The sequence below is a fragment of the Lipotes vexillifer genome, unplaced genomic scaffold, assembly GCF_000442215.2.
Source record: "Lipotes vexillifer unplaced genomic scaffold, Lipotes_vexillifer_v1.1 scaffold1121, whole genome shotgun sequence".
NCBI classification, from domain to species: Eukaryota; Metazoa; Chordata; class Mammalia; order Artiodactyla; family Lipotidae; genus Lipotes; species Lipotes vexillifer.
In genome coordinates, this window is record NW_006783032.1 from 219,721 (window position 1) to 282,371 (window position 62,651).

Below are 62,651 nucleotides of genomic sequence, written 5' to 3' on the forward strand. Positions count from 1 at the left end.
CCCCTGCATTGGCAGGCGGATTCTTAACCACTGCACCACCAGGGAAGCCCCATCTTTGACTCTTTTCTCTTCCCAGCTTCCTATATCCAACCCATCAGCTAGGATTTCAAAATCTAACATGCATCTTAAATCTGTCCAGTTCCCTCCATAACCACTACAACCACTGCTCTAATCCCAGCACCATCTCTCACCTGGAATATTGCCACAGTCTCCTTTCTCTAATCATGCTCCCAACCTCATATCAATTCTTATCGTCTGAGCAATCTTAAAAAACATAAATCTGATCATGTCATTTGCCTGCTTAGAACACTCCAATGGTTTTCCATATCACTTTGACACAAACCAAACTCCTTCATATGGCCACCATAGCCCTCCATGTTTGCCCCTGCTACCTTCCCCAACTTTCCCTCCTACCCTGTCTCTCTATTCCCCATTCTACTCCCTCCACAGGTCCTCCAAGTGGCTGGGCAATTTCCAGCTTTGGGATTTTCAAATGGCCCTTCAACCCAACTGGACTACTACCCCCACATCAAGCATGGCAGGCTCCTTCCTATCCTATTGGAATCAACCAAAATGTCTCTTCTTCAGAGAAACCTTTCCTAACCACTAAGAATGAATTCAGACTTTGTGAGCCCTGAAGCTTACACAATTTGGGAGAAACTTTTTTTATGGGAAAATTTTAAATCTTAAATTTGTAAATCTTATAAAAACACACCATCATGGGACCCCTGTGGCTGGGACAAGTGAAGAGCCCTAAAGCTTAGCATCATAAACTTCACAGTGACTCTCACTCCATGACTACCATTGTCAAGCAGGTCCTTGCCATCCCCACCCCCACCTCCACCCCATGGCCTCTATCAGTGCGTCCCCTTTACCCTTCTTAGCACTTCTCACAATTTGTCACTTGTCTCGTCTGCCCCCTGCATCAGACCGTACCTTCCAACAGAGCAGGTACCATGCAAAAACACCCACCACCAAACATCACATCAAAGTGCCACTGAATGAGTGGGTGACAAAGTGTCCTTTGAGATGAACAATGCTAGATAAATGTAAAGAACTATTTTATGATTTAAATTTGCATGTCATTAAAGCAGGCTGGTTTTCTGTCCCTCCGTCCCATGAGAAGAACCTGGCAGTCCAGAGGTTAGGACTCCGCACTTCCACTGCAGGGGGCATAGGTTTGATCCCTGGTTGGGGAGCTAAGATCCCACATGCTGTATGGTGTGGCCAAAGAAAAAAGAACCTTACAGTATGACATAATGCCTGGTATGGAGGAAACACTTGCTATGTCCTCTCTATCTACTCCAAGCCTGGTTTGGGTCAGGATCACCATCCTCTGTGTTTTGGGGGTAGAGTTCTGCATCAACATGACTCTGGCTGTGGTGACACTAGTCAGGGGCCACGTGCCAGCATCCTCTGGCAACCTCTTCCCAGGCTCAGGCCTCTCCTCTTTGGATATGTCTGTGTACCCGTTGCCTCATTATATTCACATTTTTGTGTGTTGGCCTGTCGTCATCACCGCAAGACGTTTCCCCAGTCTCCAGGCTGTGGCTCTGAGAAGGGCATCATGGAAAGGGGCTGGAGTTTGTCTCCAAGGAGAGCTAACACCTGAATCCAGGTGTAGTTGGAGCTCACACACTCCTTCCTGAATTTGAAGGAGAAAAGTAGAACTTGAAATTTTTCTGACTTACTAAGATGATAGTCAACAAGTCTGAAATACTTTCCAATTTGGCTATTTAGTGTAAAGTATTAAACAAATACTTGAAAAAAAAAGCATAGTTTTTATAATTGTAGCTAAATATTTCATGTATCTTGACATTTTCTTGCACTAAAACCTGCAATGTAACCTGCCAATAGCAGGAATAATTATTAAACCTTAGAATTATCTACGAATAGAAATCATTAAATGACTTCCAGCATACTCTTTTTGAATGGGAGAGATATAAATAAATCACTTTCTTAAATGGCTTAAATTTGGTTTTACCTGGACTAGACAAGGGTGAGTGGAGTTGCTCTCAGGTTTAGAATGCTACAAAAATCTTGTCTGCCTTCCACTAAAAAATCCCTCAAAGTCCTCAAAAAAAAATAAGCTGCACAAATCCAGAAATGACCTTGAGGTTCTTCTGTATTTATATGAACAACCTGCATTTCATTTGTTGAGTGACTCAGGATCTATGCTATTCATTTATTTGTGGCAGGTTAAACAGTCAGCTGGAGTGTATATTTTATGGTTAAATTAACCTGAACTAGGTTAATTATGGTGGCAATTGAACCTCAGTCCTATACCTTGCAGATTGGACCTTGGTGAGACCATATTCCACTCTAAGCTACAGTATACCAAACACAAACTTCTGATTGGAAGCAGTTTCAGAATCAATTTACATTCAAATAAAAAGGCACTCCAGTGAGAGGCACATCAAGATGTTTAAATTATGGGGCATGTGGGGTTCATCAAGCAAGGAAAGTCACTGTAAATCAAGCTTATGGTGAATGGGTTAAACATACAAGGGGGTTTTAGTGCATGAGCAACACTTCCTAGTATCTTTTTCTAGTTTTAGCAACTTAAATGGAAATGTTAAGGAAATAGCAAGGAATAAGTAAGGTTTTTACAAATGACAACTACCAACCATATTTATAGTTTTCCACTGGTCCTGTCATGCCAGCTTTAAAACTAAGGAATAACTAGCAGTAGGAACACATTTCAATATACATCAAACTAGAATGAATGGGAGGGAGAGCAAGAGAGAAATGAGGCCGGAAGTGTGAAGGGCTTTTAAAAAGAATTACCCTTTGTTCTTGCTTCTTTTGTAGATTCTACCATTTTGTATTATATGTGGATTTTCCTTGCTGGATTATCCTATTCCACGTCTTACCTTCATTTCCTAGCCCTGAGCCTTGCAACAAAATAGGTGTTTGTTGAATGGGTGTGCAGTAACCAAAGTGGCACTCTCTGTCTGGATATCTAAGCACTCATTCATGCAGGACATTATTCCTAAAGAATGTGCCTTTGCAGGAACAACAACAAAAATATTATTTGGTGGTCAAATGGATCCTATGAATAATTGTTTAAAGCAGGGAGACAAAACACCTCCCTTTCATAGCTCTCCCCTTTCAATCCCCTTTTCTTTACCCTAGACACTCTGTGCTCTCATGCAGATTCTAGGGCCTCTTTTGGTCCTAGCTACTTAATTAATACTAAAGAAATGCTGACTTGATATTTTTCCCAAGCACTTGCATTTTAAGCAGATTCCTAAAGAGAACAATGTTCAACCCATAAATTGAATTTCTAATGGTAAAATTCTAGGCAAAGTCCCTTTTAAGCACAAATCTAACTTTTCTTAGTAGTTAATTTCTCTATGCTACCCAAACCACCTATTTCATTCAGTCCAACAAATGATAAAATAATTCAAACTAGTCAGGGAACATTTGACTAGATCCACAAAGATAGGAAAACTACAACCCAAGGGCTAAATCCAGCCTACCTCCTGTTTTTGTAAATACAGTTTTATTAGAACACCACCATGCTCACTCATGTATGTATTGTCGAGTTTGCTTCTGAGCCTCAGTTGCAGAGCTTGCAACAGAGACTGTGTGACCCACAAAGCCTTAAGTATTTACCATGCAATCCCTGGGTTAGGTTGTTCCCTTCTTCAGCTGGCTCTTAGGTTATCTTCTATTTTTCCAGTAGGTACTAGTCCAAGCCCTTGTGAGTTATTCTTATTTCCAAGTTTCAGTAAAAGCTGCCTCTGTTTTGAGAACCCTCAGTGTGTAGCCTGGAATGCAGAGCCTGCACTTTTTAAACATAAACACTTTGTCTCGATATAATTTTAGTACTTCTGGAACTCCCTAGGAAATGAAAAACACCAAGAAGCTCCTCCGACAAAATTCAGCTCATATTGAGAACATGTATCTTTGCAAGAGGTCTCTCCTTGCTCACCTAAACCAGGAGCAAAACCCTTTTTTGGAGAGCCAAACTTTTTCCAATAACATTAAGAGAAAATTGTTTGACCTTCTTTGTTCTTTGATGTGAAATAATTTATTACTTATAATAGATAACAGTAAAGTATAAAAGTCCAATTCCACTTAAAAGTTGAAAGATTAAGTGAATATGGAAGTTGACATCTCCATCGAGATGAACAGCATAAAGATATGAAGCTTTCTATAGTTTTATCATCCTCTATATTTAAAAGTGATTGGAGAAGTATTCTGGTTGATTTCCAAAATAAATCACATTTGAAATAACTTTGTATGAGTGATGTATTTGTAGAAATGAGTACTATGCTGTTTTTTGCAAAATCTTACCTTTTTCCAAATTGAATAAGTATTCATCTAGTCTCCTGATCATGTTGCTTTCTAAGCACATCTGCCTGTGGCTGGAGGAGGTAAAGGAAGACGATTTCAATCATCTTCAACTTAAGGATGAGTTGGGGGGACTCTTTTTGAGTCTGGCATCGTAAAGATGGAGGAGAGAGAACAGGGCAACAGGTAGGATCGCTTGGAAGTCGCTTTTCTTCTCGTGTTAAGCACTTGCAAGAGAACTGTCTGAGAGCTGAGTACCTCATAAAAGTATTCAAGAGTAAAAGGTGGGATGATTCTGACACTTATTAAGCACCTCCCATGCTCTAGGCACTGCCCAACAGGCTCCACCCAGCTCAGCTCACCTGATCTTAAAACTTGGAGTGTAGACTAAACAGCCAGTAAGTTGCAAAGTGAGAATTTGCATCCAGGTGCCTTAACAAAGCTCTTTTTGAGATGTGATAAGGGGACCATTTTGAATGACTGAATGTCTGTAAGGAAAAAGGAGTGAGGGCAGCTGTAGTTCCAGGTTGATGGCACTGCTGGGTGTTTACGTCAGGAAGCACTTAACTTTTTATGAGTAATTTCAAAGGTGAAGAACATATAACTTGGGGAATAAGATGGTCGGAGGCCCAGCTCTGCTACTTACATAACTCTGAAGTTCTAAATTCTTGATTTCTTCATCTGTAAAATGGAAATAACAATTCCTCCTTCACGGACTTTCAAGGATTACATGAGATAATACACATGCCAAACGTTTTGCAGAGCACTCGAACCACTGTTAGACATTATTATCCCTAAGAGGTAAATTATCAAAGGCATAACTCTACTGTTTTTGGTAATAATAGTACAGCTGGCAACCATATTTTAAAATTCTATTGGTTGGATTTCAATAACAGTATTAGAAATCTCCGCTTTACCTCACTTTCACCCATGTTCTTGAAAGCTTGTATTATTAAAATATTAAAATTCAGTCTAAATAAACATCACTTGAAATATTTAATTTTTCATTTTACTTGTTGAAAGATAATAGCAAATAATTTCTTGCAGAAGACAATAAGTAGTGCTATTTACTCACAGTGATTACAATTTTTGTATTCGCCTTCTTAATCTATAACAGATGTGGAATGACATGGCTTTGTCTCACCCCACCTCCAATGCTCAGTGCAACATATGGCACCGAATCAGATTACACTCTGGACGTGACACAGTAAAATACTCACGTATCCATGAGGAGAATCCAAGTTTGCTGTTATTGTACTTTTTGCTAGTTTATTCAGCATGCGTCTAACATTTTTAGTGTTGTTATTTGGCTAGGAAAATTAAAATCCTGAAAGTGAACAAAATTTTCCAAAGAAATGTTAAATTAATTTTGTAGATCTCAAGTTACTGACAAGGAGGCATATATATTAAATTTTTAGTGGCTCTGAAAGTTAATACTTGTCAGAAAAGCCTGTAGAGGGTCATTAATGAGATGTATTTGTATTACGGCAATTACAGAGTAGAAATAATTTTGCAGTCTGGTTAGAAACGTAACCATTAAGATACAAAAAATCATGTCATCCTCCCAAATAGGCCTATACATAATTTATTAATGGAGATATTGCAACTATCAAAGTGAAAAAGCAAATGTACTTTATTCAGGGACCTTATACCATTACAAACTGTAGCTGACAGAGGCTCATACTGATGAGCAAAATGGAAGGTGGAAAAAAACACAGCTGAATCTAAAACTCTGGTCCTCTTTTGCTTATAAATATCACAACTGTATATGTATTGAACATAAATTGTCTCAAATCTCTACACAAATATTATTGCCCTCTCCCCAAAAGAAGAAACCTGCAGGAGCTGCAAACAGCTGTGGCTTTCATTGTACCTCAAAAGATTTTGCTACTTAAAATTCCTCTTACTATGGTTTGGAAGAGTTGATGACATTTTGTGGATTTGAGAAACCAATTCCTTTAAATTTCCGGCAGTCGGTTCTTGCCCTTCTTTCCTCATTAACATGAAAAAGGCATGAGAGAAACAGGAAGAGGCAGAAGTGCTAGTTTCCAGTCCTCAGTCCTGGAAGCTCAAGTTGAGGTCAGGACGAGAGATACTGAGGTGCAGTTCATCCACTGTGGGACTTCACTACTACCCCGTGACACCCAAACTCCCCTTTGTGGGCTACAACAGCAGCATCTGGAAAGAAATGACCCTGTCTTAGCCATCTGAGAGTAAAGCCCAAAGGGCAGATGGTGAAAATACCTGAAAGCAACCATATGGCAGCTCAAAGACTATGTGGTCCTGATGTAGGCAAAGGTGAGAACTCCTTCTTCTGGGATTGTGGCAATTGTTGCGGTTTGGGGGTCAGTCAGGAGGCAGGGATGTTCTCTTACTTCCAAAAGAGGGAATTTAGATGAATTGTTATTTACCATTTTAGGAAACTTTTGTTCAGGAATGAATTTTATTCTTGCATGTTTGTCCTTGTAGAAGGAAACAGCACCATTTGCTTCATAAGTGTTTTCTTTTCAGCATACCACAGCTTAGAAATTTGGTTCTATTAATACTAATATCAAATATGTAAATTTAAGAGAATGAGACTGTCAAGTGACAGGCACAGGCTCTAAAGAAACCCTGCTGGAGGAAGAAGTGAGAGCATCATTTGTTCCCCATGGTCCCCAGGGGACCCCACTGCAGCTCAGGTAATGAGAATGAGCATTTGTTTCAAAAGTCAGAATCACCTCTCTCCTGACCACCATCATTCCTTTTATTAAGCATATTTTACTGAGCATTAAACAGCACAAATCCAAATGATAAAGTGCAGGCCACTGCACAGGCCTGTAATTCAGTTAAGCTTGGGTGTGAGTGTACGGACACACACCCCACGCTAACACACACAGACACACCCACACCCAGAATCTTGCACATTTTACCATCCTGCAACTACAGCATTTTAGAAAGCCCCATATCTTTAAAAAAATAATACCCTGGTGCATATGCATACACACTTTCTTTTCCTGGTCAAATGCAGCAAGTGAGATTTATTTTAAAAGAAGAAAAAAAGACTTACACCAATGGGTTTATCTAAAAGGAAGCAAATTAAACACAGCCATGCTGATAACAGCTGATATCTGGTTATATTTCACTTCCCTAATGCTGATTAATATATTCACAAACAAATCGAATGTGTTGCCAAAAGAGAAACACTGCTGTTAACACCCCAACAGCTACTGGTTTCAGTTGTGCTTCTCGATCAGGCAAAATGCTCTTTCCCCAGCTCCTAACACTGTTTATTTTGCTTCCTGCCAATCTTGCAAATAATTCATCTTGCGTGTCGTTTCCTCATAAATGCTTCCTGGTGCTTGATAACTTTGCCTGTGTGGCATTTTATTTCAAACTGCCATTTTACCTTTACAAACATTTAGAACTTTCTAAGCGTGAGGAGAATGCCCAAAAGGCATGCAAAAATGAGGCTGTAATTAGATCAGCAAAGTATGCTTTACAGCCTATCTAGCTTGCTGTGTATACCAGAAATCTCTTTGCATCCAATATTGCATTCCCAATCTGGGTGCAGAACAGTAAATTAACATTTACTCCAGCAACGAGGCCCTGGTATCAACATGTTTAATTTATTATTATTGCAAAGAACAGTTTTCCCATGATTAGTGAAATAGGATACACATAATATATTTAAGGATCTGCACCCAGACCACAAAAAAGGGGGGTAGGGATGGAGGGAAGGAGAAAAGCAGAAAATAAAAGAAAAAATAGAAGTAATATCAGTTACCACCTGATTTTTGTGGTTAAAAAATAGAATATGTTGTGCAATAGTGCAATTTTCCTTTGCTAGTCCAGCAACGCAAGTCTTAATAGGAAGTCCACTGAGGATTTTCTGCATTTCAGGATTTAGTTGCGTGCTTGCCGGGGGTTAGAGTTCCTACCAGACTTCTGACTCTGAGTGGAATCACTATGGCTAGAATCACTTTTATTCAGTCCAAGATGACGGAGCTTCATATCCCAGCGCTGTGAAATTTAAAACAGAATATGGTCACAAGCACATATTACCAGGGTCATCACTTCTATTATTCTAACAACTGAGTAAGACTGCAAAATCAGATCTCAAAAGCATTTTACTACTTTTCCAAAAGTATAAAATCTATATCCCAGGGTAACAATGAGATGGATGCTATATAAACATAATTCTTTGATTTGAAAAACCACAAAATTGGCCACTTGTATCAGTAATGCTTTCATATCAAATCTTTAACTTAAAATCTCCAATAAACGGTGACACAAATATACATCGATATCTGTGGGTATTTCCTGAGGTAACGTACACAAGTCTCATACTTCATGGGTGACCAACAAATGGAAGATTTACATAGAGAATTTGAAGAAAGGGCTACTTCTTAGTCTCCTCTCTTATGACTCGTAAAAACACAGCCTTTTAAACCTGTGTGATTTGAGCAGTGAAAAAAATGAAAATGGGGGGACGGGGTAGAGTCCCTTAAAAATATTTCCCAAATAATATCTACCAAGTGCAACAAAACAGAACTAAGTTCTGCCCTCATTCTACGTTTTACAAAGCAGACATCACCAATGTTTCTAATAATTACAATCAAGCTTATTAATATTTCATATTAACAATTTCAATAATGTTTACATTATTGAATATAATAATTTAAAAGGAAGTTATATTATGGAATTACAGGTAGTAACTAAGAATAAGGGCTATAGCAGTACTTCTTAAACTTCCATGAATACAGAAATAACTTGGAGATCTTGTTAAAATTGCAGATCCTCATTCAGTGGGTCTGGGATGGGGTCCAAGATTTTCATACCTAACAAGCTCCCAGGTGATGCCAGTGTTGCTGGTCCAGGGACCACACTTTGAGCAGCAAGGAGCTAATGTCAGATGGCCCAAGTTCAAATTCTAACTCCATCAGTTACCATTCGAAGATTCTTGGACTTACTAGACCTTATCATTTACATATTAGAATTAATTCTAGCATCTGCTTAGTGTTCTGAAGATTCACAGATGAAAAATGTATAAAATTCTTAGTAGATAACAAATTCTCTATTTTCAGTTACTGAAATTACTGAAAGTAATTCTTCATTTTAGCACACTTAACTCCACAATCTTATTGGATTTTCATATATAAAAAAAAAAAGTCTGAATTTCAGCTCCCCAAGGCAGGCCAAATATCTTGATTTGAACAACCTGCTATTATAGAGACTTAGGTTTAAAAAAAAAATTGCATTGCAAAACCATAGAAAAGTCTTTATTTAATTCTTAATCTATCCCTGAGAGCAAAAAAATCAGCTGAAAAGGACAACTCTTATTTAAAAAAAAACAGTATCCTACATAAAACTCTTTTTTACATCTTCAGAACTGACTGGTAAACTACAGTAAGGATCTCAGTAATTCTAGCCAAAAGAGGTTTCCCATTCATGGTCTTTAACCCTGAGTTCTGTGTATGAATTAAAAATTGTTCAAGCTATTTCTTCCCTTCAGCATGTTTAAATCCAGACTGAAAATATAAATGAGTTCACAATAATAACTGTGAGTTCCCTGTAGAAATCAATGGAAAATATCTTTGCCTTACTAAGAAAAAGGACACACACGCCATGTGTCCTGGGTCTTTACATGATGATAATTGTTTTGGTACCAAAAGAGAAGCAGCAAGCTGTGTTATATGCTTTGCAGCAATGATGTTGAAAGCTCTTCCAATTGGTACAGGAATTTAGGACAAATTCCTGTTCTGCATTAGCAAGCAGAACGCGGAATTAAAAGGACAGTAAGAGATTCCAACACACTGAAGAAGAGCTACTTTTTAACAGACACCAAACAAATTGAAAAGAGATACAAATAGAGAATTCTCATGAGTCTGAACTTGAAATACATCTCACTTTTGACAAAATACTGCGGGCGGGGGAGGGAGAGCTTTCTGGAGGGTATTTTCTCCCTGCAAAATAATGCCTTCTACGTTTCTTGTAGGTCACTTAAACTGAAAGGTGTCTGCTGTGTCAAGTGCCAGGTGTATAAGATAAACTGCCTGGGGGTGTTTAACTTACACTTGTAAATGTTTCCCAAGCCTTCAGACTCAGAGGGAAGAGGATGTATTATGTTTGGTACAATTCCCACTCTCCCCTCCCCCGCTTTTTGCCCACTACACACACACATACACACACACACACAAACACACACACACACGCACACACACCGTTTATGATCTTTGCCCTTCTGTGCATACTACCCACATTCCTTTTGTTGAAACAGATTTGCTTAGTAAGAGGAAATGGAACCTTCTATAATAAGGTGATTTACTGTGATTTTTTTTTTAAATGCATCACTTACAGAATCTAAGAGTCATTGGCTTAAAAATAAAGCTATGGGGCTTCCCTGGTGGCGCAGTGGTTGAGAGTCCGCCTGCCCATGCAGGGGACACAGGTTCGTGCCCCGGTCCGGGAAGATCTCATATGCCGCGGAGCAGCTGGGCCCATGAGCCATGGCCGCTGAACCTGTGCGTTTGGAGCCTGTGCTCCGCGACAGGAGAAGCCACAACAGTGACAGGCCCGCGTACCGCCAAAAAAAGAAAAAAAAATAGAAAAAATAAAGCTATGTTTCTGCTCTAAGGACCTAATTTGGTCAGATCTCTTATATACAGATAAATGCAGCTGCACCTTGTACGTAGGAATTGGTGTCTATGCATTGGGACAATATTGGCAATTTTGTACCCAAGCTTTATTCTCCCCTTCTTCTCTGACTCACAGAACTCCAATTGTTCAAGGAACCAACATATTCATCTAAAAAAACTACATTTTCCAGCTTCTCTTGCAGCTAGGGATGGACAGGAGACCCAGTCCTAAGTAAAATTGCTAGGTAGGATGCTTGGAATCTATTTTTACCTCCCTTTTCTTTCTCCCTGAAATGTAGGTGTGATGTGGAGGTAGGGCAGCCATCCTGTGACCTCCAGCTGACCTTGAATATGGAAGCAATATCTTTAAAAATGACCGATCCATAAGCTAGATGGAGCCTGGAGCCCTAATGATAATGTGGAGCCACCACAGCAGGGCTGGCCTAATTACAGCTAGACTTCCCATGGTGAGAAGTTAGACAGCTGTAGTTAGATCTCTGATACACACACACAGAATTTGCTCCTTAAATGAAACAGACATTACAGACAAACTCAGTTCTTGGAATATTAAATATATATGTATCAGGTTTTAATATTTCTCATGAAGTTGAGGGCAGCTATTTAAATGACAAATGACTGTCCTTCTACTTTTATTTTCTGTTTATCATTTTGAACATAAAATTTAGACTTACCTTAACTTTTTTACCAAGTCGATCCTTCCATTTCTCAGCAATAGAACCTTCCACCAACAGTAATCTATATTTTAAAAGAAGCAACCATTTTTGAAACATTAAAATATATTACTGAAAAGTACAAGGGATCATTGTCAGAAAGACTTACTGTTTATACTAGACTAGGACAGCCAAGTTTTAGAACAGTAATTCTAACTAATTGGGAGTCATGGACCCCTCTAAGAACAAATGAAGCTATGATCCCTCTCCCCAGAAAAATGCACACCCACAAATTTCCCACATAAACTTTTGTATCCAATACATGAAATTGAAGGATCCAACTAAAACATCTTTAATCCCTCAGAAGGTAGACAGATCCCAAAGAACCCAGGAGTCATTATTCTGAATCCTTAAGGAGTGAATTACCTGGAGCGTTCCTCATCTTCATAGCCCATGATGAGATACTCCTCATTGATGTTAAGTGGAGGACACAGGCAACCAGAGCTGGTGTAAAGGTTAACAGTGCCCCTTGGAATGTTTACCAGAGAAGCCTTTAAAACCTCCTTCACTTCCACTACTGCAGTCACATCATGGCACTTGATCTTTACTTCTTTAACTTTAGCCCGAATGACTGGTTAAAAGACAACAAAGCTGATGTGGTAATATGATACACAATAGGCACCCCATTCAAAAAAGACACATAGGCTTCTTTCTAGTCAATTCATATCCACTTAATGCTCAAATAATAGAGAGGAAAAGTCAACCATATATTTTCATCTTAGACAGTAGTGAGTGACACACTACACAACACACCTGCCCCCTTAATGTTCAGCCCTGATCCCCTTTGCATGTAAGTTTATATTTGTGTGTATTTGCATGTAAGTTTATATTTGTGTGTATATAAGCATACATGTGTGCATGTATTTCATGGTGAGAAACCATTTAGATAATCAAAGATTGAATCTGGATGTAATTTTCCTTCAAAATTTCATTTTGGATGTATGTATATGTATATGTGCAGTTTCAATTGTGCCAAGAAGAATTTAAACTATATTAATTTCACGATATGTAAAGACCTAGTACTTAAATATTCTTTGTTGCTTTGTCAGCATTCTTCTATAGGGTCTGTTAATAGATTTTCTAAAGAGTTGGAGTTTTCTTTAGTGTCATAAAGTTGTGCTGTTCTACGGTGTTCCCAAGCTTGTTCTTCGATCTTTCCACCTTCCTCATCTTAGCTCACTGCTCAGACATCTGCTCCTTTCTTCCTTTGTTTCAGTATAGATTATCTTTCATACCCTCCTTTAGGTATACTGCATTTTCTTTTTGAATAAAAACTGTCACCACTCATGTGCTATGGAATGTGGTCTAATATGTCAATTGCATTAATTTACCTCTTTCAAGGGATATTCTAGCACCCAACTTATAAGACTCGGCTTGACTTCTCAATATAAAGACAAACTGCTTTAAAAATAATTCAGTTGCAAAGTCAAAGTATTTGACTCAGAATCTAGAAAGTACAGTTCTCCTTTTCTGTATTTCTCTCCTTTGGAAGAGCCAAATTCTTTAGATTCCTACTTCTGGTAAATGAGCTTTTTACTTTTTTTTTCCTAAAGGGGGAGTTTGAAAAAGCCTAAGAAGAAGCAAAAATGTCAATTAGTAAGAAGCCAGTGGCTTTTGACCAGGCAGCCTCATTGCTCTAGTTCAATATCCATGGATGTTATACAGAGGAAAACACAACATATCCAAATGAATGTACTTTTTGAAAACCTCTTAGGCATATATCTGTAAACTACTTTCATCTGAGTCCCTTCCCACATATTTTAGGGGTTTTGAACTACAAAGAAAAAAGTAATCCGTGAAAATATAAAGCCAGCTAATAAGCCATTGCCTCCCATCAATGCCCCAATTCCATACAGAAACTTATTCAATAACATTCTACCAGTACAAGACACATACAATAAAAATTAAGCTACTAATTCTAAAAACTTTAGGACAAAACCTCATTTTTGCTTTACAGGTATTTCAATCTTCAGAGAATTAGTTGTCTCAAGTATGAGAGCTTATACTAAGCAAAATGTAACTGCCCAGCTGTCCCTGCTTGGTGTGATTTGTGAGTGAAGGAGTCCCTTTTTATTAGTGTTCTACTCTTATTTTAACAAAAGATAAGATTGCCCTTTTTGAAATGTCATTTGGGAGAATCAGATAATAGATTCACAACCCCAGCTAGCAGACATTTTTGTGCATCCTGGCTTATGTGAATGTGCTTCATAGCATTCATCAACTATCACAGATTAGTGAACTGTGCAAACCTTCTCAAACTAATGATTTATTTACCCGGTGTGTCTACTATTTTCATTAGAAATTTTTAGCACATGTACCCACTCCAAAATAAATATCTCTCTACAAGACTTACTTTATTATTCAAGCAATTTTGTTAAAGCTCAAGAGCTTTTAACTGAATTAATCTGAATGAAGCAGAGGTTTTATCTGAATTATCAAATGCTCCCACCCCCACTTTGTTTTCTCAGTAGACACATGTAGATATTTAAGAAAGACAAAAATCAACATATTTTGGAATTTAAAATGTATTTTCTTTGCAGGGTTTTTCCTTCTATTTAATCATTTCAGTGCCTGCCTTCCCCAAAGAAGCTCTGAGTAAGCCTCAGACAAGTGAAAATCCTTAAACTATGGGCAACCTAGTTATTGTTTGGCTCTGAGAAAGAAATTATCTTTTTTCCATTAACTGTGCTCTGTATCCCATTTTCGGTTGTAATTTTCACTCAGCTACCTCGTTGCTGATTTTCTGTTTCCGTGACTTGTAACCAGTAGTATCTTATCTTTTAACAAAAATAGCAGCACTAACCACTGCAGCACCAAGAAGGTTGGGTATAGTAAAAATTAATAAGTAAAATAAATATAAATTCAACTAAAATTCCCCAATACAAAATTTCTATCATGCTTTTGTTTTTAATATAACCGTACTTAAAAGTTCATATAGCATTTTTCAGTCTTACAAAGCTAATCTCCTAAAAATTAAGACTTCCCTTTTCTTGTGATATTTCATATCACTTTGTAGAGGAGAGGGTCCTCAGATGAGCAGCCAGGTAAACATTTCAACCTTGGAAAGTGTGTCTACCATTGGCTAAGAGAAACTATAGATTCCTCTAAAGATGTTAGTAAACAAAAAATAAAAATTGATTCCGTTGAAGAAAAACTTGAGATACTAGGTATATTTATTTTAAAGAGATTTAACTACACTGAATCTTTTACTTGATACCTTTCAATACACAGTATTCTCAAAGATATCAAAGATTATTCTTACAGAGATTTACCCATTTCTCTCCATCCAATTCCCCAAATTATAAAAGCAGGATAAGTGTGCCGTGTATGTCCTATATTCTCTAAAGTAGGGCATGTAAACTCAATAATAAAGCCCTCATTTTAATAAGGTAGGTGCCTTTAAAAATCTATTTAGTTGCCATGTTTATTCATTTACTCAGCATCGACAGAGACAATAACATGAACTTTATTAATCTCATAAATGCCGGGGGGGGGAATCATAATAAAATGCCTATGGAATACAGCAAATACTGATTTGTTCCTTATTTTATCAACTGGAAAACTCTATTAATTGACCCTTTGAAATATAGTGGTAATTGATATTTGTGACTCTGAAGCATCCCAGTACCCAAAAGTAATTCTGAATAATCAAAGGAAAGACAACTTAGGTTCAATAATCATTGATGAAATAAGGATAATAGAACATCTCATGGCGCAGTTGAGAAAATCACATAAGATAGTGTATGGAAACCGCCTAACACAGTACTTGGCACAGAGGCAGCAGGCTTTTTCCTCCTCCAGTTAAATTTGTCAGCTACATTTAGATTGGTAGCTCTTGAATTAATATTTTATCAGAATACCACATGTCTAGGTCAGGCTAGATAACAAAACATTTCCTTAATTGAATACTAACAACTTTTGTGTTACTTTCCAACTCTGTCAATGTTTTCCATGAGTTAGACTGAAGAAACCCAGTTTGATTCTTTTAACCACTCATAACGCATTGAAGTGCTCCTCTGTTTACCCCACTTACTGTTCACCCCTGTAAATCACAACTGATGACCCATTGCAGCTCCAGATCCTCCCTGGCCCGTCAGAAAGGGAAGAGTCCCTTCCATCTGTTTTGAAATGTATCTCTGTGTACTTAATTGCATGGTTCTAAGATGCCAGCAATGCTGCCTGATATGCTTCAAAAAAAATCAAGCATTTGTTGAGAATGGTCCCCTTATGAGACCGTTTAATTGTTTGGAACAGGGAGAGTTTGCTCTTAAAAGTTGTCCTTGTTGGGGCTACCCTGGTGGTGCGGTGGTTAAGAACCCACCTGCCAATGTAGGGGACACAGGTTTGAGCCCTGGTCCAGGAAGATCCCACATGCCGCAGAGCAACTAAGCCAGTGCACCACAATTACTGAGCCTGCGCTCTAGAGCCCGTGAGCCACAACTACTGAGCCCGTGAGCCACAACTACTGAGCCCGTGTGCCACAACTACTGAAGCCCGCGCGCCTAGAGCTTGTGCTCCATGACAAGAGAAGCCACGGCAACGAGAAGCCTGTGCACCCCACCGAGCCCCCGCTCAGGGCAACCAGAGAAAGCCCACGCACAGCAATGAAAACCCAATGCAGCCAAAAAAAAATCAATTTAAAAAAAAGTTGTCCTTGTTTGTTTTTAAGCCTCATTCTTATTTACACACACATACACATCCTTTCTTAACTCAGCAGTTTATAAATCAATCATGAAGTTATCCTTACCATAGTTGTAATTGTTTCGGAAATAGGTCTTCTGTGTAGCTCTGATAGGTTTACATTTGCAGCGTTCTAAAAAATATAACATTTTATCTATTGTAAGCAAAACTTCAACATCCGCTTTCTTTTGTTTATGCACATTTTTTGGTAATATTAGATCCAAGTTTGGTAGCAAGGAGGCTCTTAGTAATTCTACGTGTCTGGTCTCTTTCTCCTGGAACTACATTCACGTTTATTCTAGATACATAGCCTCTTATTCAGTGTCAAATGCTCGTAAGTTCCCATTCTCCAACAAACCACCCAGATCCTGAGGAAACACTTCATCACCATGCAGGAGGAGGGCATGACTCCAGAGTCCTGAAAGAGACATGCTTAGTGCTTGTGGCAGAAGAATCCATGCCAACTGAGAGGCAATTTATGCTTATGCTCAGGTAACTGGTTTACCCCTGTGCAAGATCACTTGCATTCACAGACATTTTACAGATTACACAGCACCCCTCCAAATATTAGTTTCCGGATCTAAAAGCAACTCAGTGAGATAAGCAGGTATTGTTATAACCCAGTGAACTTATTGAAGAGGCATGAGTTCCTTCTTTTTTATTTAATTTTTACTTTTTAAATTTTTAACTGAAGTATAAATGAGTTACAATATTATACTTGTTTCAGGTGTACACCATAGTGATTATCATGACTGCCTTCTACAGACAGAATAACTGCTATTAAACTCAATGGTATTTTTATGTTTATTGGCGGAAATTACTAGATACGTATTTCAAAATGAGAAGTTCTGCGCTTTTTAAATATCTGGTGAGTGGTGACCAGAACACATATTCTATGTGACATAATACAGGTGTATGTAATAAAGGTAATTATCTCAAAATGTTTCATGTATTGGATAAATCATTTAACATCTTGGAGAGTGGATTACTATATTGTTTATAGATTACTATACTGTTTATAGATTACTTAGCTAAGAAATATACAACATATATACATCATACATCATAATATATATACATCATAGTAAATTCTTAGTCATTAAAGTCAATATAAAAATAGGAAATAATACACAATTACCTTAGAAAGCATTTTAGTTTATGTAAAGATTTCTTTAAAATAGTACCCCTGAGAAAGCTTCACTGAAGATGAAATGGGGTGTGTTTCTTCTATTTTCACACAGAAAAAGGAAAAATGAACACATGAACCACAGAAAAGAAGCCAACAAAAAATTTTTGTTTAAAAAGTGTTTTATGTTAGCATGGAGACTAATAAAAGGCAGAAGCTTTCCTTGACGATTTGACATTGTGTTTTCTAATCAAAATAAATGTTATTTCCAGTTGAACTCACAGATGACATGCTTTGAAGTAGTAGTCCCAAGGGATGTAACACCTCACTACCCGATTTTCAGTTCTAGAAATAAGCGTCTCTACTGGGGACAGGTGCTGGTCTCCAAAGCAGAAGCAGCAGGACTGTTGTTCTCACCCAGGAGAGAAGTGAGGATGTCCTCAGGGCTACACACAGCAATTCTTTTGTTCTGCAGATAATTTTTAACACTATTTTTGTGGAAGAACAATCTCAGCCCAATAAACCATATGCAACATCAGTGCTGGTTGCTATTTTGAAGAAGACTCTTCAAAAAATAACTTTCTTATTAGCAAAACATTTGTATTCCCATTTAAAACAGAGTAGAAAGTTATCTAGTTCTATTGCTTTATTTTGTACCAAAATATTACACATTTTTAAGAGAGAGATATTCTTGAGATTGACATTATTTCTGAAGAAATATATGTTATGGTCTTTGACTTACAAATTATCCTCACCCATATATAGATATGGATTTATGCTTTTCTACCTCTTTATATTTTTTTAATTAAAATTTTTTTTAATTGGGGTATAGTTGTTTTACAATGTTGTGTTAGTTTCTACTATACAGTGAAGTGGAGTTCCCTGTGCTATACAGCAGGTTCTTATTAGTTATCTATTTTATACATATTAGTGTATATATGTCAATCCCAATCTCCCAATTCACTTATGCTTTTCTATCTCTTTAAAAATAGATATTTATTCATTAAAAATAATGAATGTAGATAAATTATCTACATATTTGTAATTCTTCAGAAAATTGCACGTTCTAATAAAAAATTCTTGGCAAAAATACACCAGCTGTTACTGGATTGCATCTAATATGATGCTGTTACCATATAACTTTGCTTGAAGCATAAAAAATGGATTCTAAAACACTTTCCAGGCAGAGATTTTTCAAAAAAATTATATCATAAAACAATTTAGGAAGATTTCAAGTAGGTGTTTCCACAACCATATGCACAACTACAGGGCTTCCCTGGTGGCGCAGTGGTTGAGAGTCCACCTGCTGATGCAGGGGACACGGGTTTGTGCCCTGGTCTGGGAAGATCCCACATGCTGCGGAGCGGCTGGGCCCATGAGCCATGGCCACTGAGCCTGCGCGTCCGGAGCCCGTGCTCCGCAACTGGAGAGGCCACAACAGTGAAAGGCCCGCGTACCGCAAACAAACAAAAAAAAGCTTGAAACTCATATGTACAACTACATGTATTAGCTAGTCTCTTTCTTAATAGCTAATGACCTAAGCAATTATTTTCTTGGGACTAAATTTTGTTCCTCCTCAATGCACTTGTTTCTCCTGCTGGCCTCAGAGGTGGCAATGCCATACTATATGTTTGAAAACTTTCTTATGCTCCAAACCTTAGCTCTTGCTATCAGCAAATATGTCTGGTTGAAGTAACTAGTAGCTCAAAAAATAACAGAGTAATAAGGAGGAGTGGAATTTTATATCTACAAGGCTCAAATACAGAAGAACTTTCACTTACTTATGCTAACTCAACTCAAACATTCATATCTGAAGGTTTTCATGAAAAGTGTATCTTAGATCAACATATCTGGAAGATTATCCCTTTTCTAAAGTATTTCTACCCACATCGACATATATGTCTCCAAAAGCCCAAGAACTGGGAAATGGCCAAAAAAAAAAATCATAGAGGAATACACTGCATGCATTATTTACTACATTTTTTTGTACCAGCCACCCTAAATCAGACTGCAACAGCTTCTTTTTATTTTACTACCAATAGTTGATTTCTCAGACTTTTTATTGGGCCAGTAGCATTATCATCATATCTACTTTAATTCACCAATAATTTTGCCACTAGTGTCCCTCCCCCAGCTTGTCAATGGCACAAGGTCTTATTTTTTCCCTAAGTGGCAAAGTAAAATCTATTGTTTTACTGAGCTTTGCACGAAAGACCACTAGATATTGATTTGCTTGCATTCCACTGTTGAGAAGAAAAACATGTAATGGAACTGCCTTGGTGCTCTTATCTAAGGAAAAAATACGGCAAAATTTAAAGGAGTTGGCTGTGACACAGTAAAGAAGTGACAAGGAGTTCTTCTAGTGTGGGGAAAGTTTTAATATTAGCAATTCATTCACCTCAAAGCCTAGAATTAAACATAACCTGAATCACAGGACAACATGCAGTCCTATATCTCACAAGCATCTGTGGAGCACAACCAGGAAACTGTCTTGGCCAGCTTTTCCTCATATTCTCTAGTTAGATTCTCTCAGCTACTCTTCTAGAATCCAAGATCTCCTACTCCTCTGCTAATGAAACTGAAAACTGTTTATTATCCCAGTATGAACATGAGTTTACCACCCTAGAACACACAGGAGTTTGTGAAATTAACATGCCCAGTGCTGCACAGAACCTGGTCTGCAATTCAGGGGAGCTGCCCTACGGTGCACTGCAGTGCCTGAGCCAGGAACAGCTTGACTGTCTCAACACTGGGGCTTCTGAGAAACATAGTTCCGAGTGGGAAGTCATCACATCCTTCTTTATTCATTTTTTTACACATAAAAAAGAATCAGCTATTTATTGAAAATACATAAAGACAATAGTCTTTTTTAAAGGGTTCCATGATTTTACAAGTCTAAAAATTATAAGTACCTGACAGTTATGAAATTTGATACTCACCAGACCTTAACTATTTAAGGCAACCTTGTTTGAGTTCAAGCTTAAGTGTGATATGACTTTCTAACTAACCCTGACCTTTGTTTGAAATTGGCTTCTGTTGGGTCTTCTCCAGAGCTGTAAGACTATAATTAACTTTGGCAGATTCCAAAACCCCTATAACCTTTCATGTACCATGACTTTGGAATACTACCATCTGTTAGTGAGTACTTTTCTGCTTTTTTTAGGAAAAGGCCTTAGATCTGTGTTCAAGATTTATTTTCAAAAAGAAAATACAATTCTATTTGCATTACAATTTCTATTTTAACTCTTTCAAGACGGACTCTAATCAGATCAGAGTTTAAGTAATTTTAATTTGTACCAAATGAACTATATGTTTTATATTTGACCCTGAAAGCCCACTTGTCCACCTTCGCTCCATTTTAAGACACATAGGAGCACACCACAACAATTTTTCAAACAGATGTAAAAAATACAATGTCATGATCCTTAACTATGACTTCTTTACTGAGATCCAGATCTATATTTTCAATTGCCTATAAATGGTGTCCATGAGCAAGGCTTGAGTAATTTTAAACATATGTCAATGTCCATTACACCATAAACTTGTCTTTCTTCTATAGAAATAGTGTTTTCTGACTCTACAACTCTGGGATAGCTATGCTTCTCTAAATATAAGATGGAAAAGGAAAAGAGAACTAACATTTGTTGAAGCCTTTGAGTCACTTACATATTCATTCATTCATTCTACAAATATTTATTGGGTGTCTATTACATGCCAAACTCTGTGCCAGGCATATAGGATACCTGATGAGCAATACAGACAATTCAGAATAGGATACAGACATTGAACAAATAATTACACACGAAATAATTTATTTTCATATGTAATACATCCTATGAAAGAAAAGTACAATGTGCAGTGAGAACATACAATTTGATGACCTAAACTAGTCTGGTCTTCAAAGTCCTCTGAGGAAATGACATTAAAGCTTGAAACCTGAAAGATCAGCTGTAGCTATCTAGGCAGGAACTACACCTTTATACATAAGATAGTGAAGAAGAAGACCATAAAGGAGACTGAGAAGGTGCATCCAAAGATGGGGAAGAAATACAGGAGAGTATAGAGTCAAAAAGCTGAAAGAAGATGGTGTTTCAAGAGAAAAGGAGAGCTCTCTTTGAGGAGAGCACCTTCAAAGCTCAGATGACTTACGAGAGAAAGGGGTCCATTAAATTCAGTTGGCAAGGGGACTTCCCTGGCAGCCCAGTGGTTAAGACTCCACGCTTCCACTGCAGGGGGAGTGGGTTTGATCTTGGGGAACTAAGATTGCGCATGCCGGGAGGCCAAAAAAAATTTTTAGTTGGCAAGGAAAACATGAGTGAAAGCCAGAGGGACACTCTATCCACTGCACAAGAAGAAAAAGGAGAGAGGGGTACTGATGTTGACAGCCTCTAAATCTGTTGCTGGGATGATGAGAGTTCCCTCTGTTGGCTTTTACTTTCTCACTGAAGGATGATGTCATCAGCTGCAGGGAATGAGAGAAGCAGGGTATGGAAGAGTAAGGAGAGAAGAGAAAGTATAAAAGAGTTATTTGGGGCTTCCCGGGTGGCGCAGTGGTTGAGAGTCTGCTTGCCGATTCAGGGGACACGGGTTCGTGCCCCGGTCCGGGAGGATCCCGCCTACCACGGAGCGGCTGGGCCCATGAGCCATGGCTGCTGAGCCTGCACGTCCGGAGTCCGTGCTCCGCAACGGGAGAGGTCACAACAGTGGGAGGCCCACGTACCACAAAAAAAAAAAAGTTATTTTATTGAGTGGAAAGGCAAACTTTCTACAGAAACAAGGTAGGGTTGCTAGGCAATGTTAATCATGTATTTGAATTCTGTCTTGAACTTAAAGTAAAACCAGTCACCCTAGCCAAGTAATCTTCTCCAGCACCAGGAGTTGAGAATTTGCCAGGTGACTAAGGCAGAAGAAAAGATAGGCAAGGGAATTGAGGGTATTTTCAAGGGAATGATTATTACAATAGACTATGAAATCTCAGGTAGACAAGGAGGTTAGGGTTGAACAATAATAGAAAGCAGTATATGATGAATAGGTAGTCCCAGTGGAGTAACATTTTAGCAGTGATGATACTAAAGCAAATCTGCTGGAATGAAAAGAGATGGTAGGCAAAGAAGTGGATACTTGAAATTAAGATTACAGAGCTGGCATCACTGCTAGATGGCAAGGTACAGAATGTGCCCATGGAAGTGGATGGCTGGGGTAGAACAAACAGGTTAGTGAAGTGAAGGAGTCAATGCACTAGACGGATGATCTACTTTATCATCAAAGTCATCAAAATGGCAACAGGGATGGGTGCCATTATGGAACATGTACAGATAGAGCTTAGTGCAGGGTGGGCAATGTATCATTTGGCCTTCTGGAAGTCAGCTTCATTACTCTTCTAGAAAAAAAGAGATGGTGAAACATCCCTAGATTCCACCCCTAGGACCATCTTCCCTCTTCCCAAAATTACAAGTCATGAAATGGACACTGTACTGAAAATCTAGAGGATATTATTATTCCTGGTGCAGTAAAAAAAAAAAACAAAAAAACAAAAAACTAAAACAAACAAAAAAACAGAACCCTAATGTCCTGATTTCAATAACGAAGGAAAAATTTTAAAAAGAACAACAATGCGTCTCTTACAGAATCAGGAACCATGTTGATCTGTACCACTAAGAAGATCTATACCACTGAGGCAGAGTCCAGGAAACACCATGGTTAAAAGGATGGACTTTTATTGTGAGACACAGCTGGGTTTGAATGTAGGCTCCATCTCTTACTATTTTTGTAACTTTTAATCTAAAAGGTGGTATCTTGCAGAATAACTGAGAGAATTAAATGAGATAATACACATGAAATACCTTTCACAGTATCTAGCACACCACGGACCATAAATGTCAGACTTATTTTTGTGCAAGATTCACTGGGGATCCTAATCCCTCATTTGTAAAGACCATTTAATGAGTAAGGTAAGCAATATTTTCCCAAGGCTCCTTGCCACCTACAGAACTGTGGTGCCTACCAAAAGTAAACAAAGCGATCAGAATTTTTTCAGTAGTGCCTGACTCTGCTATTTTGATTCAGGTACACCAAGCTAATTTCTTTCCTGATGTAGGAAGTCCATTTGAACTATTATGTACACATCCAAAATTTGAAGGATCAAACTTAGCGAGCCAAAATGATCATGTATATGGCCATTCTAATAAACATTAGTGCTAAAGAGTATGGCAAAATTAAGGGCACATGAGTTTAAATCCCATCTCTGTCCCTTCCTACTTATGTGGCCTTGGGCAAGTTACAAAACCCATTTCTAAACTAATGCTGGCTACCTCAGAGGGTTATTGTAAGAATTTAAAGAGTAATTCACATAAAGAATTTGGCACAGAGCCTGGTACTTAATCACTCATTGGATGTTAGCTAGTAGTAGTAGTAATATATAAGCAAACCAAAAAGATTGGAAGGAAGATACTTATGCAAATTCAAGAGCAGTTTATGAAACAGAAGAGATAATTTTCTAAGAAAAAAATGATCTATAAGTTTTAGGATAAAAATTTGCTAAAGTTTTTCCTAGAGATAGAAACTTAATTTAGATTATTACATTTAGTTTGGGGGGAACTGTATAAAAAGAATAGAATTTAAAAATCATATTGATATTATGCTCACACAAAGGCATACTATTTCACAATGAAATGATACACAGAACTAAATGGGTAACTCTCAAAAGCATTATACAAAAACAAAAGCAGCCAGTCACAAAAGAGTACGTACTGTATGATTCCACTTCCATGAAGCTGAAGAACAAACATTAATTTATGGTAATAAAAATCAGACCTATGTTCACCTCATGGTGGGGCAGGTGATTGACTTGGCACAAGGGAATTCTCAGGGGTGATGGAAATGTTCTTTATCTGGATCTGGGTGATAGCTACATGGGTATATACATTTGTCAAAAGTCAATGTGCCATAGACTTAAGAATTCTGCATTTTACTGTAAGTACCATTGACATAAAAATTCATACTTATATGAATTCCTTTCATTTTTCCATAAAGTGTCATGACTTAGCAGCTGTGCATTACATGTTTAAAATAATATTTATTTCCTAAACATATACATTGGGCAAAGAATATCATATTAGATTCTATTTTGGATTAGAGCAGTATGTGGAAAATGCAATGAAGTTGATTGGTGAACTCAGGTAATATAATCAGGCTTTAAAAAGCAAAACTAACATTTGCTTAATTTAGCTCAAAAAACAAACCTTGAACATTGTAATAAAGGTCTCAATTCATAGTAATTTGCACTTTGTAAAAGGGAATTGCTTAAGATTGAGGCAACTAACACTATATTAATATGAAAAGGAAATTTAGTTTTATTCCTTTAGGATTTATGTCACTGGAAATTTTAAAATAAACTGTCTTTCAGAAGGTTTCTGGATCCACAAGTCATTCAGGATATACAAAATGTAGAGAACCAATGTGATATGCCTGTTTTCTCCTGTGAGATCTGAAGTGTTAGTTTTGTGATATATAAAAGAGGTCAATTAAGAGGGAATTCCCTGGCAGTCCAGTGGTTAGGACGCTGCGTTTTCACTGCCGAGGGCCCTGGTTCAATCCCTAGTCGGAGAAATAAGATCCCCGCAAGCCACTCAGTATGGCTAAAAAAATAAAAAGGTCAATTAAGAGAAAAGCAAAGTGGGTCTTTCAGAACATCATGCATCCACTCAATGTCAACCACACAGAAAAGAGGTGGGAGAAAAGAGTAGTGCAGTCAACTGTTCACTCCTTCACTCCTTCACTCCCTCCCTGTTCTCGGCATCAAGTACAAGGGGTGGTCATTAACTTTTTGATGAAAGGTGGGTGGATGGACTAATAAGTTTATTGGTAGATGGACTATGAAGTTTCAGTACTGGGGATCTGGGAAAACAATGGTGCCACATACGAAAACAAAAGTTGCAAGGAGTAAATTTTTAATGAAAAGCAAATTATTAAATAATGTAGTATTTGACGTACAAATAGGCTGCCCAGGTGGAAGTGTTTACTGGAGGAGAAATGTGGAACTCTACCTGCGAGAGTGATCAGAACTGTCACAAGAGTGATAATTAGGCCTATGTGGCTGAATGACTTCCAACAGGAAGAACTCATTGTAAGAAGCAGAGGTCAAGCACAGAAACTTGGGGAATGCCCATGGCTGGCGGACAGGAGGAAAAGAACTAGGACAATTTGGGTAATAGCTCAGGGAGAAGAATACTTAGGAATAAGTATTAATTAAAAGTGTCCAGGGACTTCCTTGGTGGTGCAGTGGTTAAGAATTTGCCTGCCAATGCATGGGACACGGGTTCAATCCCTGGTCCGGGAAGATCCCACATGCCATGGAGCAACTAAGCCCATACGCCACAACTACTGAGCCTGCGCTCTAGAGCCCGTGAGCCACAACTACTGAAGCCTGCGTGCCCTAGATCCTATGCACGGCAACTACCAAGCCCACGCGCCGCAACTGCTGAAGCCCTCATACTGCAACTACTGAAGGCCTTGTTACCTAGAGCCCATGTTCTGCAACAAGAGAAGCCACCGCAATGAGAAGCCTGTGCACCGCAATGAAGAGTACACAACTAGAGAAAGCCTGCTTGCAGCAACAAAGACCCAACACATCCAAAAAAGAAAAGTGTCCAATACTGGAAAGCAGTGAAAAAAGCATATATTTGTAAGCTACTATATAATTAAAAAATACGATTTTTATCTATCCTAATTTTATTTTCAAATAAAGGGTAGAAGTTGCCACAAGTTAAGTCAGCCTCTATAGTCAGTATACATTTTCACCAAAGGAAAAAAAAACTGGACTCCTTCCCAAAATTAGTAGGAAGCCAAAGGGGAGGAAATAAATTTGGAGAAGGAAAGAGAGAGAATGGGTCTGTACTACCCAAGTTAGGCATTGGTCATCCCAATAAAAGGGGGGTGGGCGTTGCCACGTCAGGCCTGGCAGGTGCAGGCAATCGAGAATCACGTTACTCAGCTGCTCAGAGGAATTTCTCAGAAGCACCTTTGAAAAAGGGTCAGGAAGGTGTTAGTGAAAACTGGGAGAATACCCAACTTAACATCAGCAGGTATTACTCATGTTTCCCTAATTTGAAAATATATCAGATATGGGACTCCCCTGGCGGTCCAGTGGTTAAGACTTCACCTTCCAATGCAGGCTGTGCAGGTTCGATCCCTGGTCAGGGAGCTGGGATCCTATGTACCTCCTGGCCAGAAAACCAAAATGTAAAACAGAAGCAATATTGTAACAAATTCAATAAAGACTTTAAAAATGGTCCACATCAAAAAAAAAAAATCTCAAAAAAAAAATTTTTTAAAGAAAATATATCAGATATATATCAGAATACAGCAGTCAATATGATCTGATTTTATATTAAAAAAACAGACCCAGAATAACAGGTTAAGTAATTTGGTCATGCTTACACAGTTAATTAGTGTCAGAATTTACTAACTATATCACCTCTTTGGGGAAATTTGTGTTTTTCAAATACAAAAGTTCATAAATTGGTCACCATCACCAAGTAGAAAACTGGGGCGGGGGGGGGATTCTTTTTCAGAATGTTGTTTTAATAAACAGTTGTTTTAATAAACAACATATCTTTTCATTGCAACATTTGAATACCTGCCTCAATTTTCTGTGTTGATTTGACAGACGAAGTGACTCAGCAGAATAGAACTAAAATTGTTTTTCTCCATATTCCATGTTATAGAAACTAGAGAGAATGTACACCTTATTATGATAGTGGATTTACAAGAGCAAAACACACTCACAAACTGGAAGCTGTTCAGACAGTCACCATCTCCCAAAAAAGAAGACTGTTAGGCTTTGAGGCAAAGGATAAATTAACTGGAAAGAAAGAATTTCATTTCCAAATTCCAGACAGAAACAGCTTGACACTTTTGAAAGAGGGGTTATGAGGGTTACAATGTTTTTGTGTCTTCCTCATTTCCTGCTTTATCATAATCAACCTCAGCTGTTACATTACTCCAAAATACAAAATTTTGAGTGTGAACAAATTTTCTTTTCTTTTGGAACATGTGACTATGTAAGTGTATTTCTTCACAAGCAAATGAGCTTGGTTTTGCCTCCCTGTTAATTTGTTTTCATCACTCCCATTATACCAGGGGACAGGAAAACATTTATAAAAGAGAAACAGTAAACACTGAACCCTGGAACACTGTATTCATTCTAGGTAGTTTTACACATTGAACTATCTTTGTGTGTGAATTTATAGTGTCATTAATGTCTTCTCTCTTTCACACACTGAAGTGCTATATTATTCTAACCATAAGTTCTAGACAAATTGATAGCACATGCATGCGCTTGGCCTGAAATTTTGACTCACTAATTGTACTATACACTAATGAGGTTTTCTGTTTGTTTTCAGCAAACGTGAATAGCAGGAGTGATCCTTAAAATAGCACCACTACTGGCCACCAGTGATTTCCAGCTAATTTTATGACACTATTATAAGAACACTCAATTACATTAAAAAGGTAACAACATAATTCTAAATAAATCATTTTAATTCACTTGTGTTTTTTAAAAGATAAATGTTTGTTTGGTGCACACTGCCTCATGTCAAATACTTGTCACTCTGATAAGATTCAGTGGAAATCAACAGTGAAAACTCTTCCAATCTAATGAAAATTGATGTTTCAAATTTATTTACAACTTACTAAAGATTCCACTTCCACCTATAAGACACCTTACAAGGTAGTACATACAGACCCAAATCAGTGCACATTACTATTTCCAGAAAGTAAAAAAGAAGTATACAGTAAGTAATTGTAGTTGTAAAGTTCCTGCAGAAACAAATGCAGCATTAGTCATAGTAAAAAACCAAAACAAAACTAGAAACAGCACAAACGTCCAGGAACACTAGAATGAATAAATGAAGTGTGGTATACTCACATGATAGAAAACTATATAGCAATGAAAATTTAGAAGTTCTGCTATACACAGCATAATGAAGAACAAAGGAAGCCCCACACACACACGCACACATGCACACACACTATATATATATTAGGATTCCATTCATAAAAGTTGAAAATCAGGCAAAATTAATCTATGCTGTTAGAATTTCTGCTAGTGGTTACCTCTGGGAAGAAAGGTGGAAGTAGTGGTTTGGAAGAGGCGCAAGGAAGTGTTTCTGGAGTGCTGGTAATGGTATACATCTTGATCTGTGCAGTGGTTACATACGAGTGTTTACTTTGTTAAAAGGCACTGGGCTGCAGGCTTATGATTTGTGCCTTTTCTGCACGTATGCCATACTTCATTTAAAGGTTTATTTTATGGAAAGATGGAGTAAGTAGACTCCATCATGTCTCTCCCACTGAACACAGTTATAAAACAGAACGCAAGATGTTGCTACTTAAGGACTCTGAAAAGTAAACAGTAGCAGGAAGTTTGAGGAGAAGCTCAGTACCATCAGACTGATAGTGGGTTCATCATTCTTTCCACCTCTGGTACCGCCCAGCCTGGTTTCAACACATCCAGGAAGTAGGTATCATGCAGAGTCCTCCAGGAAAAGCCCCCTGGTTCTGACTCAGGAAGTCAGAAATGGTCTCCTAACACTCCATTCTCTTCTATCCCCATCTCTGAAGCAATCATGGGACAGTGGTGGCAGCAACAGGTGCTGCAAGGGAGGTCCTTGGAAGCCTAAAATGCCGATGGAGGGGAACCTTCCTTTCTGATTGGATGACATGTGGTGTCAAGAGACTGGGACAAACCCCCATTGCTTTGTCCTCCACCACTTGGCCCCTGATACAGAAGAAGTCACAGGAAGTATATCACAGAGTGGGATAAAGAAAGCTCCAGTTTTCTGACCAAAGGACAAAAAGGGGGAGCCCCCAAGGAACAGAAAAGTACTAAGGCAATCACAGAGAGGGAGGAGCTTGGGAAATGATCCCATAAAAATACTTATGAACTGCTGGGCTCACCCCTGGGTATATGTGAATCTGATACTAAACAGTATACTATAGACTTTGAAAACTCGACTATGGTATAAGTCACAGCCTTGATCTCACACTGGCCACTGAGTAGTGTACACATGGGATAGATCTGAAAGGCACTGCAAATGCCTTTGGAAGTGGAACTCATATTGAAGTCACAACCCACAGAAGACTAGTCAGAATTTGCAGCCTAACCCAGTTAGGTAGACTGCTGCTAGAACAAAAATATCACCATTCCCCATATGATTTTAAAGATCCAAAGTCTTAGAACATAATGTTCAAAATATCCAGGATCTAATAAAAAATTACTCTGCCCATAAAGAACCAGGAAAATCTCAATCTGTATGGGAAAAGACAATCAGATGACACAAATGTTGAAATTATCCAACCATGATTTTAAGTCAGTTTTATAAAAATTCCCCAAAAAGTAATGGTGAACACCCTTGAAATGATGGGAAAGATAGAAAGTCTCAACAATGAAATTCAGGATATAATAAAGAACCAATAGGAAATCTTAATTTTGAAAATTACAATAACAGAAATTTAAAAGTTCACTGGACGGGCTCAACAGCAGAATGGAGAGGACTAAGGCAGGAGTCAGTAAACTTGAAGACAGGCTGATAGAAATTATCCAATGTAAAGAACAGAGGAAGGCTGGGAGGGAATGAACAGAGCCTCTGGGACCTGTGGGAAATATCAAAAGGTCTAAAATTAATATCATCATCAACTCGCAAGTAGAAGAGAATGTGGTAAAAAATATTTTTTGAAGAAATAATTGCTGAAAGCTTCCCAAATTTGAGAAAAGGTATAAACTTATAGATACAAGAAGCTCAATTAACCCTAAACAGGATAAACCCAAAGAAATCAATGTCCAGACATACTGTAATCAAACCGCTAAAAAGTAAAGACAAAGAAAACATTATTGAAAGCAACCAGAGAAATCTGATGCATACTTACGGGAGAACAACGATCTGAATGACAACCAATTTTCCATGAGAAACACTGAGGACAGAAGTAAATGAACTAACATTTCTTAAGGACTGAATGAACTGCCAACCCAGAATTCTATACCCAATGAAAATATCCTTCAGGAATGAATATGAGATGAAGACATTTTTAGATGAAGGAAAACTGATAGAATATGCTGCCACCAGAACTGCTCTAAAAGAAGTATAAAGGAAGTTTTTCAGACACAAGGGAAATGATACTAGAACATCAGGCAAGAAAGAAGAACAATACAAATTATAAACATCTGCATAAATACAGTAGGCTATTTTTCTCCTCTTGAGCTGTTTAAAACATATTTAATGTTTGAAAGAAACATGAATGGTTCAAAGAAAGAATACTACATTGTCTCATGGAAAGATAGATATATATATATCAGACAGACACATACATGGGTGTGTCTGTGTGTGTGTGTACACATGTGCACATGAGAGAGAGAGAGAGAGAGAGAGAGAATGAGAGAGAGATACATTCAAATAACCCAAGAGAAATCTAGGAAATTGGAAACAGGAATGAAAAAGAGAGGGAACAAACATAAAACAAATAAAATAGTGGCTCTGAATACAAAGATATTAATAATTACAGCAGATGTAAATGATCTAAATATACTAATCAAAAGACAAAGGTAGACAGAATGGATAGAAAACCAACACCAACAAAAAAACCAACTATATCATGTCTAGAAGAAATTTATTTAAAACATAATGATGTAGGTAAGTTAAAAGTAAAAGGATAGAAAAAGATACACCTTGCAAACACTAATCAAAAGAAAACTGAAGTAGCTATATTAACATAAAACAAAATAGACTTTAGAGAAAAGAAAATTACCAGAGATAAAAAGGAACATTGCATCATGAAAAGGGTCAATTCACCAATAAGACAAAAAAATATTAAATGCGTACACACCAAGTAATATCACGTTTTACTTCATGGAACAAAACTGACAGAACTGAAAAAAGAAACAGAAAAATCCACAATATTTGGAGACTTAAACATTTCTCTCACAGTGATTGATAGATGTAGTAGATAGAAAACCAGCAAGAATATAAAAGAACTAAAAAAAAGTATCAATCAATGAATCTAACTGACAATTAAAGAACATTCCACCCAATAACACCAGAATATATATTTCCAAAGTGCACACGAAACATTCACCAGGATAGATCATATCCTGGGTCATGTAATAAATCTTAACAAATTTAAAAGATTAAAATCATACAAATTATATTCTTTGACCATAATGGAATTAGAATAAAAAATTAATAGCATAAAAAGAACAGAAAAACCTCCAAAGAGCACCAAATTTAACACAATCCTAAGTAAGGCATGAAGAAAAATCAGAATAAAACCTATCAAAATCTGCAGGATGCAACTAAAGCCATTCATAGATGCAGAGCACCTAGAACTCTCAAGTATTGCTAGAGCAAAATTGAACAGTCATTTTGGAAACAGTTTGGCAGTTTTTTATGAAGTTAAACATACATTTATCATTTAGCCCAGTAATCATATTCCTAGATATTTACCCTAGAGAAATGAAAACTTACGTTTATGCAAAAACCTATACACAAATGTTTATAACAGCTCGGTCGATGATAGCCAAAAAGTGGAAACACCCCAAATATCCTTCAAGACATAAATGGATAAACAAATGCTAATACATCCAAGTAATAAAATATTCAGCAGCAAAATGGAATGAACTATTGATACATGCAAAAACTTAGATGAGGGCTTCCCTGGTGGCACAGTGGTTAAGAATCCACCTGCCAATGCAGGGGACACGGGTTTGATCCCTGGTCTGGGAAGATCCCACATGCCGCGGAACAACTAAGCCCTCAAGCCACAACTACTGAGCCTGCACTCTGGAGCCCGCGACCCACAGCTACTGAGCCCACGTGCTACAACTACTGAAGGCTGTGTGCCTAGAGCCCGTGCTCCACAACAAGAGAAGCCACTGCATTGGGAAGCCTGCTCACCGCAATGAAGAGTAGCCCCCACTTGCCGCAACTAGAGAAAGCCCACACGCAGCAACAAAGACCCAATGCAGCCAAAAATTAAAAAAAAAACAAAAAAACAAAAAAAACTTAGATGAATCTCAAAGGTATTTTGTGTGTGAAAGAAGCCAATGTCCAAAGGTTACATACTCTATCATCCCACATATGGCAATCTCAAAAAGACAAAAGTATAGCAATGAAGAACAGATCAGGGATTGCCAGAGGTTAAGGGTGGGAGAAGCTCAAGGGAACTGGGGTTTTCTTGTTTGTTTGTTTGTTTTGAGGTTATGGAACTGTTACGTATACTGATTGTGGTGGTAGTTACATAAATCTAAACATGCATTAAAATTCATAGACCTAGGGCTTCTCTGGTGGCACAGTGGTTGAGAGTCCGCCTGCCAATGCAGGGGACACGGGTTTGTGCCCCGGTCCGGGAAGATCCCACATGCCGCGGAGCGGCTGGGCCCGTGAGCCATGGCTGCTGAGCCTATGCGTCCGGAGCCTGTGCTCCGCAACGGGAGAGGCAACAGCAGCGAGAGGCCCGCGTGCCGCAAAAAAAACAAAAAAAAATTCATAGACCTATACACCAAAACAAAGGATCAAATTTTACCATGTTAATTTAAAAAATAAAATTAATACAAGTAAATATTTTTATTTGTTTACTTTGAAAATATAAGACACAAACTTCCCCAAATAAGATTTGAATATCTAGGTAACATCAAGACTAATCTGACCACAAAAGAAAACCAGGAAGATAGTGATATACTCACCACTGCTTGCCCCTCTACAGTTTCCATTACTAGAATCCATAGGAAAATCTGAAAGGAGGTGATAGAATAAAGTAAGAATCATAACATATTCATTATTATTTCAAGAATTCCCACATTAAAATCTAATTCAGTCACAAGCTGATTTGGGTAAGAACCCAGGTGTCTCAAGGAAATTGATTCTTGTTAGTGTTGTGAGGTTGACACTCTATCATTTGTAGGTCAAATAAGGACACAATGTTTTCTTTCATGTGATTGACAGTTGATATACTCTTTTGAATCTTCATCAACTGTGAATACTATTTCAGTACTTAATAAACAAAATCTCTGAGTTTCACAAAAACTTCCTGTAACTTTAAAACCCATGAATATATTAGATATTCACCTAACACATTTCTTGATGGCTAAAAGAACTAAATACAGCCCTTCAATAAACAGATGTATCACACTTCACTGGCATACATTTTAATTCTTAGTGCTTAAGGAAAGCATGCAGAGAGCATTCTTGTGCTCTGGGTTAACTGCACACTAAACAGTTTGTTAGCAGAAAGGAAGCCTACCATCCAGGGGACTACTCAAACCAGTGCAATTAATAGACACAGTAATAACTGGAATGTGCCATCAACTCTTTTCATGATCCCAAAATCCCAGAAAATGATAAAATGATAAATGGTAAGGAAAAGGGTAATTATGTAAAGTTCTTCTTTGTTCTAGTTTAGAAATCAGCCTCTAATGAATAACACTGAGTGCCCCAGCAAAGCACTATGGTGTACCTAATTATATGTTCTTACTGACACTTCAACTCAGTACACTTACACGAGTATTTTACATTTGTATTAACACTTTATGTTAAATGAGTTTAATGCCTCTGTTTATCCTAATAGAAAATAATGTTCTTCCTCTCTCCTTTTTCTTCACAGGTCATATCATGAATAAATTAAACAAGGAGGGGTAATACCACTTTAGAACAATAACACCCAAAATTACAACTAATGAATTACTTTCCCAGGCTTAATAATCATTAGCTGGTATTTTAAAAGGTATATACTAGGGAGTTTCCTGGTGGCCTAGCGGTTAGGATTCTGGGCTTTCACTGCTGTGGCTAGGGTTCAATCCCTGGTCGGGTAACTGAGATCCCACAAGCCTGCGGTGTGGCCAAAAAAATTAATAAAAAATAAGAAAAAAAGCTATATCCTAGGAAAGATGGCAGTCACCAAATAAAAATATAGATAATTAGGTAACAAAGACTTGATTCTAAAATGTTTGGTTCCACTCAGGTCAGATACTATGAATTCTATTCTTGAATAAGTCTAATAATCATGTGATAATATGCATGATTTATACAAAGATGATCTCTCCGTAAATTAAAAAAGTATATTGATCCACATTTAAAATAATTGCTTAATGTCAAAAGGTTGAAATAAAACTGAAAGATAAAATTCTTCTCTTGGAAAAAGAAAACTCCTTTGAAGCAGCTGAACCTGGGAGCTTGGTTTTCTTCTTTTACTCTTATTCATAAGAAAATGTTTCTACACTTTTTAAAGTGCTTAGACATCAATTGTTAGAATTATAAGAGAGAAAACCAAAGTTTTCTGATCATAAATAATCCAAAAAAATGTTTTCAGAAAGTTAAACTTAGGAATTCTAACAAAATTATCCTAAATTAAAATAGTGGGTATTGTTAGTAGGTTTTAATGCCCCAAGGATTTCAGGTAGGGGTCATAGAGGTTTCCAGGAGAGGAGTTCTAAAACAGAGCTGGAGAAGGAAAGGAGGGTTTTCCAAATAGAGAATAGCACATGCAAAGGTCCGGGTGAGAAACTACAGGACTCATCAAAGGACCTGCAAGTCTTCCAGTGGGGCTAATAGAGTGGTGTAAGCAGAGAGAAAGGAAACTAGAGAGGTAAGAAGGCATGAAATCATGAAGACTAGAGACAGATATCAAAGGGTTTTAAACAACAGATTTGTACTTCAGAAAGATCACCCTGTTGGAATAGAGAGGCATCATACTGGAGGTCAGCAAGCCAATTATCATTCTAGCTCTATAATCCATGGAAGAAATGGTGAGGTCAAAACAAAGAAAGTACCATTAGGGAAGAAGGGGAGGGAACTGGATTCAGAGTAGATCTAATAGCACTTGATACCTATTGAATGTGGGGGATAAAGAAAAGGGTGGAAGCAAAGCTGACTCCCAGGCCTGGAGTATGGGTGTGGTGGTGCCTCTTAACAATATAGAAAATACTAGAAGAGAATAGTCGTATGAAGGTAAGGAGATGATGAGTTCACTCTGGGGCCTGCAGAGACCGAGGGGCTCAGGGTTAGACAGGAGAGTCTGGAATGTATGTCTTCTGCTGTTTCAGAAGTGCAGAGAAGTACTTATCTCTTATCTCTTGGAATCCATTGTCCAGGACTGTCTTCTATTCTCTTAGGCCATATATAAATGGGCTTTTGAAAGACTTGGTGCACTTAACTTCTCTAGATGCTTCATCTACCCTTTGTGCAGATAAGAGTAATAGTATTATACCTACTGTGCAGTTATTACGAGAATTAAATAAATTAATATGCATTGCCCACTTAGAACAGCACCTGGAACATACTAGGTGTTGTTAGTTCTTATTCTGTGGCCGCTAATGATTCCTGTTCTGAGAATGACATGTCCTCTTCCCAATCACATTAATGTTGATTTACCATTTATCATTCACTTCACATGAATATTTCTTTTTGTTCTTCACAATCCCAATGTTAAAGTCAAATGACTTGCTCAAGGTACAACATTAATGGCAAATCTGGGATCCCAACTAAGGGCCCATAACTTTAAAACCGGTGTTCTTTAAACTGAGGATATATAGCCAATTCTTAATCATTTAAAATCTGTATGGTGGTTCTTGGTCTCCTCTTTTGATACACCTAGTAGGAGGAGAAAGGACAAATATAACTTAGTCATTTTTGCTATTTATAGCAAACAACTATTTAGAATTTTGTGGGAACAAGATAAAAGTGAATTATTGAAATACAATTTGGAAACTACGTAAGATTCCATTACCACTGATAATTGTGTTAGCTATAAACAGAATTTAATATCATTGCATTCTAAAATACTCTTCTCTACCCTATCCAGAGTGCCTTTCGATATTTTACATTATGAAGAAGCTTTAGAATCATGTTTTCTCTCTAGTCTTAATCTAAAATGTCCATTTCCCCTTTCCATTCCATTTTCCTCCTCATATCACACTAAATAATTCTCGCTTCTTGGTATTTGGCCCCTCAAATATTTGTAGAACAGGGCTAAAGAAAAGGCTGCCTGTTCCCCAGAAAGTGGAGAAATGATTAAACAGCAGGGCATGCATGTGAAAGTTGGCACAGCTCTGCCAGGCGAGAGAGGGCTGGGAAAAATGTGTGGGCAAGAGCTGGGGTGACAACAAAAAGCAGCAATGACTGAGGAGCGATTATAAAGCGCTTGGCATGGCAAACCAGGAGGCTGTATAAACACCAGTTAACTATCATACCATAAATTTTCTTAAACACTCAACGTCTACCTTTCTGAGATAAACTATTTGTAACTAACAGACATCCATCAGACTCATTCTTTATACCTGTTGCTCCCAAAGGGATTTGTTCTTGAGCCTGAGGACCAGGTCTGTTTGTGTACAATGAAATACTAAGTTTATATTCAGGAGAAATAAGATCTGCTTTTCCAGTTAGTTCTCAGTGTGAAGCTTGTTTCCCAGAGTTGAACTGATAAAGATCTAGGCCGTATATGCATTTACCAACAGACCATGTTTGTCCAAAAAAACGAACAAAAAATCAAGTTGAATAACAATGATAATAATGGTAAAATAGCAATAGCAACAGCAGCAATTTGTTGAAGACCTACTATGTACCAGATGTCCATGGGATGTAGGCAGTATGTCCCCATGTTACAGATTAGAAAACTTTGAATTGGAGAGGTTATATCATTTCCCTATAGTAATAGTTGGTATGAGGCCAGAGTCAAGATTCAATACCTACCTAGTCTGCCCCATTCCAAGCACATACCCTTTACTCACTATACAATATTAAAGATTTGACTAATGTCTTAATTAACTGGCTGAATGACTAAATTGAACTGAATTCTCAGATAAAGCCAAGTGTACGTACATGCAGTCTCAACTCTCTAGTAAATATAAAATGTGGAAAAAGAATAAACTTCATGTGAATTTCTTAGTAATAATCAGGAAGATATGATCTTTTCTTTATCAAAATATGTTTGCCCCTAATATTTCAAAACAAAAAGTAGTTTGAAGCAATATTTCATTTCAATAAGATTTTGCTTTGTAAAATGTCCTTAAACTTGTTGGTGGAGTCATAATGTACTACAAGGGAACAGATCTGTGTGAATGGTAGGATTTGAAAATCCTCTTGACATTGAAGGAAAGTAAAAGGTGGTTCCATTTTATTCAGGGAGACCTCATTTTTATATTCTGCTAGATTCTAGGCATAAGACATAGGAACTCTGTTTATACCTAGAGGAAGAAAAAAAAAAACCCTGCTTTGTGAACTACCATATCCCACTGAACCAAGGAGCATATTGCATCGTAAATTAAACTTGCCACATGTGGTAGTTCCTAAGTAATTCCAGGTGCCTGACAGTTTGACCCAGGATAGGGAGTGTAATTTTCAGCAAGCTGGCCTTGGAATCCACCATTCCATTCCCCTTCCCCACCTCCCCTTCAGCTCCCTCCTGCCACAGTCTCTGATTCACACTGAGGGTTATGGTAAAGGGAAGGGGAAGGGAGAACATCACTAAAATACAGTTCCAACTGCCACCTACCCCTACTTCTTTTTCTAGCAAGGATGCTGTCAGCAAAGCACATTATGGCATTTGAAAGGTTCCATGGACTGACAAATTGTTTCCATGCCTGTCCTATTTGAGGGCTTCAATGAGGCAATTGTTCTACATTTGGTCCAAGATGATAGGTAACTTAAGGGACACTTAAGGAAACTGCTTTCCATTCATATTTGACCATGGCTTTTGAGAGCCATTAACCTTGCCAAACCTCTCTCATTTGAGGTGCATCTCTAAGAGAGGTTTCAGAGCAAGAGGAGGAATGCATTTCACTGTGAACCACGGCCACCTCATTCCTAGCCCTTGGCCTAAGAAGAGCACCAGCATTTAACTAATCTAAGCTTCTGGCAGACCAGGGCAGCAACTGAGCTCTCCCAGTGTCTGCACAGCCTGTAACATTAATGAGTACAAAAGCTCAAGAGTGCTCTTTTAGACCAAAGATTAATAAGAAATACATTTCCTTTTGATTATTTTAAACATCCAGTTGTTGGTTCATCATTAAAATCAAGACGACTAAAGGGGTAGTCAAAGGTGATAAACTGAGGTGACCATCAAAAAGCTCTTGAAATCTTCCTGTTCAGTTTGGTTTTGCAGCTCTTTGTACAAGTACTTTTCCCCACCCCACTCACTGTATGTTAAGTCGGTCAATGTGCACAGAACGCAATTTTTCCAAATCAATTCCCGGACCACCAAGAACTATTTTACCTAGAAACAGACTAAGGACATGAGCTTAGGCTGAGCAAATTGAGAGGCAGAAGAAAAAGTTGATGCCCCAGAAATGAACAGAGAAGGAGGTATAAAGACATCACAGCTAAGGGCAGAGTTGATCTGGGGAGGGTGTGAAAGAGGACCAATCATAAAAGACTGGGTTTATATTTAAAGTATATGAAGGGTGAAATTTTCTCCTTTTGGGTAATTGGTAGGAATGATTTTGAGTTAGAATTAAACAGACTATAATGAACTAGATTTAGCTGGGGTCTTAAGAGTTATGACTGCCCTAATTAAACCAAACACTAGTGAGAAAACAACTTGTGATCGATTCCATTTACTGTAGAACTGCAATAAAGTTTTACAGTAGGGAAAGATTGAAATGAACCAGTGGTTGATGCACACAGAGAAAGGGCATAAAGTATCAAAGACAAATTATTTGCAGAGCTTAAGAGTGGGATAAGGGGTGAGATTAAAAATAACATTACATGAGTATATGATGACAACACGCCTTAAATATAACTCCTTTCATCCATATGTCATTTACAAAATGACTTGAAGGCATGTGGGAATGTGAAAGGAGCCCAGCAATTTCACTCAGCCAGCTCTGTGGCTGCAGGAAGTCTCAGGAGCTAATTAGCAGTGGATGGCAATGTTTCCCAGCTATTTCAGTCTGGAATGGAAGAACAATTTATCTCATTGAAAGGAGGGGGAAATTTAAGGTGAAGGTAATTGCTCAAACTGGATGTTGAGCAAACACATACCACTAACATCTGTGGGTTGGAGTAAGGTTACTGGAATTATCTTGGCATTTTTAACGATTAGAAGAAAACAGTTCTTCAGTTCTCTGTTTTCACCATACAATCTTGACAAGCAGCTAAACACGAGGAATATAGAAAACTGATGACTGAGAATGCAAGAGAATCAGGCAAGAAAGTTAAGTGATTCTAAACAAATTAAGAAAGTAAGAAAAAAGCATCACTATAGATGTGATTACTTGGACACGTAAAGAAGAAGTGAAGGGGCAGTGTTGAGTAGAAGTGTAATGGGAGTGGAGGGAACTGAGTGTTTTAGAAAGACAGATCGCCTATTGAAAGAGTGCATCCGTTGGAAGGGTGATGAGGTGAGAGAAAAAAAGGCATGGTGCTCGACGGAGCAGTAATTAAGAGAGACATTAAGAGAAGTGATCCAAAGAGAAAAGACAGAACTCAGAGAGTAAAGGCGAGTAACAAGGACTCCAAGAAGTAAGCGGCTGGAGGACGCGCTTGGGCGGGGGCGGGGGGCGCCGCAGGTTGTGCAGTGTCAGGACTCACCGGCTCCGTCTGCAGTGACGATGGCCTCGGGAGAGATGCACACGCCGCGGTCATAAACCGGCAGCTCCTCACAGGCCAGGCTTTCCGGCCACGAATGGCGGTACTTGATGAGGATGGGCTCACAGCCCTGCCGGGCCCGCTCGCACACAGACTTGCAGGGCTTGATGGGCTCGTGCTGGAAGTCAATGGTGCAGATGGGCGCGTACATGGCGCAGAGGAAGAAGAGCAGATCCGGGCTGCAGTGGGTGCCCAGCAGACCTTCGAACTGCTCGATGGCCAGGATGGCGTTGGCCTGGGTGCTGTGGTGCAGGTGGTTGGGCATCTTGGTCATGTTCCAGGGCAGGGACTTGCACAGGGGGATACGGACGGGCTCACAGGCTGCCGCCCGCGCTCCAGGCACGCGGAGCAGGCAGAGCGCAGCCAGGGCGAGCAGCCCGGCCCGCAGCAGCAGCATCCCTCCCGGGCTGCCGCAGACCATGATCCCGGCGGCACGGGGCAGGGTGCAGCAGTGCCGAGGACGCCAAAAGGCCCGCTCCGCCGTCTCCTCCTCCCCCCTGGAAGTGGAAAACAATGATCTGGGAGCTTCTCCTCCCCCGGCAATCTCACAGCTTCCTTGGATCAAATTCCCCCAATGGGGTACCACGAGCTTCGCCGAGCTCCAGCCGCCGCCGCCCCTGCCGCTCCTGCAGCTCTGGCTGCTCTTTCCCGACGTCTAAGCCTTCTGGGGCCGCAGCATCTATTTATTCCTCGCTCCCTCTGGCAGAAGCATCGGACTTCGCAGATGAATCAGATGAGAAGAAAACAAGAGGAAGTGAGGGAGAAATAAAAACAAAAGTAGAATTCAGCTGAGGTAGTTGGAGCTCTGGGGTGTCACCCCCCCTGGATTACAAAAAGGTGCTAAAAGAAGCATGAAATTCTCCCAAGTGAGGAGGAGGACCGGAGGGGGGTTGGGGAAGGGGGGAACCAGAGGGCAAAGACTCCTAATGCGGGAGGACGGTGCAGGAAGAGTTTGCAAGTCTTGTAGGCTGAGCGGAAGATCCAATTTTTGGTGTGAGCTGCGGCCAGCCAGCCGCAGGCAGGAGGGCACCAGCAGGAGAAGCCTCGACGGGAGGTCTGTGGTTCCGACCCTCTGCTCTTCGCTTTCCTACCTACTGACCCGACAGGCAGCTCCGCCCCGGTGCAGTCCCAGCGCTCCAGCGCTCGCTCCCCTTCCCGGGAAGGGAGTGAGGGGTCCGGAGAGAGGTCTGTGGGTTGGAGGCGGAGGAAAGGGAAGCCTGGAGAAGCAGCGAGGATGCGAGAACCCAAGACAGAGCGGACTTGAGACGACCACCTCTTCCCCACCCACACACGGGGGAGCACCCCGTCAGCCCCCCACCCCCGGCTCCAAAGGAGAGCCCCCGGCCTCTCACTGAAGAGCCCACCCCAAATCCCCACGAAGGAGTGCCCCCAGTTCCCCACTTGGGAACCCACCCGAGCCCCACGCTCCCTGGAGATATTTCCTTTAAGCAAACTATAGCCTCACCTCTGTGATCACCGGCTCTGCAGAAAGTCAGACCTGAGGGGGGAAGACTTAAGCAACGTCACTCAATGTCCAAGTCGCAGGAAACAGGGACCCCTGCAGCGGTGTTGGAGCCTTATCAACCCAGAGCTCCTGACTACAGAGGTCTGCATTTTGAATAACTAGGTGGAGGGAAATCGCCTTTCATACAAGGAGAAGAAACGCTATATAATTACAAATAAGCCACCAGAAGCAAGATACGGGTGGTTTTTGTTGTTGTTGTTGTTATTTTGTTTGTCCTTTGCCCTGCAGAATTTAAACTTTTGAGTTTTGCTTTTTAAGCTTCGAATTGAAAATTGCTTTAAAGTACTTGGGCATTTTTTTTTCCGATTTTACTCACTAAAATAAAATGGCATTTATTAACTCTTCTCACCAATAATTTCACCTAACACTTGAGAGATGTGTAGGAAAATTACACCACACTGGTAATGATAATGATGATAATGACAACAATAAAACCCTTTTCATCCAAATGAGCTCAATCTAGAAAAGAAAATGGAAAACAGATCCCCTCCTGGTCTGCTCCTTCCACTAATGAGCCGCCTCTTTTCCTCCCTCTCCCCCTTCCTCCCTTTTCAGGGCAAATTGTAAATGAATGACCTACAGAGGCACTCCTACCCTGCCCTTTCAATGGGAAATTACTGAGCAAAAGGATTGCAGAATGTCAGAAAACACAGCCTTCATTGAGAAGAGAAGGAAACAAACCCTAAAACAAAACAGGAAGTCACCTTTGCTCTGCATCAGTGAAACATTTCGCTGCTTTAATCCAGCCATTTCTCACAGTCAATAATAAGCAGACAAAAGATGCTTCCGCTTTAGAGCACCAAGTGAGATGGTTTCCATTCCCCAGCATTGACTTGACAGCACTTATGAAATGTCAGTGCTAACCTGAGTTTATGGAATTTTATCTCTAAAATGACCATAAACAGCCATTTGGGACTGCAGTAAATTATTTCAGAAGGAAGTTTGTTCCACTTAGGAGAAAAGAAAAAACAACAGATGGCAGATAGGGAGTCATTTAAGTGAGTATACCAACTTTGCCTGGCCTACAATTATTTAGTGTCATTTAACAAAAGAAAGCCAAAAATTATATAAATGAATTAGACGAAAAATGACTTAGCAAGTAAAATTTAGGGAAAAAAAACAAATATAAAAACAGTTAATAATAGAGCTTTGGGGGGGGGCTCTGTAAAGAACATGTAGGTGGAATTTTCAATAAACTAGAAGAAGTGAGGAGTAGATATAATAGATTGTTTGATAAATATATTTTCCTGTTCATCTTAAGTCTTAACAGCATGAGGGAAAAAAAAATGAGCCAGTTGTTTTAATGGTTCTACAATTATCTGAAATAAAGTGTGTTTGCCTTCCCCTGCACATAAGTCAAATATCCCCTTTGTCTAACATGTATGCTCACAATTTTTCTCTAATCCAAATTTCTCTTTATCAACACCTAAAATAAATTTCAGAAGTCTTTTTGGGTTTTGGTTTTTTTAAAATTTATTTCTTTATTGAACTATAGTTGATTTACAGTGTTGTGTTAGTTTCTGGTATACAGCAAAGTGATACCATCATATATATATATTATTTTTCATATTCTTTTCCATTATGATTTATTACAGGATATCGAATATAGTTCCCAGTGCTATACAGTAGGACCTTGTTATTTATCCATGCTATATATAATAGTTTCCATCTGCTAATCCCAAACTCCCAATCCATCCCTCCCACAAGCCCCCTCCCCTTGGCAACCACAAGTCTGTTCACTATGTCTGTGAGTCTGTTTCTGTTTTGTAAATAAGCTCATCTGGGTCATATTTTAGATTCCACATATAAGTGATATCATACAGTATTTGTCTTTCTCTTTCTGACTTACTTCACTTAGTATGATAATACCTAGGTCTATCCATGTTGCTGCAAATGGCATTATTTCATTATTTTTTATGGCTGAGTAGTATTCCATTGGATATACGTACCACATCTTCTTTATTCATTCATCTGTTGATGAGCATTTAGGTTGCTTCCATGTCTTGGCTATTGTAACTAGTGCTGCTATAAACATAGGGGTTTGTGTATCTTTTCAAATTATAGGTTTTTTTCCATATATATATACATATATATATGACCAGGAGTGGGATTGCTGGATCATATGGTAACTCTATTTTTAGTTTTTTAAGTAACCTCCATACTGTTTTCCTAGTGGCTGCACCAGTTTACATTCCCACCAACAGTGTAGGAGGGTTCCCTTTTCTCCACACCCTCTCTAGCATTTGTTATTTGTAGACTTTTTAATAATGGCCATTCTGACCTGTGTGAGGTGGTACCTCATTGTAGTTTTTTTTTTTTTGCGGTACACGGGCCTCTCACTGTTGTGGCCTCTCCCTTTGTGGAGCACAGGCTCCAGGGCGCAGGCTCTGGAGGGAAGCCCCTCATTGTAGTTTTGATTTGTGTTTCTCTAATATCTAGCGATGTTGAGCATCTTTTCATGTGCCTATTGGCCACCAGAAGCTTTTTGAGTACCCTGCCTGGTTCTGATCATTTTTCTAGTTAGTTCCCGTTGAACATCACTCATTTTTGCAAATTATTCTTTAGCACTTGCCAATTTACTGCTTCAAAAAAATTTCTTCATTATTTCATCTGGGTGGACTGTGCCTTCCTAAATAGCATGTATGATTTTTTTTTTTAAAGAAGAGACTTCATCTTCTATTTCTTTTGAAATAGTCATTTGAGAAATGTTGGCCGATGGAACTTGGAATGCAATATTTTAAACATTAAAATATACATATCTTAAAGAGAAGTAAAATACAAACAGTAAATTATGAAAAAGTAGGCTATACAATCATGAAAGAAACACAAATGAGATATGGCATTGTTTCCACTAGTAGATGAGCTATACCCTCAAAACTGAGTGCCTGGGCTTCCCTGGTGGCACAGTGGTTGAGAGTCCGCCTGCCAATGCAGGGGATACGGGTTTGTGCCCCAGTCCAGGAAGATCCCACATGCCGCGGAGTGGCTGGGATCGTGAGCCATGGCTGCTGAGCCTGCGCATCCAGAGCCTGTGCTCCGCAACGGGAGAGGCCACAACAGTGAGAGGCCCACGTACCAAAAACAAAACAAAACAAAACAAAACAAAAAACTGAGTGCCTTCAAACAGGCCCACACTAGAGAAAATTAAGGGAAGGCTGAAACCGGGTGCCCCAGAGGAAATAGGTCATTGGTAATTTGTTTCTTTTATGTTCTATTCTACACCACTTTATTTAACCAGCGTTTAACTGACAGAACACTGATCTTCTTGTAAAACTGCACCTGGGCTACATGAAAGACAGATGATTGCTTTAGACATTTCTCCCTATCTGGTGAAGAAATTTCAAAGTAGAAAATCTGTAGGCCACACAGAAGGGGCTGGAGAATTGGAGCTTTTAAATGATATTTTGATGGGCATAGCTATAGTGATCTTTTAGAACTCACCTAGTTGGGACTGTGGGTCAATTCTGGGCTCGACAGCTGCTTAGGAACTACACCCAGACCCAGTCATGGCCAATCAGTCTTCTTATAATGCCTCATGGCACCATGGTAAGTACCATTCCATTTAAGTTCCTGATAAGCGTTCCTGTGGAGACATCAAAAAAAGATCTTGCTAGAGGTTATCACTGTGAAATAACCATATTTCCAAAATATAAGTTTGACCAATTAAAAAAAAATTTGCAATGTCTTGTTTTGTCAATAATTTAAACATTAACATAATTTTCTTCTGTTAAATACACTTTAAACTTACCCCAGCTGTGGTTTGTAAGACGGTCCACCTCTGTCCTATAAGGAAATGTGCAGGGCTGACGTGTGAAGTAACTAACAACTAGGGCGGCTCAGACACTGACCAGTCAGAGCGACTGCCGCCAATCTCATTCTGCAACAAGTGAGCATCAGCCCTAAGTACCCGGGGAGCAGGGAGACTAGTGTTTATTGAATACCTACTATGTGTGAGGCACATAAACCACACCATGCTTTGCCAGAGGTACTGGTTACAAAGATGAAGAAACTGGGCTTCCCTGGTGGTGCAGTGGTTGAGAGTCTGCCTGCCGATGCATGGGACATGGGTTCATGCCCCGGTCCGGAAAGATCCCACATGCCGCGGAGCGGCTGGGGCTGCGAGCCATGGCTGCTGAGCCTGCACGTCCGGAGCCTGTGCTCTGCAACAGGAGAGGCCACAACAGTGAGAGGCCCGCGTACCGCAAAAAAAAAAAAAGAAAAAAAAAGATGGAAAGATGAAGAAACTGAGGCTCAGAGAAATGAAGTCATTTCCCAAAGCTCTCACAGCTGGCTAAGGGCCTGTCAGAAGTGGGACTTGAATCCATGCTCTTTTCACAATTACAACAATCATACTTCTTCCTGGGCAGAAAGGAGCTGGGAAATGGGAGAAACAGGGCTCTCTGTGATTCTGGGTCTCTGAACATGGCCACACCGGCGGTCAGCCTCTGGCTCTGCTACCCAGGAATAGAATGCAAAGCTTTGACCTCCTTCCTGCTTCATGGCCTCTATCCAAACTATTCTGCAGACCTAGTAATTCCTCTTTAGGAAGATCTCACGTTTCCAGTCTCCAAGCAATCCAACAAAAGCTTCCCACTTGTTAGCTACATCAGCATTAGGGCAGTGACTCTCAAACTGTAATGTGCAGGAGAATCCCCTGCAGGGCTTCTGAAAACACAGATTGCTGGGCCTCATCCAGAGTTTCTAATGTAGTGGGTCATGAGAATTTGCATTTCTAATGAGTTCCCAAGTGACACTGATACTGCTGTCCAGGGACACTTGGAGTATCACCGTTTTGAACTAGATATTAAGCTCTGATTTACCTTGAATAAACTCTTTACATGCTATAAAGATTTCATGATTTTATCTCCTGGTTATCTTCTCTTACTTGAAACAAAATTTCAGTAGAGCAGCCTAACAGCTAAAAGGGGTAGGAAAGAAGAGAGGACTAGATGCCTCTGTTAGTTATTCAAAGGTCGTCCTCAGAGCCCCAGTGAGGCCTGACAATAAAAATCAGCTGGCTCTCTGACCCTAATGTACTTTTCTAAAGGAAAACAGCACCACTCCACCCCCATTGCAACAAAAGAACAATAGATCCAGCTCCAAAGAAGTTCCAGAAAGAACCATAGTATCTTAGTAAAGACATGAACCTCAGCAATATAGCCCACCCACCTGTTCCCCCTCCCTCACCTCCCAGCCTTCCATATCTTAATTTGAAGAGAAAACTCAGAGTTAAAATCACTTATGTAAAGTCATGAAGTCAGTTAGTGGTCGTTAAAGGCTCCCGGTTCAATATTCTTTCTATTTACACCATCCTTCTCTGTTAAAGGTGTGTATTTTTCATCCATTTGGAAACACCAATGTCTATATAAAGTTTATATGATAAACATAATGGTATTCAGTTTACACAATCCCTTAAAATCTTGCAAACATTCCAAACAGCTTAAAAGGATTTGGGAATCCAGAAGAGAAGGTATGGGACACATCCAAGGAAACCTCGCCCTGTGGCACTTCCTGTGTCTAATGTCAATTGAAACCTGGATGATCCTGGATTTCTTTCTAATCTCCCTTTGACAAGATTTAACTGCAGATGATTTCTAGAATACCCTTTCTATCATCTTACCCTAGAATAGACCTCCATGTTTTGCTGCATCTTTCATCTTATCATATGTGGGGAAGTCTTGATTTACTCCTCAGTTCCCCCTCTTATGGTGTGACGAAAGAAACAGAAGAACAGCTTCAGGGCTAACAGCACATTTTGACTTCTGTAAGAAAGTTGCTTTGCTTGCTTGCTTGGGGCAGGAAGAACCGGGTTCCTGATTGGCTGATTCAAAATTAAACAGCTCCCTCCCGCCTTGGGAACTTCCCATCCTGTGAAGGGTATAAAGGCCTCGCCCGACTGTTAGTCGGGGTCTCACTCACTTCTTTCCGAGTGGGACCCTGTTCGGACAGTTTGTGTAAGCTTCTATACTTGTACTTGTATAAATCCTTTGCTAATCTTTCTGCTTGGTGTTGGTGATTCTCGGGTGTCCTTGGTTGGGACACGGGTCGCATTTACCGGGGAACTCGACTCCAGGCGTGTGGCTTCCGGACCGCAACAATGGTGCCAGAGGAAAAGTCAAGTAACACACAGGTCATCCCAACCTGAGTTATGCTGTAAACAACTGAGCAACTGACAGTGACCATCAAGGCCACATTAGAAAATGGCATTAAAATGATCCCCACAAGATTAGAAATCCTGCAAAAAAAAATCAATAAGAAGCAATAACCCGGGAATTCTCTGGCAGTCCAGTGGTTAGGACTCCCTGCTTTCACTGCCAAGGGCGCGGGTTCATTTCATGGTCAGATAACCCAGCTAGTCTTCTGTCATCTGTGATTTGTTAAATGTGAGTTACACATATCATATTTAACCTGGAAGACGATTTGGTCTCTTGCATGGTCATATAAATAATAAGAACATGAATCTCCCAACTTGGCAACTATATCAATTACTAAAGCCAATGAATTGTTAAAAATTTTTTTCAGTTTTGAAGAGTAATAATGCTCATCAGAATATCAGAAGTAGGTATTGAAAGATTTCTACATTCAAAGTGAGAGACTTCAGGGACCTCCCTGGCGGTCCAGTGGTTAAGATTCTGTGGTCCCAGTGCAGGGGACATGGGCTCAGTCCCTGGTTGGGGAACTAGGATTCTGCATGCCACACAGCACAACCAAATAAATGAATAAATAAATACTCATCTGCTTTATCCCACAGCATACATACAATGCTCTTAGAATAAAAATAACAGCACAACCAGCAATATGATTACTGTAAACACTTAAAAAAAAAAAAAGTGAGAGACTTCAAAATAAATTACCCAGTGTAAAGATCCTAAATCTTTTTTTTTTTTTTTGCTGTACGCAGACCTCTCACTGTTGTGGCCTCTCCCGTTGCAGAGCACAGGCTCCGGACGCACAGGCTCAGCGACCATGGCTCACGGGCCCAGCCGCTCCACATCATGTGGGATCTTCCCGGACCAGGGCACGAACCTGTGTCCCCTGCATTGGCAGGCAGACTCTTAACCACTGTGCCACCAGGGAAGCCCAAGATCCTAAATCTTAATATGGATCCTCCTGGTGCTAACAGGACCTTTCCTGGGACTAGGCTTATTACCCTTATATCACTAATCAACTAATTTGCCCCGTGTGAGAATCCTGACCTGTTGAACTTCTTGCTAATCCAAGACCATTAATTACCCTGTGCCATTTTCCTCCATGATCCTTTCTAATTGAGGCCCTTGACCCTCAGGTTGGCCCTCAGCTATCTTACTCTTCCCATCACCTGTTAATAACTCCACCTCTGACTAATACTCTTTCAATCTTTCTCTCCATTCTTCCATCATAAATAACTAGATCATTATAGTGCAGCTCAGGCCAGAATCATGGGAACCACCCAAAGCTAACAACTTTAGTAACTCAGTAGTTGACTTAGTAGTTAGAGAATTTCCTAATTGAAGCTCTCAAAAGGTAAATGCAGATATTTTGCCTCTTTCTTGAGATATATTTAATCACATTTCACAGAAACAAGGTATTATTTCTTAGAATGTAGCAATATGAGGAGGCAAATGCCGATGCTGTTTTCCTTTTCCTCTGTGTTTTGTTGTTGTTGTTGTTGTTATTATCTGTCTGAAATCTGTCCCTTAGAAATCCATTTTTCCTTATTCCAACTTTGGCTCCTTTTTTCATACGTTTACTCCCTAAGTTGGAAGCAGAAAGAGTTGGAATCCAGTCAGCACCAAAAAGTTATGTTTTGAATTTTGTGGACTATATATAATAATAATAAATATTATATAGCATTTACTATGATTTACTATGTGCCAGGCACCATAAAAACATCTAATTCATTCAGTCATCAAAATGACTTGATAACATGGTAACATTATTCTCACTTAGGAATGAGGAAGCTGAGCCACAGAGTAAATAAATAATTTCCCAAGACCCCACAACTTAATAAGAGGTCACGTCAGGATTCAAATCCAGATAATCCAGCTGTAAGACCCGTGCTTTTCCTCTTGGCCCTGCATCGCCTCCACATGAAAACTTACACTGTGCCTAATGGCACAGTGCTCATTAGGACAGTGGGGTGTGCTTTAATATAAGTACCTTACCTACTAAGTATCATGCCAATCCCCCAGATTTTTTTTATAACATCTGTAATGAGATAAAATTTGCATAAATTATATAAACTTCGTTCTTCTAAAGTATACAATCCAGTGGGTCTTATTCAGAGTTGAACAACCACCATCACAACAGATTTTAGAACATTTTCATCATCCCCCAAAAGAAACCCATTCCAATTAGTAGTCACTCCCCATTTCCCCCAAGCCTTCTAGCCCTAGACAACCACTAATCTATCTTCTGTCTCTATAGTTTGCCTATTCTGGACTTACATATACCTTTTCATATAAATGCAATCATACAATATATGGTCATTGTGACTGGCTTTTTTCACCTTTCATAATGTTTTTGGGTTCATCTATCTTGTAGTATACATCAGTACTTCACTTTTTGTTGCTGAATAATATTCCGTTTTATGGATATACCACATTTTGCTTATCCATTTACCAGTTGATGAACATTTCAGAAGTTTCCACTCTTTGGCTATTATAAGTAATGCTGCTATGACGTTTCTGTACGAGTTTTTATGTGAACATATGTTTTCATTTCTCTTGGCTATATACCTAGGAGTGCACTTGGTGGATCACATGGTAACTCTATGTTTAACCTTTGGGGAACTGCCAAACTGTGTTCAAAGTGGCTGCACCATCTTGCATTCTTACCAGCAACATATAAGTGTTTCCAGTTTCTCTACATCCTTCCCAACACTTAATATCATCTGTCTTTTTTATTACAGCCATCCTAGTGGCTGTGAAGTGGCATCTCATTGTGGTTTTGATGTGTATTTTCTTAATGACCAATGATGTTGAGCATATCTTCAAGTGCTTATTGGCTGTGTATTTGTATATCTTCTGTGGAGAAATCTCTCTTTGGATCCTTTGCACTTTTTAATTGGGTTATTTGTCATTGTTGGTTTGGTTTGTTTGCTTTGTTTTATGTTGTTTTGATTTGTAGGAGTTTTTAATACAGTCTAGGTACAAGTTCCTTATCAGATATATAATTTGCAAGTACCTTTTCTCCTTCTATGGTTTGTCTTCTTATTTTCTTAATTGTGTTCTTTGAAGCAGAAAAGTTTGTAATGTTGAAGTTCAATATTTCTTTTGTCTTTTGTGCTTTTAGCGTCAAATCTAAGAAGGATTGGAGTAACCCAAGGTCACAAAGATTTACTCCTGTTTTCTTCTAAGGACTTTTAGCTCTTGTATTTTGGTCTATGGTCTATTTTGAGTTAGTTTTTATGCATGGTGTAAGGAAGAGGTCCAACTTCATTCTTTTGCATGTGTTATCTAGTTGTCTCAGCACTATTTATTGAAAAGATTATTCTTGCCCCATTTAATTGTCTTGGCATTCTTGTCAAATATCAGTTAAACATAAATGTAAAGGTTTATTCTGGACTCTCAATTCTATTCCATTGATTCCCTTGATATCTTGACTCATTCTTATGATAATTAGTGAAGATCTTAACACCAAGATTGGTTTTATCTTAGGAAATTTGTCTTGTAAAACCTGTCTCTTTTGAGGAATATCTCAGAAATGATAAAAAAAAGACAGGAAGATTATAATTTCCACATCCTACCCTGAATGTATGACTGATCGATACAATATTATTAACTGAACACAAGAGTAAATAATTTATTTTTATTCAAACAGAGTCACAAAAATTATAATCATCTTCATCAGTTCACTCAGTCCCATGTAATTAATTTTTTTTTATCTTGATCTTTTGTTAGCACTTTTATGAATTCATCAGTTTTCCATTAGAGTTCTGAAAATACTTATTCATTCAGTTCAGCAGTACAGTCAGTTACCAGAAACCTGTACTTGTCAGAGTCTTTTCCATGAATTCCTTGAAGATGAAACCCTTTTATAGGGACATTTTTGCAAAAGCATCAGAGTACACACAGAACTGTCTGTAAATGACAAAAGACTTAAAAATGACCATGGTTAAAGGTCTGATGAAAGTTCATAATAATGCAATTGACAAGGAAATTTACTTATTTCTGAGATATATATTTTAAAGTAATAACTAGAATTATGACTTATTATATCAGAACATATAAGATTTTTAGAAACTTCATGTAATGTCTGAAACATTTATGTTAACATATTTCCATACAAATAACCCAAAGAAAGTTTAGTGTTAGTTGTTTTTTTTTTTGCTTGTTTGTTTTTTTATACTGCAGGTTCTTATTAGTCATCAATTTTATATACATCAGTGTATACATGTCAATCCCAATCGCCCAATTCAGCACACCACCATCCCCACCCCACCACGGTTTTTCCCCCTTGGTGTCCATATGTTTGTTCTCTACATCTGTGTCTCAACTTCTGCCCTGCAAACTGGTTCATCTGTACCATTTTTCTAGGTTCCACATACATGCATTAAATACGATATTTCTATTTCTCTTTCTGACTTACTTAACTCTGTATGACAGTCTCTAGATCCATCCATGTCTCAACAAATGACCCAATTTCGTTTCTTTTTATGGCTGAGTAATATTCCATTGTATATATGTACCACATCTTCTTTATCCATTCGTCTGTTGATGGGCATTTAGGTTGGTTCCATGACCTGGCTATTGTACATAGTGCTGCAATGAACATTGGGGTGCATGTGTCTTTTTGAATTATGGTTTTCTCTGGGTATATGCCCAGGAGTGGGATTGCTGGGGTGTATGGTGGTTCTTATTTTAGTTTTTTAAGGAACCTCCATACTGTTCTCCATAGTGGCTGTATCAATTTACATTCCCACCAACAGTGCAAGAGGGTTCCCTTTTCTCCACACCCTCTCCAGCATTTGTTGTTTGTAGATTTTCCGATGATGCCCATTCTATCTGGAATGAGGTGATACCTCATTGTATTTTTGATTTGCATTTCTCTAATAATTAGTGATGTTGAGCAGCTTTTCATGTGCTTCCTGGCCATCTGTATGTCTTCTTTGGAGAAATGTCTATTTAGGTCTTCTGCGCATTTTTGGATTGGGTTGTTTGTTTCTTTAATATTGAACTGCATGAGCTGTTTATATATTTTGGAGATTAATCCTTTGCCCATTGATTCGTTTGCAAATATTTTCTCGCATTCTGAGGGATGTCTTTTCATCTTGTTTATGGTTTCCTTTGCTGTGCAAAAGCTTTGAAGTTTCATTAGGTCCCATTTGTTTACTTTTGTTTTTATTTCCATTACTCTAGGAGGTGGATCAAAAAAGATCTTGCTGTGATTTATGTCAAAGAGTGCTCTCCCTATGTTTTCCTCTAAGAGTTTGATAGTGTCTGGTCTTACATTTAGGTCTCGAATCCATTTTGAGTTTATTTTTGTGTATGGTGTTAGGGAGTGTTCTGATTTCATTTTTTTACATGTAGCTGTCCAGTTTTCCCAGCACCACTTATTGAAGAGACTGTCTTTTCTCCATTGTATATCCTTGCCTCCTTTGTCATAGATTAGTTGACCATAGGTGTGTGGGTTTACCTCTGGGCTTTCTATCTTGTTCCATTGATCTATGTTTCTGTTTTTGTGCCAGTACCATATTGTCTTGATTACTATAGCTTTGTAGTATAGTCTGAAGTCAGGGAGTCTGATTCTGCCAGCTCCATTTTTTCCCCTCAAGACTGCTCTGTCTATTTGGGGTCTTTTGTGTCTCCATACAAATTTTAAGATGATTTGTTCTAGTTCCATAAAAAATGCCATTGGTGATTTGATAGGGATTGTATTGCATCTGTAGATTGCTTTGGGTAGTATAGTCATTTTCACAGTATTGATTCTTTCAATCCAAGAGCATGGTATATCTCTCCATCTGTTGGTATAATCTTTTTTATTTTATTTATTTATTTTTGTTGTTGTTATAATCTTTAATTTCTTTCATCAGTGTCTTATAGTTTTCTGCATACACGTCTTTTGTCTCCCTAGGTAGGTTTATTCCTAGGTATTTTATTCTTTTTGTTGCAATGGTAAATGGGAGTGTTTCCTTAATTTCTCTTTCAGATTTTTCATCATTAGTGTATAGGAATGCAAGAGATTTCTGTGCATTAATTTTGTATCCTGCAACTTTACCAAAGTCATTGATTAGCTCTAGTAGTTTTCTGGTGGCATCTTTAGGATTCTCTATGTATAGTATCATGTCATCTGCAAACAGTGACAGTTTTACTTCTTCTTTTCCAATTTGTATTCCTTTTATTTCTTTTTCTTCTCTGATTGCCGTGGCTAGGACTTCCAAAACTATGTTGAATAATAGTGGTGAGAGTGGACATCCTTGTCTTGTTCCTGATCTTAGAGGAAATGCTTTCAGTTTTTCACCATTGAGAATGATGTTTGCTGTGGGTTTGTCATATATGGCCTTTATTATGTTGAGGTAGGTTCCCTCTATGCCCACTTTCTGGAGAGTTTTTATCATAAATGGGTGTTGAATTTTGTCAAAAGCTTTTTCTGCATCTATTGAGATGATCATATGGTTTTTATTCTTCAATTTGTTAATATGGTGTATCACATTGATTGATTTGCATATATTGAAGAATCCTTGCATCCCTGGGATAAATCCCACTTGATCATGGTGTATGATCCTTTTAATGTGTTGTTGGATTCTGTTTGCTAGTATTTTGTTGAGGATTTTTGCATCTATATTCATCAGTGATATTGGTCTGTAATTTTCTTTTTTTGTAGTATCTTTCTCTGGTTTTGGTATCAGGGTCATGGTGGCCTCATAGAATGAGTTTGGGAGTGTTCCTTCTGCTGCAATTTCTTGGAAGAGTTTGAGAAGGATGGGTGTTAGCTCTTCTCTAAATGTTTGATTGAATTCACCTGTGAAGCCATCTGGTCCTGGACTTTTGTTTGTTGGAAGATTTTAAATCACAGTTTCAATTTCATTACTTGTGATTGATCTGTTCATATTTTCTGTTTCTTCCTGGTTCAGTCTTGGAAGGTTGTACCTTTCTAAGAATTTGTCCATTTCTTCCAGGTTGTCCATTTTATTGGCATAGAGTTGCTTGCAATAGTCTCTTAGGATGCGTTGTATTTCTGCGGTGTCCGTTGTAACTTTTTTTCATTTCTAATTTTATTGATTTGAGTCCTCTCCCTCTTTTTTTTGATGAGTCTGGCTAATGGTTTATCAGTTTTGCTTATCTTCTCAAAGAACCAGCTTTTAGTTTTATTGATCTGTGCTATTGTTTTCTTTGTTTCTATTTCATTTATTTCTCCTCTGATCTTTATGATTTCTTTCCTTCTGCTAACTTTGGGTTTTGTTTGTTCTTCTTTCTCTACTTCCTTTAGGTGTAAGGTTAGATTGTTTATTTGTGATTTTTCTTGTTTCTTGAGGTAGGCTTGTATAGCTATAAATTTCCCTCTTAGAACTGCTTCTGCTGCATCCCATAGGTTTTGGATTGTCGTGTTTTCATTGTCATTTTTCTCTATGTATTTTTTGATTTCCTCTGATTTCTTCAGTGATCTCTTGGTTATTTAGTAACATACTGTTTAGCCTCCATGTGTTTGTGTTTTCTACGTTTTTCTCCCTGTAATTCATTTCTAATCTCATAGCGTTGTGGTCAGAAAAGATGCTTGATATGATTTCAATTTTCTTAAATATACTGAGGCTTGATTTGTGACCCAAGATGTGATCTATCCTGGAGAATGTTCCATGTGCAGTTGAGAAGAAGGTGTAATCTGCTGTTTTTGGATGGAATGTCCTATAAATATCAATTAAATCTATCTGGTCTATTGTGTCATTTAAAGCTTCTGTTTCTTTATTTATTTTCATTTTGGATGATCTGTCCATTGGTGTAAGTGAAGTGTTAAAGTCCCCCAGTATTATTGTGTTACTGTTGATTTCCTGTTTTAGAGCTGTTAGCCATTGCCTTATGTACTGAGGTGCTCCTATGTTGGGTGCATATATATTTATAATTGTTATATCTTCTTCTTGGATTGATCCCTTGATCATTATGTAGTGTCCTTCCTTGTCTCTTGTAACATTCTTTATTTTAAAGTCTATTTTATCTGATATGAGTATTGTTATTCCAGCTTTCTTTTGATTTCCATTTGCATAGAATACCCTTTTCCATACCCTCACTTTCAGTCTGTATGTGTCCCTAGGTCTGAACTGGGTCTCTTGTAGACAGCATATACATGGGTCTTGTTTTTGTATCCATTCAGCGAGCCTGTGTCTTTTGGTTGGAGTATTTAATCCATTCATGTTTAAGGTAATTATCGATATGTATGTTCCTATGACCATTTTCTTAATTGTTTTGGGTTTGTTTTTGTAAGTCCTTTTCTTCTCTTGTGTTTCTCACTTAGAGAAGTTCCTTTAGCATTTGTTGTAGAGCTGGTTTGGTGGTGCTGAATTCTCTTAGCTTTTGCTTGTCTGTAAAGCTTTTGATTTCTCCATTGAATCTGAATGAGATCCTTGCCAGGTAGAGTAATCTTGGTTGTAGGTTCTTCCCTTTCATCACTTTAAGTATATCATGCCACTCCCTTCTGGCTTGTAGAGTTTCTGCTGAGAAATCAGCTGTTAACCTTATGGGAGTTCCTTGTATGTTATTTGTTTTTTTCCCCTTGCTGCTTTCAATAATTTTTCTTTGTCTTTAATTTTTGCTGGTTGGATTACTATGTGTTTCGGCGTGTTTCTCCTTGGGTTTATCCTGTATGGGACTCGCTGCACTTCCTGGACTTGGGTGGCTATTTCCTTTCCCATGTTAGGGAAGTTTTCGACTATAATCTCTTCAAATATTTTTTCTGTTTTTTTCTCTCTCTCTTCTCCTTCTGGGACCCCTATAATGAGAATGTTTTTGCATTTAATGTTGTCCCAGAGGTCTCTTAGGCTGTCCTCATTTCTTTCCATTCTTTTTCCTTTAGTCTGTTCCACAGCAGTGAATTCCACCATTCTGTCTTCCAGGTCACTTATCTGTTCTTCTGCCTCAGTTATTCTGCTATTGATTCCTTCTAGTGTAGTTTTCATTTCAGTTATTGTATTGTTCATCTCTGTTTGTTTGTTCTTTAATTCTTCTAGGTCTTCGTTTCACTATCATTATTGTGAATTCTTTTTCTGGAAGGTTGCCTATCTCCACTTCATTTAGTTGTTTTTCTGGGGTTTTATCTTGTTCCTTCATCTGGTATATAGCCCTCTGCCTTTTCATCTTGTATATCTTTCTGTGAATGTGGTTTTTGTTCCACAGGCTGCAGGATTGTAGTTCTTATTGCTTCTGCTGTCTGCCCTCTGCTGGATGAGGCTATCTAAGAGGCTTGAAGGGAGGGACTGGTGGTGGGTAGAGCTGACTGTTGCTCTGGTGGGCAGAGCTCAGTTAAACTTTAATCCACTTGACTGTTGATGGGTGGGGTGGTTTCCCTCCCTCTTGGTTGTCTGGCCTGAGGCAACCCAACAGTGTAGCCTACCTGGGCTCTTTGGTGGGGCTAATGACAGACTCTGGGAGGGCTCACGCCAAGAAGTACTTCCCAGAACTTCTGCTGCCAGTGTCCTTGTCCCCAAGGTGAAACAGAGCCACCCCCCACCTCTGCAGGAGACCCTCCAACACTAGCAGGTAGGTCTGGTTCAGTCTCCCCTGGGGTCACTGCTCCTTCCCTTGGGTCCCGACACGCACACTACTTTGTGTGTGCCCTCCAAGAGTGGAGTCTCTGTTTCTCTCAGTCCTGTGAAGTCCTGCAATGAAATCCTAGTACCTTCAAATTCTGATTCTCTAGGAATTCCTCCTCCTATTGCCAGACCCCCTGACTTGGGGCTCAGAACCTTCACTCCAGTGGGTGTACTTCTGTGGTATAAGTGTTCTCCAGTCTGTGAGTCACCCACCCACCAGTTACAAGATTTGATTTTACTGTGATTGTGCCCCTCCTACCGTCTCATTGTGGCTTCTCCTTTCTTTGGATGTGGGGTATCTTTTTGGTGAGTTCCAGTGTCTTCCTGTCAATGATTGTCCAGCAGCTAGTTGTGATTCTGGTGTTCTCACAAGAGGGAGTGAGAGCATGTCCTTCTACTCTGCCATCTTGGCTCCTCCTCAAGAGTAAATAATTTCTTGAACCCAAAGGAAAAACATCTGGTCAAACCTGTTAATTACAATGACATTATGATACATGACAGTCTCTGGAATAATTCTAGTGGAGAATTATGTCTTGTATCTCCAAATAAAACCTTGTTTTTATTTATTTTTTTCATAAGAAATAAATTCCAAGACTATTCAGAAATGATTATAATTTATAAAAAATAATATTTGTTTTGATTCTGTTTATTAGCTGCCAGTCTGATCATTATTAAAGGATTATTATTAAAGTATATTATTAAAAGGAAAAAGAAATGAGTCTCTCCAATTCCTTGATTGACTTAATGTGGTTCAAAATTTGATAGGACTTTGCACATAGATCATCTGGGAAAACCACGCCTTCCCCCCTAGTTACACGTCATGTCAAAGGTAACACATTGCATGGGAAGGATTCCCAGAGAGAGAATTAGGGAATGATGTTATATAGAGTGACATCACTGAATTATTCCATCTGAAGTGGAAAGAGAGACAGGAACAGAAAATCAGCCATTCTTTCCCTTTACCAATAAAGATTAAAACCTGACAAAGTTATGAAAACAACACCCATGAAGATCAGATCTGGCCATTCAGATACTTTTAAGCATAGACTTTTTATAAATCCTTCATCTCCTCTCTTGATAGACATTCAGATTTTGACTTCTTACTAGTAATTGCCAAACAAAAACAATTTGAATTCTTTAAATATTTTGCAAGAGTGAGAAATAGCATCCCTTTTCTTAGATTTCCTTTCTTCCCAATTTTGAAACAAAAACCATTTAAATTTGTAAGATTGGAATGAAAACAAGGAAGTCTTTAAGAGGACCTTTTAGTAGAGTGCCCATTGGAGTCCATTTATACTGTTTTATAAACAAATATTAATGTTTTTGATTATGATGATAGTGATGGTGATTAACACAATGACAACATAGCTATCAAGGTCTAGAATATTGTGTCCAATAGGACCAAAGTGAAGAGGATACAGAGGAAACAATGAAACTTCTCTTTGGCAGAGTTGAGGTGGTGGAATATAATCTCTAAAGAGAGTTTAAAAGAATATTGTTATCCTAGAAAAGATCTTTCATCCATTCATTCATTGAACACATACTGCTACCTTCTAAGTGCCAGTTTTAGGTTGTGGAGATGACACAACAAAGTCTGAGCCATCATAAAACTTACATTGTTATAAGTTTTCTCTACAAAATGGAAAGAACTGTATAATGGTTGGTCCTATATCTTAACTGAGAAAAGACTAAGTTACAACATTATGTTACAGCAAAGAAGATTTACACTAGATCTGAAGGATGTTCTCCATTGAGGTTGATAAATTCCTGAAATTGGTCCCTTAAAAACTAAATTAGTGTAGAAAGAGAGAACACCTTTTTCTTCCAAGGGTTTAGATGATACCACCCTACAATCACGGTCACAAACATCACTGTTTTCTTCAGATGGGCCCCAAACTTAAAGTGGAAGGAGGAGGCCCTGAGAGGTGAGGCTTTGAAAGAATTGGCAGGGGGAAAATGGTTAAGTTGGCATTTTTGATAGTACCTCTAAACTGCTCTTGAAAAACTGCTTACATTTCCCTAACATATTTTCAGCTCAGTATATATTTATTTAGTCACTTGTCATATAATAAGAGCCTAAGTGTGTACATCTGAAATGATTCTTTGTCATGCAGGTGAGATGTTTCATTTCACCAAATTATAGGTCCATATTTTCCTTTTATTTTTGCTTCTTCCCCACATCACCCATGGACATGCTTTTTGCAGAAGATTGCATTTCCTTTTCTAGGTATAAAAAAATTTTAACTAGAAGTATCTGTAAGACCACAATAGCCAGGGTGGTGCAGCCCTCAAGGAACCCTGTCACACTGCACCACATCAGCCACTCAGTGGGTGCTGCCTAGTGTTAAAAATATCATTTATGGTGAAGGTTAGTTGGGGAACTTTGCAGTGCTTTACATCTGCTATGCATTTAGTTTCAGAGCTCACTTTTCTCTGAAGAATGTGGTCAAGCCAACAACACGCTAAGATTTTCCCTAAAGTATTTAAGAACAACCAAATAGAAAACCATAAAGTTGTAACACTTGATTCATAGTAAGACTTTGACTAAGGCAATCAAGAAACTACTTTACTAGAAAAGAGTTCAATCACATTTAGAAAAGAAAAAAGTATCCAAATAGACAGCCAGTCCATGGTTTCTATCTAGCTATTGCTGCCTCCAGGGAAACACAAATTTGTAGGCCCTCCTATGAATGAACTTATTCTATATTTTAACAAATGTAAGGTATTCACACATTCCATGTTTTCAACCTCAGTAAAAATTTACATTTTCTATCCTGACTATAGAGAATTAATACTTGCATCATTTCATATATATATCTCAAAATATACAAAGTATATGTTTCCATTGTTGCATTTCTAAATAGGTATAAGAAATAGTATATATCCCTAAGGCCATGATATATGATTGAAATAAATTATTAGGACAAAAAAATGTTTGATGGCTGCCCAGGAAGTCCCCCTCCCCCACCCCAGGCAGGGAAGGAGAACAAAGGAGAGAACAAAGGAAATGAAAAGAGGTGCAGCAAAAACAGGTTGGAAGGATACTAGGGCTGAACTTATTGCTAGTGGGGAAACAAGAAGATAATTCCACAGGGAGGAGGAGATGTCCACTCCTCCCCAGGACTAAATACATGGGAGGAACCTGACTGGAAGAGCCACTTTTCCGGCCTGTGAACTTGAGCGCAGAAAGCTACTGGGCTTTTCCCTCTCCTTTGGAGATCTCTTGGAGATCTTCAAGCCCTCTTTGGTGCCCACTGTGGTCACTTCTAGAGGTAGTGCAGCCACTGCAAGGAAGGCCTACGATGGCCCAGCACTCCTATGACTGGGTACTTAATTCTCAATCCTGGGGTCAAAAGTTAGCAAGTCCTGTTAGCCATATATCTAAAGCCACTTTCTCCAATCAACTTTGTTAGTAATCGTATCCATCAGTTGGTCTGCTATAACTTTTTTTCTAACTGGAATCCTAATTTGGATTGGTAAGAAAGGTCTTTGTTTACTAAACCCTTCAAGGTTTACCAGGAGTTTAATTTCATCCCATTGGCCTCAGGGATGACTATGTCCCTGGGGTCTAGTTCCCTTATAATAGGGATAGTAATGAGACCTCTGTGCAGTGCCTCAGCACTAGGTCACAAAGGATACAATTTCAAAAAGACGATTTGATGCCAAAGTACTACTCTTATTAATAATATTGTTTATTTTTATAAAAACAATTACAAAGAACAAATAGGTCGCAGATGATAAGTATAAAGTAATATTTACCAGGACTTCAACTCTCACCATTTTAATTTTTCTCATGTGTGCCACGACCCCCAACCAATTTTCCTCTCATATTGCCTGTTCTTTGCCTATCTATAAACAAAAATGCCCTGGAGATTAAGTGCTACAGAAATATAAGATGGAACAGATGTTGTGCTGAATAACCCTTTCCCTGCCCCTTTGAGAAAACCCAGGACTAAAGGTGCTTTTGACATACTGTATGTTTTTATAAGGCCAAAACTGTGTTACATCTTTTTACGATAAGAGTAGTGTTCAGGAATCTGATCTGTACTGTGGCTAAAGCCATAAAATATTATAAGATTCTGGGGTAAGATCCATGAAAACTGCTGAGCTTCTGTGTAAATCTGCTTGTAATTCAACATATATCCCACCAAGTTTATCATTTACTGTCACCAAAACTCCCCTGCTCCTTTTATTTGCAACTCCCCACTGATAAAAGTAATGAATTCCAAGCATATTCACATGGGTCTGTGAACTAATACTCAACTCAAGACATAATGGTTACAAAATATTTATGCCTGAGAGGTAACAGTTCCTATACAGTTTCACTATTAATTAATTTATAAAAAATGCACATCTGTTGAATCCTTAACTAATCTCCCCCAATTTCTTTCTTTTTTTTAAAGAATGTCCACCCATAGATACTGATTTACTAGATAACAATAGCATGTAATTCCAAAGGGAGTGGTAAGTAGTGCTAAGATATTCCAAAATCTTTTTTCATTTGGAAGGTACTTTGTCTAATTATTAATATTAGATTGTGTTAGGTTAAATGTATCCTTTAAAGCATCTCAGGTAACCACTACAAAAATAGCCATAGGGCATATAACTTTCAAACTAATGAAGGGGAAAACACAAGAGAAGCAGAGATGAAAATGAAACTAAAAACCTCAAAATGGATCGCTGTACCTGAGACCAGACATGGTCTGAAATTGCTTACATTTGCAAATATTCCAGCGGATACATAACTCCTCCACCTTGCAACCGTCAAACCCCACTTTCTCACCAAACCCAAGATTTTTCTCTCTTCTCTCTCTCTCTCTCCCTCCCCTTCCCTTTCTTTCTCTCATTGTACATACACATACTTATATTTGTATACTTATATTTGTATACTTAATTCTTATGTTCTCTATTTATTTTTAGATCAATCTTATGTCTACTTCTTAAGCCCTTAGATTGAACTTACATATTAATAAAGAAATTTGACTAATTAAGAACAAAGCCAGGTTGAATATAACTGAATTTTGACTTATCTGGTTGTTTGGTGGTGGTGTTAGGGCTTTTTGAACCTATTTTTCAATGATAAACTGCTCTCAATTAAATTTATATAGCTTAAATTGTTCCATTGTCTCCAAAGTACATGTTAATTGTTTCAATGATAATGATAATTTAGGGGAGAAGGAGGAAGGGGAAAAAAACAGATCATTGAGACACGCAGAGAAACCATCCAGGGTTGGGAATCAGTTGCAGTAGCAGATAGAGGGTAAGAAACTTCCCGGCCAATTTCATCAGCCATTTATCAATACCATCTCTTTCCC

At 38.6% G+C, this 62,651-nt stretch overlaps 1 protein-coding gene across 1 annotated transcript; it reads right to left on the reverse strand.

The window, feature by feature from the left end:
• Positions 1-7,024: 7,024 nt before the first annotated feature.
• Positions 7,025-41,296, reverse strand: FRZB (frizzled related protein). Its single transcript, XM_007455574.1, has 6 exons — positions 40,034-41,296; positions 33,193-33,240; positions 16,395-16,460; positions 12,014-12,218; positions 11,609-11,672; positions 7,025-8,301 (listed from the first exon to the last, which is right to left on the reverse strand). The coding sequence occupies exons 1-6, from the start codon at positions 40,509-40,511 to the stop codon at positions 8,185-8,187; spliced, it is 978 nt and encodes a 325-aa protein (XP_007455636.1). The 5' UTR covers positions 40,512-41,296; the 3' UTR covers positions 7,025-8,184.
• Positions 41,297-62,651: the final 21,355 nt, after the last annotated feature.

Excerpts from the sequence above, each read along its gene's own strand:
- FRZB (XM_007455574.1), bottom strand. The coding sequence starts at position 40,511 with ATGGTCTGCGGCAGCCCGGGAGGGATGCTGCTGCTGCGGGCCGGGCTG. Across the intron at positions 12,219-16,394 it reads CCGAAACAATTACAACTATG|TCATTCGGGCTAAAGTTAAA; the intron begins GTAAGGATAACT and ends TCTTTTAACCAG. Across the intron at positions 8,302-11,608 it reads GACTTGGTAAAAAAGTTAAG|CGCTGGGATATGAAGCTCCG; the intron begins GTAAGTCTAAAT and ends TAAATTTCACAG.